This window comes from Oryzias latipes, chromosome 4 (genome assembly GCF_053564925.1).
Source record: "Oryzias latipes strain Hd-rR chromosome 4, Olatipes_Hd-rR_3.1".
Classification (NCBI taxonomy): domain Eukaryota; kingdom Metazoa; phylum Chordata; class Actinopteri; order Beloniformes; family Adrianichthyidae; genus Oryzias; species Oryzias latipes.
Genome location: NC_136240.1, coordinates 29,837,612 through 29,909,700, shown reverse-complemented (window position 1 = coordinate 29,909,700; position 72,089 = coordinate 29,837,612). Strand labels below are relative to the sequence as shown.

At 40.0% G+C, this 72,089-nt stretch overlaps 2 protein-coding genes and 1 long non-coding RNA gene across 3 annotated transcripts in view; 1 reads left to right on the top strand and 2 right to left on the bottom strand.

Annotated features, from left to right (window-relative positions):
- The window catches only part of si:dkey-86e18.1 (uncharacterized), a 3,582-nt gene extending 2,071 nt beyond the window's left edge, over window positions 1-1,511 (bottom strand). The window contains exons 1-4 of the mRNA XM_004068274.5: window positions 1,354-1,511; window positions 1,172-1,212; window positions 1,017-1,091; window positions 745-934 (exon numbers count right to left, since the gene is read on the bottom strand). Of these exons, the coding sequence (XP_004068322.1) occupies window positions 745-934; window positions 1,017-1,091; window positions 1,172-1,212; window positions 1,354-1,420 (373 nt within the window). The 5' untranslated portion in view covers window positions 1,421-1,511. The remainder of the gene's footprint in view (window positions 1-744; window positions 935-1,016; window positions 1,092-1,171; window positions 1,213-1,353) is intronic.
- Window positions 1,512-9,231: 7,720 nt separating this feature from the next.
- On the bottom strand, window positions 9,232-11,193 carry jun (Jun proto-oncogene, AP-1 transcription factor subunit). Its single transcript, XM_023954465.2, has one exon. The coding sequence runs from the start codon at window positions 10,893-10,895 to the stop codon at window positions 9,918-9,920; it is 978 nt and encodes a 325-aa protein (XP_023810233.1). The 5' UTR covers window positions 10,896-11,193; the 3' UTR covers window positions 9,232-9,917.
- Window positions 11,194-23,243: 12,050 nt separating this feature from the next.
- LOC144991946 (uncharacterized) lies at window positions 23,244-50,776 on the top strand. The gene is made up of 3 exons (XR_013655628.1): window positions 23,244-23,326; window positions 49,213-49,303; window positions 50,339-50,776. It is a non-coding gene; the product is annotated as an uncharacterized LOC144991946 (long non-coding RNA).
- Window positions 50,777-72,089: the final 21,313 nt, after the last annotated feature.

Here is a 72,089-nt window from a genome sequence, read left to right as displayed (position 1 = left end):
ATTTCCAGAGGGGAGGCGGGGTGATGACATCATTGTTATCTCTGTGTGTCCGGCTGCTTAGAGACACAGACACCAGGAGCAGTGCGGCCAGGCTTGTAGCTTTGTGTTAGCGGCAGAGGAGAGGGCTTTGTGATGGTTGTGCACTGATTGTACACAGCTTCTCAGAACTACGTAGCAGCATTTCCGCCTTCCGCGGTCCGTTCGTTGAAACTTTCCCCGGGACTAGCTTTGTCTTCGGACCGGCAAAGGCGGAAGTGCTGCTACGCAGATCTGAGAAACTCTAAACCATCATATGAATATGTTTTCCCAGTGGTGTCCAGACAAAATAAAGGCTGATGTAATTCCCACATATTTACATCCAAGATGCTCATTGCGGCATTGCGAAATCAGTGCCAAGCTGCAGGAGACTATCTCCTAAATGTGCTTTTCTGCGCTGTTTTTGCTGTTCGATTACATCAACAACACATTCCTGCCCTCAGAACTTCTGCTCACTGGATATTTTCTCTTTTTCTGACCATTCTCTGTAAACCCTACAGATGGTTGTGGGTAAAATTCCCAGAATGTATACAGTATAGACCTCTCTCTCTCTTTATTTGTGTAGGTTTCACAAAAAGAACACAAAAAAGATCAATGTCTGGTATTTGTAGTCCCAAGATGTTTACATAAAGTTTTCTAAATGAACTACAAGTGAATGAGAAAAAAACCCAAAACACTTAGTTTGTATCAAGGTGATTAACCACTGACCTGCTCTTGGAGAATTTTGGGTGTCAGCTCTCCTTTTAGTGTAGGCTCTGGGGGTCCAAGGTTTCTGCTTACAGGAGGGGTCCAGGGAGCGTAGCTTGGTAATAAAGCGTTTGTATTCCTGTTGTAAGGCTTCAATGCGCAGCTGGAACTCTTCGATCTTCCTCTCTGGGTAATGAGTCAGCTGGGATTGCTGAACAGACGACTTGTTAATGACATGCCATTTAAAAAAAGAAAATCCACAAATAAATGGTTTGTAAATGCAATAAAAATACCTGCAGAAAATACTCAATTTCATTGTTGATGCTGGGGATCCACTTTTTCACAGAGGAGGCTGAATTTAGAGAAGACTGCAAACGGAAGCGCTGAAAGTTAATATGACGTAACCTTGTTAGAGACAAAGATGTTGCTAACTTTAATGTCTCATTACCAGTTTAGGCCGGCGCTCATTGACATCGTTAAGGCGCCCTTCTGGAAATATTAAGACAGTGATGGAAACGTTAGCTCATAGCTAACACAGTTAGTTAGCTACAGCTAACTTTTACCGCGATGCAAATCCCCCACAAACTATGAATTTAACGGCAGCCCATATTAGGCTTAACAGAATCTTACCATGTCTTTCCTTCTGCAGCCAAAGTCTGTTCAGTCGTCCCTGCTGTTTCTCTTCGTTTCTCGCCATGTCCAGCTTAGCGTCGATTACATCTCCCGAAGAAAATAACACAACACAAAGTCACGTGACACACAGAAGGTCACGTGGTAAAGACTTCCTCGAAAGGAAATCTCGCAGAATTTTGGGAGGGTTCTCAATGTCTTACTTCATTCACCCTTAAGTAAAACAGGACGCGGGTTTGTATTTCTGTTATTGTTACCGTTGTGTAGATAAAATGTTTTGGGAAGGGGTAATAAAACACAAAAATAAAGAGAAAGTATATATTTTTTTATTTTAAATATGAATTACTTTATATATTTCGACAGTCTTCCTTTCAAAATAAGAGACACCCTGTGTCACAGGATCACCTCGATGCAGCAAATTTAGTAGGTTAAAATGGTGTCATGACAACTGATTAAAAAAATCTGTTGTGTTGTTTGTGGAGCATTTCAACCAGAAATAAAAAAATCTAACTAATCAAAATTAAATAAGAGCGAATTAAGTGACCATATTTTTTTAACCATAAAGTGTGCTTATAATCTTTGAATTTGTTTTGAAATAGAAAATCTGATTTAACCCAGTGCGCCTTAACTCTTGTTGTGCATACAGACTTCCAGTTGATTTTTCGGTCCATCACAAAAAATCTGTCAAAATGGTTCAGTTTGAGTTGTGAGCCTACAGTCCTTCAACTGTTGAATGACTTAAATAAAGTCTGAGTTTATTCACTTTTCTTTTTTTAAACTTCCCTACTTAATTTTTACGTTACAGTTAATTTTTAGGATGAAAATGTTTCATTTTTCTTTAACCAGAGAGGCACAATGGAGAAGGCTTTGTTTTAGACCGTGTGCTTGCACCCATTCCTACTTCAAGATGACACCTTCCTTCCAGCCTTCCTGGTTACCTGTCGGTTTACGAGTCACATGGAAGCGCTTACAACCACTCAGGACCTATTCCAACTCACTCCTGCACTCTTACATTTTCAGCTTTGTTCTTTTTTTTCTCAAGCAAAATCCACACTGACCCTCTCTCTGGTTACACTTGTATGTGTTCCTCCATACCTACTTATTCCAAGTCAGTCAAGCTATCCATCAAATTTAAAAGTCACTTGCCAAGATCATGAAGCAATGAAGCAATGAAGTGCAAATAAGAAGCAGGTTGTGGGTTCCTTAGGGTTTCAGTTTGGTTGTAAGAGTAAAAAAAACTCAAAAGTCATGGCCCTGCAGGACTTCAGAGTTGACTTTTATGAAATAATATCAAAGAAATGCACCATGGTCAAGGTTAGTTTCTTTGGAAAATGCAGCTTTTGTTTCCTTGCAAAACTCCAACTTTCAGCCTGAAAACTGCATTACAGATATTTAATAGATTTGTTTTTTCTTGTTTTTTAATGAAAATATCGTCCGTTTAACCGTTTTTCAAGCTAATTCACATATGATTCATATCACAGCAGTGGAGTAGGAATCTGTGGTTGGGTTGAAACACTGAAAATGTTAGCTGCAGGGGACAGTTATCTCTGAAAAGATGGAAAAACTATCTAACTTAACCCCCTTGAGTTTTGAGTCACTCATCATTTACCCGTCATTTCAAGAATTATGTTACAAAGCATATTACAGGAAAAGATTGTGAGGCCTTATCAGGGTTGAATCTCTTTGATCAAGAAACAAAATAAAAAAAAATAATAATATGAAGAAAAAACTTTTAATTAAAGTGCAAATTCTTTGGGAAGTGTAACAACATAGGAACTTAATCATTGTATTATAACAACAATCCAGTCCCAGTTCCAAAATAAAAAAAAAATGTCATTTTCTGGGACAAAGTCTCTTAAAAGTGGCAGTAGTTAATTAGAAATTCACCTCTAAGTTGTGAGCAAAACTGTTGGTATGGAGTAAGTCTGTCCCCATTTCCCATCATCCATCTGTTTACACACTCTCCCATTAGCTTACAGTCTTATTAGTCCTGCACCTTGGGAGGAGCAGCCTCTTGCTGAAGGTGCTTCTCTGGCTACCGATGATCGTGTGCAGAGGGTGGATGGCATTGTCCAGGATACACGTTAGTTTTTTTAGTGTCCTTCTCTCTGCTACAGTAGCCAGAGGGTCCAGCCTTGTGCCAACCACAGAGCCAGCCCGCCTGATCAGCTTCTCCAGCCTGGAGAAGTCTGTCTTTGAGGTGCTCCCCCCAGCACACCACAGCGTAGGTAAGAACGCTGGCGACCACAGACTGACAGAAGATCACCAGGAGCTTCTTGCAGATGTTGAAGGATCTTAACCTCCTCAAGAAGTACATCCTCTGGGCCTTCTTGTACAGCTGCCCCGTGTTGCTCGTCCAGTCCAGCTTGTTGTCCAGCCACAGCCCAAGATATTTATAGGTCTGCATGACCTCCACCACCTCCACCACCTCCGCTCCTATCAGAACTGGTCTTGGGTCTGTCCCTCCCAAAGTCGACGACCAGTTCCTTAGTCTTGGAGGTGTTGAGCTGTAAGTTATTTTTGTGGGTCCAGACAAAAAAATCCTACACCAGTCTCCTGTACTCCTCCTCCTCGTCACCACTGATACACCCCACGATGGCTGTGTCATCTGCGAACTTCTGGATGTGACACGTGTCCGAGTTGTAGCAGAAGTCCGTGGTGTACAGGGTGAAGAGGAAAGGGGAAAGTACAGTCCCCTGTGTTGCTGACCACAGTGTCAGACGTGATGTCCTTCAGCCTGACGTACTGTGGTCTGTCGGTGAGGTAGCTGGAAATCCAAGCAACCAGGCACAGGTCCACTCGCATATTGGAGAGTTTTTCCTGGAGTACAAGGGGCTGGATAGTGTTGAAGGCACTGGAAAAGTCCAGGAAAGTAATCCTTACAGTGCCTTTTCCCTTGTCCAGATGCGAGTGGGCTCTGTGCAGGAGGTAGAGGATGGCATCCTCTACTCCAACCTCTGCCCGGTAGGCGAACTGTAGAGGGTCCTCAGCGTGCAGCACCTGGGGTCTGAGGAGCTTGAGGAAGAACCGCTCCAACGTCTTCATCAGATGTGATGTGAGTGCCACCGGTCGGAAGTCATTCAGCTCGCTGGGCCGGTTCTTCTTGGGGACCGGAACAATGCATGAAGTCTTCCAGAGGGTGGGCACTCTCCCGAGTTGCAGGCTCAGGTTGAAGATGCGTTGTAGCGGCTCCCCGAGTTCAGCAGCGCAGGTCTTCAGAAGCCGTGGACACACCATATCGGGTCCTGCTGCCTTCCTGGGCCGGAGCTTCCTCAGCTCCCCCCTCACTTGGTCGGCCGTGAAACAGGGGAAGGGCTGTGAGGAGGGTAGGTGGAAGAGTTGAAGCTGTAATACCTGCAGAAGGTAGACCGACATCATACTGAACTCTATGGGTGAGGAATGGGAGAGCACTTTAGTTCATACAGTATGTGAGTTAAGAGGGTGAGCAAATACTTTTTGTAATATAGTGTATTTTAACCAAGTAAAAAACTATAACAGATAGATCTTATCTACTATATCTATTGGAGCATGTTACCTATATTTACTGTTTTAAGTAAAATGTTGTGCAGCAACAGTCCACAACTTCTGTTTTTTGATGTTTGGTGAAGAATAGAAACATTTTCTGCCCTGTGGGTCCACCACCTGCAGCAGAGCTCGGGTGAGAGCTGCGCTTCTTTGCTTAGCTTGCTGCCCTGCCCTGGATGAGTATAAGAAAAATGATAAATAGATAGAAAATTAATAAATATTTTTAGGTTAGTGTTTGCTTTACAAGGTAGATAATTTAGCAAGACATGACATCTTCATTAGAAAGAATTATTATATGCTAATTACAAAACGTTTTGAGTGGAAGTTTTATTTTCAATCAAAGCCTATGTTAGGAGTCATTAAAACAAGAAAAATCTAAATTTCATTTCAAAATATCTTTTGTGGAGGCAGTTTTTCATACCAAGCAGAAAATATACTATTTTCTAACTGCTTTTTTCAAGTTTTAAAATATTTGTTTTTAGGCGTAACTAAGTGACCCTTTGAAAAACCTTTTTTTTCTGTTACACAATTTGAGTTCAGGCGTCAAAGCTCTTTGTCGCCTCCTAGTGTAATTAATGTGAGGTACACTGCAGAGGAGCGTCTTCATTGTTCTGCAGAGGTTTTCCTGGGCTTCAGGAGCCTCATCACTGTTTTATCTAACCCTCAGGAGGGCATGGCCTTATGTATTAATGACCAAACTCTATTAAATAATAACTGTCATTACTGCTTCAAAACAGAAAATTGCTGTTGATGAAGATGTAGTAAAATGCTTCAAGTCTGTGACGTATCTTTGATGTGAAATAGATATTACTGATCCTAGAAAACGATTCTAATGGGGACTTTTATCATTTACGAGAACAAAACATTGGAACAAAACTTTGGTACACCTAACTGATTCTAAATTGAATTTAGATTTACTAAACTCCCAACACTGCAGGACCTACAATTACAAAAAGAAACACTAAAAACAGAGCAGAGCTCTGCTTAAAGAAGAGCTCAGTTTAACACCAACATCATAATTCATCTTTCACATTTTAACTCATTTCTTTTCTTCTTTCATCTTCTTTTCTTACAAACAATATTGTTGTTATGTAATCTGGTATAATATATAGTATACTAGTATTGGTCATTTGTTTTTTGTTAAAGGCCCACTCCAATAAAAATACGTTTTTTGGTGTTTTCAACATGCTCATGTAGCATTTTTCTCATGATGGAGGAATGAGAATTAAAAATGCAGGAGCAGATGAAAAAAAATGCAATTTGAAAAAAAAGTTGTCACACACAAACTACAATCGGCACACCATAAGCTTTCTGCTCTGCTCCATTCTTATAATAATAATAATAATAATAATAATAATAATAATAATAATAATAATAATAATAATAATAATAATAATAATAACAAAACATTTTATTTGAAAGCGCCTTTCAAAACACCCTAGGACACTGTACAGATTCAAAAGTGAAACACAATAAAATCACAACATGTTAAAAACAATAAATAAGTTAAAATCATTAATAAAATCAGATGGCAGAAGATGAAATATTGTGATCTGGCTCAAATCGGCTGTCATTTGTAATGTGTTGTGTGAAAAAAGTGTAAACAAAGGGATGATGGGAAATCAGTGCAGGCTTACTCCGCGCCAAAAGTCCCGCCCACAACTCAGAGGTGAATTTCTGATGAACGCCGGCCGCTCTGCTGAAACTATGTCCTAGAAAGTGACACAGCAGGTTCTTTAAATATTGGCCAGAAATTTTATAATTATTGTCAAAAGACCACAGGCAACACTTTAACCACACTTCAAAAGATGATCAAAGTGAGACTTTGACAGTGTTCTCCAGAGGTCATCAGCCTAATGGAGAAACTTTGTTCAGCATCTAAATCTCTCTCTATTAACACAGAGGGACAGTGAAGGGATATGGTTGACCTTTTGCTGCCCTAAACCTTAACATTCAGCTATCAATTATTCTTTTTTCTTTCCTTGTAATACCCATTGTTTTCCTTAAAGGACCATTCAGCATTTGTCCTTATATTAAAGGTTTTATAGTCCAAAGTTAAACGCACAGATAAAATAATTTTCCAGCCATCGCAGCTTTTCAGTCATGCTTTTCATTATCAGTGGCTGGCCTCGCGCCCACAGCCGTCCCCAAATCTAAGCTAATTCTTCTCTAAGATTTCTGTTACATCGTCTGTACGTGCTTCATGTGGACAACCCAGAAGTTTCTTCATTTTTTCCCCCCAGAATCCATTTTTTTATGAGTTTTACCTCACCGAGAAGGAGGGTCCAAGGGCAGGGATGCCCAGTTTAGCTTAGTCTGTTTAGTTTAGTTTAGCAATCAGCTGTTGTATTTTATGATGTTCTTATACAATTACTGTTATGAAGCCCATTCAGACGACTATGGTTGTAATTGGTGGGTGATATAAATAAAATTGAATTGAATTAAATTGATTATCTTCAACAAAAAGAGAAGATCTTGAAATAAGAGCACACTTCTAATTTCTGTCAAATAAAAACTCAAGATTTTAATGTTTAAACATAATACAGTTTCAAGAAATTATAGTTTTATGAAACAGGTATGAACTTTTTTAACCAGAGATCATTTATTCAGAAAAACAAGAGCTTGACAGATTTTATTGCTAATTTATATAAACTTCAACTAGCAGACATGATTGAATGATAAAAATGTGGAAATATTTATTTCTATAGGTATAAATTGCGTTTTTGGGCGGAGTCCACATCCTTTTTCATCCCTTGTTTGTGTCATTTGCATTTCTTTAAAGCCTTTAATCGGCTTCATCTTTTCATTGATTTGCCCTTCAAATGTAAATCCAATCTCCTTTGAGAATTACTTCCCATGGCTCAGCCTGTTGGGCAGCAGCAGATTACAGAGTGGCTCCACTTCCCGTAAGACACGGCTGCTGCCCTGTGACGTAGATCTTCCGAGCGCCCGCTCCTTATATGGCAGAGAAGCGCGCGGCTTTCCGTAATGATGTCACGCGGCTTGGACAAATCCCAGCAGCGCGATCACGCTGAAACCAAAGTTCCCGTAGAAAAGCCGGCATTTTCATTCAATTTGATGTTTACTTTTGGACATCCGGTCCATGTCATTCAATTATAAAATGACTAAACTGATATAAAAAAAAAATCAAAATTATGTAGGAATAACTTGAATTTGGTGGCTGATATACTGTCTAACGTTAATGTAAATGAGTGACACATGCTTTAACCCTTGTGCTATTCTAGGCACTTTAACGTTGGGAGTTGGGTCATCTAGACCCACTAGACAGTGCTCTGAACCTTTTTTGTTCAATAATTTGTGAACCTCACTGGTAGGGAGAACACCTCAACGCAAGGGTGGGGTCATCTAAGATAGCACAAGGGTTAATGCCGAGGAAAAAAACAAACAAACCCCCCAAAAAATTTAAATGTGAAAGATATATAAATATATATATGATGTAAAGGTAAGATATGGCTTAGGTCTACTTTAAATGTAATGTTTCAGTGTCATAGAATGATAGATTCTGTGTTATAATGATTATCATTTCATTAAAGGTATTCGCGGGAAAGGTGAAGGAAGGGTTTCAGGGTTTAAAGTGAAAATGACTAAGCCTGTGTCTCCCTCTAGTGGTTGATCGGGGTCATTATCGATTATGGGTCTGTGTTTTGATTCAGTCAGTCGTTCTCACCTGTTCACCTTAAAACACCTGCTGCTTCTGGAATAACTTTTTGACGACCATAGATAACTAAAAGTCACATTATTTTGATGATTGTCATTAAAAAGTCGATATTAGGATTCTTTTATTACCTTTAATTCATTCTATGATGACACAACAACAGTTTGCATTATTTTATGTTAATGCAATCCATGTAATAAATTAAATCTTGCTAAATTATTATCACTTGTTAAAACATGAACTATGATTGAGGCATAAAGCATATCAACAGAAATTTGAGCTTTCATTGTACTCATGGATTCTTGTTTAAATATGCCTGAGCTTTTTTGTTTATATTTTACAGCAACACAAGAAGCAATCTTGGACAACTAGATGGCCCAAGAGAAGGAGGGAAAACAGATCCAAGTGCTAATTCCACATTTATGTGGAGTTTTTGGGACTGGCTGCTAAGGTGTGATATGGTGGAGATCTGTAGAATGGCCTTCATCGGTTAAGCGGGGCCGCTCTGACAGCTGTAACACAATAACTTTAGCCTGGATCAATACCAGCACTAATGGAATTTACCTTGAGAAGCTCCCAAGCAGCTATTGCAACATGTTGCAGCATGTTTTATTGTGTGAGCTCCTGACATGGCACACCCACAGTTTCCCTGTCACAAGAACAGACAGCTTCCTTGATTTGTTTTATCTGGTTTATTTTCTTAAATACTGATTCATTTCTGAAGTCCTCAGAAAACAAGCATAAAAAAATTATACAGTATTCTTATGACAAAAAGTAAACATAAGTACTTCAAGTTGATCTTATATACATAACAATGAGTGAAACCCCATTAAACAGCTTTAGAAAAAAAACAAGTCGATCTTGAAGCTTTTCTAACATAATTTCTTACAATAAGAAAACTTGTTTAGAAACTCAGGCAGCTTTTGTTATTACTTTCCAGGCGCAAAGTTGAAAACACGCCCAAAATTGAGGACCCTTATCATGGCTGCAGCAAGAAAAGTCTTTGTAGGCTCTTGAATCCTCTAAATAGTGAACTTCTCGCCTGCTGAGAGGAAGAAGCTCCATGCAGAGCAAAAATCAAGAAAACTTCTGTTCTGTAAAGAAAACAAGAAAAACAGAACCCTTAAAGGTGTCCTGTGTGTGTTGCCGTGCCCTCTCTGGTTCGTGGCTAGTGTCACAGTCCCGAGCGCCTCTTTCAGGACGCGCCACCGGGGAGCGCATGGGACGCCGGGAGCACCAGCGCGGCCCGCGGTCCAGCCAGTGTTGCGCCACATCATCCCAGCCCCGATATGGTTTCGGGAGAACACACCGTCCCAGAAAGCGTCCGATTCTTTCAACATCAGTCTCGTGGCTCTCCGCCGCCTCAGAAGGTCTGGAGCTGCTGCGTTAACATGAGCTGGCAGCCGCTGTTCACGTGGTTCATGACCTTCTGCTTCAGCTGGGCCACTTGCTCGCGCAGCAGGTTGGCGGTGGACGCCAGCTCGGAGTTCTGAGACTTGAGGGTCTTCACTTTCTCCTCCAGCCTGGAGATTCGCTCCAGCTTCCTCTTCCGGCATTTGGAAGCGGCGATGCGGTTCCTCATGCGCTTCCTCTCCGCCTTGATGCGCTCCTGGCTCTCCATGTCGATCGGGGAGAGGGGAGGGGTCTCCCCTGGCATCTCCGGGACGGTCTGGGGCTCCTCTTTGAGCGCAGTGAGCCGGGGCAGCTGTGCGCCGGACGGCTGGCCGTAGATGGGAAGCTGAGGCGGGGCGGCGGGGAAGGACATGGTCGGCGCTGAAGTTGTGTAATTTGGCGCCGACACAGTGCTGATGGCTGGGTTGAACGTGTTCAAGTCCTCATACACCGGCGAGTCGGAGCGCATGGTGGCGGTGTTGCTGTAGACGGCGGCCCCGGCCACAGAGGACACCGGCGGGAGGGCGGTGCTGGTCTGGGGGGCTGAGGTGACACCCACGTTGCCCGGAGCCGGCATGTGTTGGTGGTGCAGCTCTGCCAGCGCGCGGACAAACCCCTCCGCGAAGCCCTCCTGCTCGTCAGTGACATTCTTGGGGCAGAGGAACTGGGTCGGGGTCGGGGTGGTGGTGATGAGTCCGTTGCTAGACTGGATGATGAGCCGCTCCAGCTCCGGGGAGGCCAGCTTCAGCAGACCCACGTCCGGGGAGGTGAGGAGGTCGCCGGCCTTGGCGCGGAGGTGCGGCTTCAGAGATCCCGTCGGGTCGGAGAGGTTCAGTGTCATGTTGTGTTTCAGCGCTTTGGGGTTGCTGTATCCGTAGCTGGCGTTTTCGTGCTGGGAGAAAGCGTTGAGTGAGTCGTCATAGAAAGTAGTTTCCATCTTGGTATACATAAGAAGTTGAATCAAAGTTTGAGTCGCTGGAACACAAAGTTGCTTCAGCCGTTTCTTCTCGGATCAAAACGAAGACAAAAACTGGCTTCCAAAAAGTCTTCTGTGCGTAAAAACAAAAAAAAAAAAATCCCAAATGCGACTGCGCGCAGCCGGAGAACCTACTTCTTGAACTCTCTGTCAGCGCATCCGAACTTGTTGTGATTCTGTGAGCACAGCGCACTGAGAGCGTAAAACTTTTCTGCCGCGAGCCGCTGCCTCCGCCTGTCTGTGTGTACACTGTAAGCTGTGCGGCGTGGAGGCAAAACTTATCTGCAGCCGCTGCGTCCCCGAAAATAACCATGATGTCATGACGGCGTTCTCTCATTGGCTAGGGGGCGTGTCTCGGGGCGGGGTTGTCTAAAACGATAAGCCGCGTCTCCCTGACAACCAGCCAGAAGATTCTTATTCTCGCGGTGGATTGTGGGATGAGGTAATGCAGTCAGGAGAGCGTGAGCGCGGGGGATTGTGGGATGACGTCTTGTTTTTGAATATCTGGTTACCCGCTCTTCAGTCGTGGCGGGACAAGCCGAGTCCGGAGCTCCAGCAGCAGCAGCTCGGCTGTTCAGCTCCGCTCTGTTAGGTTTTCTGTTGTAATACAGACATTCATTTAAATGGAAATAGTTAAAGTAAAGCGTTTTAACCAGCTTTCTCAGAAAGAAAGTAATAAATAAAATCATCAACCCAGAAACAGCAAGAGTGTTGGTGGAGGCAAGGGGGTTCATTTTTAGACATTAATTAAACGTTTTAAAACATTTAATTTGATTCACACCTTTGTTTGAGACATTGACTGTATATGAGTACTGGACTGAGACCCCCGCAGACCAAATAGGAAGTACCCGCTGGTCCAAAAAAAGCCGAAATCCGAAAGACTTCAATTGAGAAATAAACAGCTATTAGTCATTCTATTTGAATGAATAACCGTTCTTGCTCTACTACATTTTTTTTAACTTGTTCTTGCTAATCCTAATTATTTTTTTTGTCAATTTCTTTTTTCTGTAGCACCAGCTATTCAAGTTATAAATTGTCCAATCAAATGCCGCAATGAAATCATTGGATCTCACGTCTGACATTTGATTGACAGATTTTCCCCTTTTCGGTGGAAGCCGCGTCGATTTCCAACAAGCTCACTCCTGATTGGTAAAAGTGGCTGACGTTGTCTCCGCATCGCATTGAAAATGGCGACTGAATTGACTTCACTTTGCTGGAACCGGAAGCGAGTCATTTGCTATGGGTGACGTCACAATCGCAGGGTCCAGTGCTCAAATACAGTCAATGGTTTCAGAGAAAGTTTATTTATTTTAATACGTGAGGGAAGAAAAGTCTTGGTGGTCTGGAGGTCCTGCAGCAATTCGGTTAAATACATACCCTAACTGTTCCATATGTGTACAGACACATTTCTAGTACATTCCAAGTGTACTCCACATGTTAAATAGTTTAAACTTGTTACATATAAAACAAGCATTAGCAATAAATATCTGTGAGTTCACTTGTTTACCAGAAAAACCAGCTATATTTTAAAAATGTATGTACCGGTCGTAACATTTTACATTTGCACCAACTACAACATTTAACATGTATCATTACACATTTACTGCATGATCTTTTACCACAAATGCTTCCACAATCATTTTTAAGACATTCTGGCTCTTATTCTCATATAATCTCTCATCAATAGAAAAAGCCATCCACTTGGCTTCATAATAATCATGACTATTTGGTGTTATTCCTGTCAGGATGGGTAATTAGTGTAGTGAAGTCCATTGCACCTTGGCCTCTGGTCAGAAATCATCAGCAGGAGGTTAAGCTGTGCAGCTGACGTTGCCCCCTCCAATGCCCCCCACTCTCACTGTCTGGGTCATCTTTTGCCCTGCCAGCTTTACTGCTCACTCTCTTCTGCACGTCTAGTCTAAATATGTCCCCCTTGTGTGACAAGTAAATCAGTCCCCCGGCGCTGGCTGGCTTAGAGAGGCACCTAAGGAGGATGAACTGTGCCATAAAACACCAGCACAGACAGACCTTTTATGGCGGCTAATGTTGTCTTTATGTACTGCAGTAAGTGTCAAATTGTGGTAGTCAATAAAGTCTTAAATGTGATCTAACTTTGACTTACCTGATCTTATATGGTTTGAGAGAAAATTGCATGGTTTTATGGGACATATTAAGAAAAGGTTACAGCAGTCATCATTTTTTATTTGGTTGAGTCTCATTCACGTTGTTGTACATGTAGATTGTAAAAGAAAAAATACTTTAGGGACTGTACAAGCATGTACATAACCATGTTTGCTCATGGCTTCTTTTTGTCATTACAAGCACATTTATGCTACATTCACACCAAACGCAATTTGCTTGTCAATGGTATCCAATTTCTGTTAAGTCAATACAAAGACACACGAGTTCCTGCTGTGTGACTTTAGCATCCGGCATGATTCGAGAGTGGAGGCGAGTTTTGGGTTGTACAACAGCGCAGTGTATAGAAAGGTTTGATGCACGCCGCATCTATTCCAAAACCTAAAACTTGGTAAATATTCACGTCGCATCAACTAATCAGAAACTCAGCTTTGTTAGAAATCATTGACTGTATAAAGGGGAACTGGACTGAGTTAGCGTGATGTCACCCAGCTTACTTCAAGGTCCAACAAAATGAAGTAAATTTAGTCGCCCTTTTGTCGATACAGATGTCACCATGTTGGAGCCAGACGACATCTCTGAAAACTCTTATGTACACTGACTTGGAGTTGTGCTTGCTGACACCTTGTAGAGCTCTCCAGAATAGATAAACTAAAGACGCTTTCTCAACATCATCCATGGATTCTATAATGGATCAATGAGACCATAAAACAAGGGTTAAAGGGCCTATATCATGCTATTCGTCTTTCAGAGTAAACTACATCCATTTATTTGATAATATATTACCTTTGGCACACTAAAGAATTATTTTTTTGTCAAATGTTTGTTATTTATGTCACAATGTGATGTGAGTACCCGCTCATTTTCGTGGATTGGGAGGGGGTAAAGGCTCAGAAAGCATAATTTTAGAGGGCTACTCAGAAATGCGTGAAAGGATCACAGTACTGCGTTGGGGTCGTTTTTTGTGAGGGATTAACAGAATAATACACTTAAAAGCTCAAAAAAGGAGATTTTGCATGATATGCCCTTTAATGATTATTCCTTCCACATTTGAATTCAACTGTTAATGAACACTATTGAACTGCGGAATGCAACACCAATTTAAAATTATCTAATTTAAAAGTTATATTCAGATTGATCTAAGGTGCTTTCCCACTACAGTTTGGACCAGAGTTCTTGTACTTCAGAAAGTCCATTTTGTTTGGCAAGTGTTGGAGTTCCTTATGTGATTCATCAAGAACGTGCAAAAAAGACAGAGCAGAAGTGAACAAAAAGGAGTAAGTGGCATTAGTACCATGCATTTTGGATAAGAAAAAATGTAAAAAGCCTGCAGTAAATTAGTGTATCATCTGTAAATTCAGTGCAGTGAGGCCTTAAACACTCTAAAAAGAGTATTTGGGCTGTAGTTGGAAAGATGAACTTTTTTACATTGATCTAACTTAATTATTTGGTTTGGTGAAAATAAATCTTTTTTTTAGTTCAATCAATAAAAATAACACGTTGTTTGACATAGTTATTTTACTTTCATTCAACTTAATTCAATTAAGTTGGTGTAACTTTGGTGCGAAGCTGTCAATACGTCATGATGTAAGGACTTACTTTGCAGCACAAGGAACTGTGGGATATCATTCCCTCTGCCTGTCTGGACGGATTTGGGTACAAATGTAGGTTTTTGTCTAAATACGTTTAGTTGTAGCTGTTTTACTGTGTTTTGTCAAGTTATTTTACCCTGTTATATTTTAATTCTTTCTGAACCATGAATGAGAGGGAGGGAGAGGACGATCAGTTTATTTTGCACCCCTAGTGCAAAATTACAGTATCGGAATTGAAGTTACAGTCAGAGTCATGAACATTATGCTTGTTATGTATTGTAAAATCTTCCTGAATCATTTCTTTTAATTTTATAAAAATGAGAAAAATCTGCAGCCTCTAACTTAGAAATATGAGAGTTCAATTGAATTGGAGTAATATTTCATTTAATTAGATAAATATGTAATTTTTAGTTGTCTAAACAACTATTGAGTTGGATAGACATAAGTAATTAGGTTGAATAAATTAAACCCAATTACTTGTTACCAATTGAATCAATTCATTGAAGTTTTATAAGTTGTATATACATCACAATGTAATTGGAAATAAGATCAGAAACTCGTGCGTTTACCCTGTCCGTTCTTTTTCTCCAAGCAGAAACTCTTTCTTTTGCTGATGCAGCCGTTTTACTTTTTTGATGGACGTATAATCTTCATACGCCGTCATTAAAATCTCCAACTCCGTCTCACTGAAATATAGTGCTCTCTTTTTTCTCCACGCCTTTCCATGGTGATTTGGGCTATCGGCGATCCATTGAGAACGTCTTTATGTACTTGCCGTGCACGCTAACCCAGGGTTACCAAGTCGAGCGTAACTGCGCTAACTCATATCCGGTCATTTAGAACCGACATACCCAGAGTAAGCAAGTTCAGGCGGATTTCAGCCAGAGTTCAGGGTTCAAGTCAGGGTTTAATCTTGGTTTCTGTGATACCCCCCTGTTTTACTCTTTTTTAATTAGTTACTTAACCTGTTATGTTTATTTCTTTCTGCACCATGAGTTAGAGGGAGGGAGAGGATGATGACCAATTCCCTTGTGCTGAAAGACGTATTCTCTAATATTAAAGACAGAGTTCACAGTAGCTAAAGTCCTGCCATGTAGTGCAATACAATGCTGGGTCATTCATGTCTTTAGTATAGAAATAACAATAGTTGGCTTTAACTCTAGCATATGTGAGTTCAATATAAACATCAAATGAAACCATATATATACATAAATATATATATATATATATATATATATATATATATATATATATATATATACACCAAAGCCAGAAATACATTGTATTAAGTAGGATACATGTATATTAAGTTAGATAAATGTGTTAATTTGAGTTATTAAAACACAATAGAGAGTTGGATAAACTTAAAAAATTAAGTTGAATACACTTAATTCAATTACGTGTTACTAATTGAAGTGATTCATTTAAGTTGGATCAACTTTTTTCTTTTTAGAGTGAAGATGTTTACCAACTATTCTCAAAAAGAGTTCTTTGGCTGGTCAGAGGTCTCATGAGACTATTAGGGTTTTGTTCTTTGTGTTTTTTTCTTTCATCAACTGTGCTCACAAAGAGAACACATACAGACAAACATATGTTCCCACCCACTCCAAAGGGATCATTTAGAGTCACCAATCAACCTATAAAACATGTTTTTGGACAATGAGGGGAAACTGGAATGCCGGGAGAAAACCACTCAACTCGAAAAGGTGAACATTTCTTTTGGCATTTCCACTTTATTTCAAGTCAGCCAGAATGTGAAGACATCCTGAGTGTTTAACACAGATATGTGGGGTAGCAATGACCTGGCATTGCTTTTCTTCAAAAGTCGTAGTCAAAAAACACAGCATGGTTCCTTTGCTGAAGTCCATTTACGTGCTAAAGCGTAAAAAGCAAACCACCTCGGAAAAAATATTGTTGCGTGTTTAGAGAGTTTCTCGCTGCTTTCTGGTGAAGCTTGGAAGTTAACTCTACTTGGCTGTACTATATTCAGTTTTTAACGCAGCCCCTCACCAGCATTGTATCACACCCCTGTTGTCCATTTTCACCATCATAATGTTAAATCCTAAGGTCTGTTTTGTAGCTTTACATTCTTACCGATTTTTGACCACACAGTTCTGACCTGTTCAGTGTGTAAGACTAAACAGTAGTCAACATGTTGTTTTCAATTCTGTGCAGACATAAGACAAAGAGCTCTTTCCTGTAGCTGCATGTGGAGTTTATTTTCAAGATAAAAAATCAGCACTGTCACAGAGACACATGGTTTTGTAAGCATTGTGTTCCCACTCAGCTGCATCCTGACTTGAGGGAAAGTCTGCAGCTTTTCCTCCTATCAACATCTCTCTGTTGCTTGCTGAACCTTTTCGCCATAAGTGCTTCTTCTTCTTTTCCTTGGTACCTCTTACTTGTGCATTTAGATGCCCCTAAAAACTCAATTCTGAGTGTTCCTCCGCCCCCATCTTCCCACACATTATGCCTTTTTCTTATCTCTCTCTTGCTCTCCTTCTCATCTTACTCCTATCAGTGGCTGTTCAGGCAGCAGGATTTCCCCCTGTGATGGAAAAAGGCAGTGGCTTTATTGTATTGTTTCAGTGGTTCTTTTCAGTAAAATCTCAGTCTGTTCTCCATGCTTCTGCTGGAATCGCTATATCAAACTTATACCACCATCAAGGCACCACACTACACGGAAAACGAAAGCCCCGCAAGTTTAAAACCACAATTCCATACATGAGAAAGTAAGTGGAAAATGTGGTAATCTGGTTGAAATCTCTGCCTCCCCAACTGATAGTTTTGTGTTAAACAAAACTCATTGGTGACAGATTGACAAAGTATCCTTCTTTGTGTAGAAGACCTGGTCTTGTTGTTTGCTCAGGCTTACATATTATTATGATGATGTTGTTGGTTTTTTGTTGTTGTTTTTGGGCTTAATTTTTCAAAACGTCCCACAACAGAACTGCCTGGAAATCATCTTTTCCTTTCTAAACCATACAAATTAGCTAAAAAACTTGCTAAAATTTTGTCACAAAGTTTGTTTGTATAAAAATGCATTATTCTGATCACAGTCATGTCAGAAAACATTTTCACAACCACACATCTGTAAAAGGACAATATCAGTGTGTTATTTAAAAAATGGATAAGATACATCCAAATTTTTTGCTACCATTGAAGACTTTAGGGTGTTGTGATTTTGTCTTTTTGTGTTTCACTACCTATGGTGCCATTTGTGCAAAAATATTCTGTTAACCTCTTAAGACCTGGGGGTATTCCAGAAAGCATGTTTAAACTACCCTGACTTTAAGCCTGAACTCTGGCTGAAATCCGCCTGAACTTGCTTACTCTGGGTATGTCGGTTCCAAAAGACCGGATTTGACTAGGGGTGCTATATAAACTCATCATCCTCTCCCTCCCTCTCACTCATGGTGCAGAAAGGATGAAACTTAGTAGGACAAATAACTGGGCAAAATACAGTAAAACAGTTAAACAACTGAACACATTTGGTCAAAAACCCACACTTGAACCCAATCCTTTGCGGTGCCGATCTAGCAGCAGCACCAAAGTTACACCTACTTATTTGAATTATTAAAAAAAAAACCTAATTGAATCAATTTAAATGAAAGTAAAGTATATGTCTGATAACTATGTTTTATTTTTAAGCTGACTTAACTAAAAATAATTGATTTATCTTAACTAAAGCAAATAATTAACTTAGATAAAAGTAAAAAAGTTTATCTTTCCAACTTCCAAATGTGATCTTATCACCCTCTCACTGTGGAAAAAGTATTATCTGAGCTTCTTCATTCACTAAATCATCTTCAAATGGACACACCATGCTGCTTCACTTCTCTGAAAACAAACTATCCTTCAACTAAACCTGCTCCAGACCAGGTTATGTTTAGAGCATGAGTTGCCATGGGGGAACTAAGCATACCCTGAAACAAACCTCTGTTTTTGGAACCGTAAGCGGTGGTTGTACATTTCTTTAGCCTCAAACTTATTTGGGAGCTAGCATAACCTGCTTTCTGGAATACCCCCCTGGCGTTGATATGTGTGGACATCACATTTTGGATTGTTAGTTAATTCCACTTAACTGGGGCCTTGTGACTGCATGTGTAGACAAACAACGAGGTTCCTAGGGCTTAAGAGGTTGAAGGTATTTAAAACTAATCAAGCTCCGGATTTTCATTATATCTTTAAAATCTCAACAGTGTAGGCTTAGAACCTTAAGATGGAAATTGTCCCTTCAACCACATGCTTACCTGTTGTTTTTTTTTTGAATTTTCAAAAGTGAAATGTAAGACAGAGCATTCATCTTTCACGGTCCTTTCTTCTGGAGGCAGACATCTCCACCTCAGGGGACAGACTTAATCCTTCCTTTTCAATACATTTTTGGTCAAAGTTGGCCCAGTGCTGAACCTGAGGCATTCCTTTAGTTGCTGCTATAGACACTTGACTTCTTTTCCTCACTTTTACTTCTGCCACAATTGTGACTTTATAACAAACAGTATAAGTAAACTGAACTCAAAGTCTTTATCTTGTTTATGGTTGATCTTGCCCAACCCTCCTCATCTTTCACCACATCTTTAACTCTCCTCTGCTGCTATTTTCTTCTTCTCAAGCTATTTCTTACAAGAAACACAAACCCAAAGTGGCTCATTTTCATTCATACCCATTAAAAACTGTGCTGTGGCATCACATTTTTATATTAGAAAGCAAAGACAAGGATAAATGACAAATCTCACTTCTTGTCTTTGGATTTATGATGTGGTTTAAAGACAAGAATCATTAGGTTAGATTGCAGGGCACACTCAGAGACACTCTCCCAGACTCTTCCTGAGTGATGTCCCTTTGTTCCACCCTCTGCCAACGATGTTTGATGCCTGACTTTGACGAGGTGGTTTTAGGCGCCATTTCAATTAATTTTCCCATAAAATCAACACTGATTTTCAGCAGCCTCTCTGGCTCCAGCAGCCACAAAAATACTTTATTAGCTTCGACAATTAATCGTCACTATTTATCCAGACTAATGCTGGATTTATTAGTCAGAATCATATAGAATATTGATTGGCTCTCCCTCATTTTGACCCTCTCAGCACGCCGTAATTCATGAGCAAGTGTCCAATGACATCATGGGTGAGGCTGAGCCCAGTGCTGGTTCTTTTCTGTTTGAGCTTTTACTTTATTGCTTGCTTTTGAAAACTCACAGCAACTGGATTTGTATGTTTCCAGGGGGGCTTGTCTGCATTGCTTTTTATTTGTTGTCTCAGAGTAATTCAATCTATGAGAGTGAGTCTGGCCCTCATTATGTAAATTAAATAACCTCATCTGAAAAGAAACGCAGAGAGAGCCATAGAGGGACTCACAGACACACACGTGGTTGCAAAGGAAAAAAAGGACACCCGTGTGCACACGCTGGCAAAGTAAATGGCCCTTTTGACATTGCATTGAAGGTAATGTGCATGTGTGTGTGTGTTTTGTGCGTATACACTCAGAGACCTGTACGAGTCCTCAGCTGGCTCTGCTCCGCTTGTAACAGGGAGGTGAGTGTGTCACCAGGGAAAATGATCGATAGCTATTAAAACCCACCAGGGCCTCAGTCCAGATGGAGCACTATTTTGTGTGTGTGTGTGATTGTGTGTGTTCAGCCACGATCAAGCACTGTGTTTGTACAGGTGGGACATTATAAGGCAGCGGTGCTAACCTGTTCCACACCATTTACCTCTCCGGGCTGGGGAACCCTACCAACCCCACAAAGTGTGTGTTTTTGTTTCAGCACGTCTCAGGCTGCGTTTGTGTGTTTGTGTTATTTATGTGTGCGAGTGTGACTGGGAGGCTGTCAGCGTGTGTTTAGACTTGTTGGTTATTCAAGCCTGGCTTTTCAGAGGCAATAAAAAGGGGAGGAGGGTGAGGAGGGAGGAGGAAAGAGAGTGACAGGACCGAGCGACTGTTTTAAGTCTAAATGTTAGAGAGGCACAAGGAAGAAAGAATGGATGTTTGTTCTTCTGCGTTCACTGAGGAGGACAGTAAAAACACGGGCTTGTCAGATTGAGATGAACACAACGTGACTTAGGGTGTGGCGAATATTTTCCCCAAATTATTTATTGGTCACATGATCAGGATAAGTGAACTTGATCTGGTAGCTTGCAGTTCTATGAAACAAGAGAAGCACTGCAGTAAAAATAAAAAGGGTCTCCCGTCTCCTCTTTTTTTTTTTCTTCTTCTCTGTATCTCTTTCTCATGCATGTGTGAGTGCAGGCCAACATGTGAACACAGAGATCTTCCTCACAACTGTCCACTGAGATGGCTATGAAACCTGATCGCAGATCAATACCAAGTGGTGTTATTATCGTGTGGGATGGTGTTTAGACTTTAATGACTGTCTAGCTGTTTTTTTCCCCACAAAAAATGCACCATGAAGTGTTACAGTATTAAATTAAAGTTTGATTACAAGATTAAAATATTTACAAAAAAGCAAACAATCTTGTTTTACAGTGTTAAAAAGTAGAACTCAAGATTACGTATTCTAATTTAGGAAAAAACATAAAAACAGATATTTTCATATTATTTATGTATTTAGATACAAATAGAAAAATGTTAAGTTAAATTACGATTACATGTTAGAATTGATGATTAGAAGATTGTTGCATTTTTTTAAAGGATTGTTGCAAATGTTTTGCAAAAGAGAGAAAACATGTGTACCATTTTTTACATTGAAATTTTCTTTCAAAAGTTATACACACCAAGGTAATCTTTTGTATATTTCAATGTTGTAGATTTATTTTCTCTGAACAGATCGAAGTTTACATTACAAAATAAAAAAAAAAAAAAAAAAAAAAACACACATGAAGCTCATTTCATATCACAACATTTGAAAACTGCCTTTGTCCACAGTCCCCCTCACCAAATCAAATAATTCCAGACGATGCTTTATAATGTTGATGGCATAACCAGACTGAAAAGACAGGTACAACTAGATTCTGTGGGATTTCTGATCAGATCTTTATCCTAGGAAGTGGTTGGACTGGAAAGATTTATGCTTTTATAGTTGTTAAGAAATTAACTGTGATACCTAGCTGTCTGCTGCCTGTCATTACCTAAATTTGTAATGAGCGATGTTTACCTTTTAACACAAATAGTTTTATATTTTAATAATAATTTTATAGTGCAACAGCATAAAAGGGTTTGTGGTTAATTTATACAGACCCATTTATATACAACAAATAATTAAAGCCTCTAGTTTTCTTTGTTAATGACTAAAAAACAGTGGATCTAATATGATTTGGGAAAAAAACAATCATTTCTACGCAAACATGTTCATCAAGATTAGGTTTTTATGATAGCACAGACCTAGTTGATCCAGATTTTTTTGGTATTTGCTGCTTTTTGAATGACATTTAAGGGACATTTTAATTCATACGATACTAAACAGCTTTTTTTCTTAGTACCAGTTCATTATTCTTTAAGAGTAAAATTAGTTTTTACCAGTTTCTTCCATAAAAAAACATTTCCTGTGCCAAATCTAATTTGATCTTTCTGTTTTGCTACAATTTGTCAAAGTCAAAGTATTATTTTAGATTTTTACAGGGAACACCAGAGACCAAGACCAGATGTAGGCTTGGGCAAAAGTAAAGCCCCCCCTAAATACTGTGACTGCCCCCCTAAATGAGATGGCCCGTAAAAATCCACAAATACAGAATTAAAAATTACAAAAAAACAAAATCAAAACAGAAAAACGAAAAAACCCAACAAATAAACACAAAACTATACATTAAAAATGTCAAAAAAGTGCAAGGATGGACAGAGAGACATAAAAAACTGCAGCCTTAACCCTTGTGCTATCTTAGATGACCCCACCCTTACATTGACGTGTTCTCCCTACCATGACAAAGGTGGATAAAGGTGGAAAGATTTCATGTAATCCATGGACACCAGTGAAGATCACAAATCATTAAAGAAAAAAGTTTCAGCAGCCCACTGTCTAGTGGGTCTAGATGACCCAGCTCCCAATGTTAAAGTGCCTAGGATAGCACAAGAGATAACAGAGAACAAATCAGTGTCCCACTTATGCCTTTACTAAACCCTGTAAATGCAGGGTAGTATCATGAAGAGCATTTAACATACATGTAAAACTTATAGGAGATATCAAATAGATCACAGGAAAAGGTAGATATAGGCTGTGGATAGATGAGCTGATTTAATAACAGCATGGTTATCTTTGCATTTTAGGGCTCAGATGGATATGACACCCCAAACTCCCAGAGACCTCTACAAAGACCCATCATACAGTAGCTGTCTAAATGTTTGCAGTAACAAAGTTTGGGGTCATAGTAAACAAAGAAACAATGACAATGTTTTCTTTAATTAAGTGTGTCTGTATTTATTTAAGTGTTGAGTGTGTGTGTATTTGAAGACAAGGTATTCTTGGGTAGACTTACTTAAGGAAACTCAGACTGCTTCTGATATTGTTTGTTCTGTTTGTGTCTCTCAAGTCACTGTTCAGTTCATTCTTGTGTGTGTATGCAGCTTGTGTAATCTTTGTGTGCTCGTGCATGTCTTCCTTTTTGTTGCTTCACTGAATGCATGTTCACATAAACCATTCCTGCAGGTGCCGGCACGTGCTGGAGCTGCTGCACAAAGAAGTGGCCCAACTGAAGCAGAAAGTCGTGAACAGCATGAACAGTGGGTGCCAGCTCATGTTAACACATCAGCTGTTTTATGTGGGCAAATGTACTGATTCAGTATGGTTTGTTAGGGTTTATGGTCAGGGGATCAGTACGATGACATCTGTAGATCTTCTGTCATCTAAAATAAGTGATGAAACTCACATGGATGGCTGTTAAACATTCATTCTTCTTTTTAAGTAAAACACGTTTTTCCCTCAATGGCCTCTTTTTACTACCTTGAGTCTCACATGAGAAACTGGATTTTGTAACAAACAGGTTGGTTGTCTGGTTGCCCTGCCAACTAAGCAACAAATATTTGCAGCTATGTAACACGTTCCACCGACATTCCAGAATCGGCTGCTTAGGAAAGTCATCTTTCTCCATCCAAGATTAAACTTGTCCTTTTTATTACCCTTCACCCTTCTTGTCTTTCGTTTTGAATGTAGAGAATAATGTACGGTTGTCTTTTTGGTCAAAAGTTCATAGACGTGAAAACAGTAGTTGAGGTAATCTAAAAAAGTAATTTTTTTTTCAGTTTTGTGCTTTATTACTCAAGACTAAAAGTGAATAGGTGCCCCTAAAATCAGCATATAATAATAATTTGAATAAAATTAGAAACTTGGGTGACAGATTGGAAAATGCCCAGTAAACTAGATTGTTTGCATCAGAAAAAGACAATCTGCAACTGAAAATAGGAAGATATGGATTCTAATTCCTAAACATGGGAGTCATTGTAACTTTGGAAAAAAACAAACTTAAAGACCCACTCCAAAAAAACTGGTGTTTTTGGCGTTTTTAACATGCTCTTGTGGTAATTTTCTCAGGATGGAGGAAATATATAAAGAAAATTACTGCCTTTCTGAGTATTTTTTTTATTCAAATCTTTTGCCAATCACGAGTAGACAAAAAAATGCCCTTTGAAAAAGCTGTAGTTGTAACTTAAAAAATACAAACTGACAGACTTTTTGACTTTGTCTTAAAACTGCGTAATCATTATTCAAGGACCACTGAGTATGCTTTTAGAACAGCTCAAAAGATGATCAGGGTGGGCCCTTAAGGTTAACTTCTACAGCACAACGCACAAAAGCTTCCAGAAAAACTTGGTTGCCGTAATTTTCTTTGTCACTGAAGAAAATTAACGAAGCCCATGACTCATGTCGCGTGACTTAAAAGTAAAATTGCTTCAGACTTCTTGTCGAGGCTTCTCTTTCAAAAGGGAGGAATTACACTGCAGTGGGGTTCCATGCACTAAGGTTTAACTTCCCATATGCCACTTCAATTTCATATGAATTTTTTTCTGGTTGCTTTCAATTTTTTTGTAATTTCATAGTTTTCATTTATTTAAGTCCTTTAAGAGCAAATCCTTAATATGACTTTAAATTTGTACTTCTATTTAATTAAGGCTTAAGGCTGAAACCAAAAGCCTCAACTACCAGCAGGAACTGAATTCTTTCAGTTAGAACCTGAAACTTCTGGCACGTGTTTCACAGAGCATGCCTGTAAGAAGAATTGCATAAAGCACACAACTCATGGAACCTAAATTAACAAAGATCTGCCTGAGTGAAAAAAAAAAGTGTGGAAACCCTTTTTGTGTGTAAACTCGATCGAACAAGTAAAATATTGTTACCGGTACACTTGATTTGTGCAATTGTTAGACGTGCAAAATAGATGTAGTTAATGAGTGTAACTGTCTTTTATTAAGATACATTGTGACAAATAGCACAGCCGAGTTTTTAAACAGGATTGGGTTGAAGGTGTCCTTGTGTTGGTGTTGGTGTTGGTTTATCCCAATGGAAGGTGCATGCATTAATGGCTGCAGGAACTGTTGGGAGAAGGAGGTGCAGACATCATGAAAGGTGATGGCCTCTTTTCTAGTTGTAAATACTTTGCAATGCCAAAAACAATGACTATCGAGACATATTTGCATATCCAGAGTGCCATTTTTTCCCCTGGATGACTTTAGTGCTGATCTGGAACCAGTTAAAGTAGGAGGCATCTCTTCTGCTGGCCCCCACCTGTCTTATTAAATCATTAGTTTTCTTTGGTTCCTTCATCTTATATCTTTCCAGTTCCATTCAATATCAACTGATGTTCTTCTTGTTTTGCCATCTGCATTGACATTTCTGAAAATACTTACCTTGCTTTTATTTGCCTTTTCCAATGTTCTCTATTCTTCCTATGTGAAAAAAAATAATTTATATAAGCAACATTCCTGCTTTTATTCTATATGTGCAATTAAATACACACACAATTTTGTGCCATTTCATAGGGATCTCAGTAAATCAGGCCAATGGTGTGCAAAAACACATCATAAGAGATCTTAGAAACGGAAGTATGATGTAAGATTTCTTTGTGATCTAGAAAGATGTCCATGATTTTTGGAGGTTAGGTTGTGAACTGGTCACGCCTTCTGTGATTTTGATTATCTCTAACCATAGATAAATAAACCCCAGAACCTAGATGATGACGGTGGTAGGCCAGTCCGTTTCAAAGCATTGCTTTGGCAAAATCATGTAGAAAGCAAAAAGGGCAGCAATCAATGAATTTAAAGATGATTGGGATTGGCCGAGAAGAAAAGGAAGTCCAGCTATGGGTTTAAAGTGAAGGCCTAATTGATGATGGTATGTGGAGTGATGTAACAACCCAGCGTACCTGGAAATGAGGTAGATTTTCCTTATTGAAAATGTGCCAAAGCTTCACAAGTCATATCAGTTTGAGAAGTCTCAGCTTTCAGACACAGCAACTCACTAAAATGTGGTCGGATGAATGCAGGCTTGTATTTAAAACTTTCAACATGATACACATTGCTTCTCACTGTTTTCCCGACAATATACGTCAAACACTTCCTTCTTAGATGTCTTCTTGTCAGTAACCGCTTGCAGCATGCTTCCGTTGTACCAAAACAGCAATAAAAAGTGTTAAGCCTGACACTGATACAGGCGTTCAAACTATACCGACAAGGTTTGCAAAGCGCAGGACTTTCATAATTTCTGCTTCTAGTTGCTGTGCACCCCCGTCGTAATTCCTGACTATAGAGTGAGGAGATTTTTAGTCATGTGCCTTTGTTTACAAGCTTTGGTTCGAATCAGGAAGGGCCGCTTGACGGCCGCCTGAATACAGACCAAACACAAGGTTCAGGACTCGATCCAGAACAAATTAAGCAGAATCGGTCTGGACCAGTTTTCACAGCCCTTAAAAGGGACTTATGATGTCTGATTACAGTTTGGTCGGGAATAGTCTACTAAATGTGAGGAAACGCTTACGCTTACGCCTTCATAGGTTGAGTTTGCAGTGGGTATTATCAGTGTATCCCTCTGTGGAATGTACTTCCACTTCCACCCTCTCAACCAATGATTAATCTGTTTAACCAAGCAATCTGGCTGTAACAAAGCTTTGCTAAATCACCTTTCCGCACTTCTTCATGGGTAGTCCACAAGCTTTGTAGGAAGTCAGACTGGTTTGCCTGAAAGTGCAAAAAAGTCTATGCTGAAACTGCCTGTAGAACATACTCTTCATGCTTTACAAGCAAACACAAATAGCTGAAATCCTGGCTCCACTTAAAGGCGTTCCTCTATCTTAGGTGCCATGGTTCTTATCGCACTCTAGGACTGTGCACACTCGTTTTTGTGTGTGTGTGTGTGAGATTGGATGAGAAAACACAGGCTTGCCTTTGGGAATGCCCAGGTTGTGTGTTTTGCTTCAGTCAGGCAGACCATTACTGTGGCGTCGAAGGTCAGCTGGTCTGCCAGAGCTCGCAGAAATGCTGTTATGAATTAGGCTTGCTGGCTTGATAAATAACTTTGCAGGGAAGTTGATATACAACTCATTGGATCCCAGAGGATTTTGTGGTATTCACACGACAGTTTACCTTTTTCTGTGTGTGGAGTAAACTCGAGAGGAGGCAGGCCACCCTGAAAGTCCACATTTACAATTTGAATTTTTAAATTAAACTTATTGGAAAACTGTCACCCTAACCAATTCTTTTTATTCTCAGTTTCCCGTCAGAGTGAAACTGTCACCAGCAAGTTAGAATTGTAATGCATGTTTACAACTTACATAGACAGTTTCCTTTAAGTCCAGCATTAAATGACAAATACGTATAATTTTTGCAGATTTACCATCCAACTTAGGTTGCAGCATACAGTTTGATGCCACACCTTCATGCTTGCACATCTGACACCCTTGGAAGGTTTAAAGTATTTACCAAACATAACTTCCACTCTTCCTCTGTGGATTCAGTCTTCACTTTTGTGCTGGTTATTTCCTCAAAAGAAAACAAAAAACAGCGTCAAACTTTGGTTGTATATTTAATTAATTTGAAGATTTTTTAAACCAGCAATCCACAGAAAAAAGTCCTTTGAAAAGCGCCTTATAAAACACATCCAAAACAATAAAAACAGAAATAATTCACCGACAAAAAAAGCCATTATTTTACGATCCAGGAGATAATCAAAAGGGCTTTTATGTCCCACAGCAGTCCTGGACTGCAAGTGCCACATTGTTTTCACAATTTTTCTTTCTTGCTGAGCCTTTGAGCAAAATTTACCAAAATTACCAAAACATTGGCTTGGCAGTTATTGTGTTGCAAAGTGTGAAATTTGGGGATTTTACCATCTTTCCACAAAATCAAAAAACGAAACAAAAACAAAGCCTTTGTTTGAGCAATTTTCATGAGGTTTCACTCCCATACCAGCAGCTTAAGTCGACAACCACCACCGAAGTTTTATTGACCTTTGACTTCGGGAAGAGGCAGCCATCTTGAATATTGCAAAAAAGAATTACCTTTAGTAGCAGCTACAAATTTAAACTCCACCTAGCGATTTGCAGCTATCACCTACTTGCTCCTTGGGTTAAGAAATGTAGATTCTGAGTGGCATTAGCGTGGCAAACTTGCAAAAGTGGCGTTGCTGTGTTGCTCGCACAATTTTAACTGTAATATTGTGAAAATTTGTAACAAAAATCCCCCAGTGGCCAAGGAAATCCAAACGTTTACCTTTGCAGATTCTTCTAAAAATTACACAGACATGTTTGTCACCCCGCCGACCAAAACATAAGTTGCTATGGAGATGAAACCAACAGAAAAGCTGCGATTTTGAAAAAAGTTTTTTTTTTCCCCATGAATTTTTCACATGCAGTTCTGAAAGTGAAGTGAAGGGAAAGTGAAGGGTCTGTAGCAGCCGCTCAGCCAGTGAGGGGGCCATGGGTGGTGGCGACGGCGGGTAGCGCCTTTGGCTACGGTTGCATCTTTAACTAAATAATTAATTTTTTTACAATCACTCTTACAGTTCTGGGAAACTGGCCTTTTTTCCATCTCAAAATCACAAGTCATGAACAACAGAGTTTACATCTAATGCAAAAGGCCCCTGGGCCTCATTATGTCCACCTGTGAACAACTTGACTGATTGAGAAGATTTTAAATAAATGTAGCAACAACAATCTGGTTTTACTGTATGACAATATGATGCACAAACACAAGGAGCCATAACAACTCACTAAACTTTTGTTGCCAGATCCTTTTTATGATAGAAATATTGGATAAATTTAAACTGTACCCAAACTGATCTTCATGGTTGCACCAATTGCTTTAAGTGGGAAAATATGCCATGAAAGAAACCTTCAAACCTTATAATTTGACTCTTAACTGGGATGCTTGTAATAATGAGACAAAAGGTTTTGTGACAAAGAAATACACACTACAGCACAAAGGTTACAAAAACTTAAACGTTTCCACTTTTTATAGAAAAGTATTCAGTGAAATGTTTGTTGTATTCTGAAATAAAAAGATAGAACAAAAAATGGCTGAAGTTACTCTAGACTCACATCCAAATAGCCAGTATTTTCTACAACATAAACGAAATATTCTTCAGATTCTGAGTGTCTTGAAGAAGTTCCCATAAATGTTTGGCTCTTTTTGGTTGTTTTGCTTTCATTCTTCCCTTCAGTTCATTCCAAATCAGCTATAATGGAGTTCAGGTTTGCAGACTGACTGACTACTCCATGTTGCCAAGTTTGCCATCTTGCTTTTTTTATCCGACTTTCGACTGCTCTGTCTCGGCTTGACATTGTGGTGATTATCTTGTTGTAAGCCATGCGACAGAGTGTCAACCTGACAAGGGTGTACCCCGCCTTCATCCAACAGTAGCTGGGTTAGGCTCCAACCTCGCCAAGCCTGTCAGCATTTTTTCATTGATTTGTACAAAAATAGAATTTCTCTGAAAGAAAGATCTTGGTTTTTAAGTCTTATAAAGATCTGTCTTTTGTTGCACAAAAATTCTACTTTGCGTTCCTTGGTAAGGAATTTTTCTCTGTAATACTGAAAATTACACAGTTTTTCTATTATGAGTGTAAATCTCTGATTCACAAGTTACTTTTGTACCATTTAATTTGGTAATTGGACTGAACCATCTTGGGCTCACCAAAAATCTTAAGTATGTAGTGTTTGAGGCTGGAAGTTAGCGTCTGCAGCTTTACCTGAGTTTGCCTAAGGTTAGCCTGCAGCCAGGTGGATCAACTGCCTCACGTGTCTTCGTGTGCGCAAAGCTTCAATACGAAATAGTAGAAGGCCTTCGTTTCTCCTGAAGTTTTTTTTTTTTTTTGCTTCTCTTTTTTGAATTTGGGTCAGTGGTTTTGTGGTTATGCACCTTTACAACGATCAGTAGCTTGAAACAACTATTCAAAAACACATTTAATTCAAATTTTTAATAACTTTTTTTAAATTTATTTCGTGGCGTAGTTGTTGCATCTGTGCATTTTCACAAATACAGTATCAATTAGGATGCAACTTTGTATTTACCATGGTGGATTAACCTAATTACAAATCTGTACTTGTTCCAAAAAGTACATGGGATGTTTCCAGACTGACAGGCATTTAAATGGGCAGCGGAGGAAGTCATTTTGGCATAATAACGACAAATGAGTGGGCTAACTGGCAGTAATTACCCATTGTGTGTGTGTATGTGTGTGAGTTTTTGACAGCCGCTTCAGAGGCTAATGATAACACAGCTGTGTCTTATTCCCTTGATTCGGGGAGTGATTATTATGGAACAGAACAACCTTCTTCTTAGTCACATTTTTTCCCATGTTTTTATGAAACTTGCCCCAAATCTCTGCTGTAGAGTTTTTCATGATCCTCCATTTGCGGTCTGCCTTTCTTGAGAGTGGGATGGAGCAATGGGGAGACAGGAGGTGGGGGCCAGACGTCACTAACAGTTGATGTAGGAGCACCCAACACTCACACAATCATTCTGCTCATCAAAACCGCCCCCCTGTCTCTCTGTGTCTGAGAGCCCTGCCGGGTAACAGTGAGTGTGTGACGCTGGCAAGGGGCGTGGGGTTCCACTGTTTGCTTTTGACGTGCGTCCGCCCTCGGCCACATGTGCGTGCACGCTTGTGTGTCAGGCGTGCTTGCGTGACGGAACCTTCATTTGTGCGGTTTTGCAGAACAGAGAAGTGAAACCAGGGTAGCCTCCGTGACTCTCATCCTTTTCTCTCTACTAGACGTAAACTTTACTGATTGAAGGCGTTGTGTGTCAAGTAACACCTCCTATTCCTGTCTGTCAGCACCCTTAAGTCTTGTGAATTAACGACCACCTTAACTAAAGTTTATTTGTTGGTAATGGGATTGAGACGTTGCACATAAATAATAGAAAACATGTAAAGAATGTGCTGCTCCCAAGAAGGATAATCTGTCTGGACAATAAACCAAGTGTGGTGGCATTTCACAGATGGATGCATGTTTTGGACGGTACACAGATGACAAACTTCTCTGCTGAGAGAGAGAAAGATTGACATTCGCTGTTCTCCAAACAAGCCCAGAACTTCACAGCAGCTTGCTTCTTACTTTCAAGAGCTGCAGGAAGGACTTACAATGAAACCACTCATGTTGTTTCCTTTCTGCCGATCGGCTCTAAAACAGCTGGCCAATTTCCCTCTCCTGTAGCCCCAGGTTGGGTTTTTATAGGGGGAACACGTTGAGCAAACAGAATGAGGAGCTGTTGACTGATTTATTGTTGACTATGTTTGTTGCAGTTTTGCAAAACCGTTCAGGTCTAAACTTAGCACACATCTACAAACACAGGCCTGTTCTTCTTGTACTCCCATAAGAAGGCTTGTTCAGGTAAACTGCTCTGCACAGTGAAAGACTGGGGTGCTGATGCTCTCCCGTGGGTGACAGTGCTGGTGTCTGTGAAAGCCTAACTCGTTCTTACACTGCATACATGTGTAAGTTTGGCTTTGCATGTTGGTCCTGGGGGTAACTTCCTGAAGGATTCTTGTCGTCTCAGAAGTGATGGGTTATCTAGAAATGCAGCGCCATTTAACTCACACAGAGCCGTGCAGCTGTTTCCTCCAGTGATTATGGATTCGACTGAATCACACACACACACACACAATGCACACATGCATGGAGGTGGGATTTTAGGAAGGCTGCAAAGAAAATCACTACAAGAGTAGGATTCTATAGAGTAGCGATGGCCCTTCTGCAAGAACGATAACTTTGTGTGGTCTTTTCTTTAGTCTCTGAAATACTGGTTAGAGTTGTATGACAGGAACCAAATCCTCCAAATGAGTGTTTGCATCTGAATACATGTGTGTGTGTGCTTTGCTCAAACATCTGCTGCTCATTGGATTTACCCCCCCTTCATGGTCCACCCTTGCTCTTCATTCTTTTGAAACCGGACTCACAAACTTCGGTTTCTAGGAGGACAGGAAGAAAAAGATAAGATGAAAAAAGAGGGACAGAAATACAGAGCAAGAGTCTTTTGTTTATTTTCATTCAAACTCTCTTACGGTAGTTGATTTTTCTTGATTTTCGATAACTACTTTCTTTACAACAACAGATGTTTTGTGTTCATTAGTCCAAAGTGGCATCTTTAGCAAGCTCTGGTCCAGAAAACATTTAGTCGTGCCTCTTTTTCTCTGCTGCCTCGCGACGGAGAGAGATCTACTGAAGAACATCCAGTTCCCCTGCAGAAACTCTCCCCGTTTTCTCTGTTTATAAACCAAATAGATAACTGGCCACTTTCAAAGTCATTTACACACACACTTGATCAGATAAGACACGCACACACTTCATAGTTTCTGTCTTGGTTTGAGTGAAACATCTCCACCCTTGATAGTGTTAAACAAGAGAGCCGCGCTCTGTCACTTAAAAGAGCAAATCTTCAGATCAGTCATTACAGAAATCGCTCGCTGCTGACTCGCTCCGTCCTGACCTTGGCGTTGTTTTGCCAACTCATCCTCAGAGGGACTTTCATTGTTTTCTGTTTTACCTTTGACTAAGAAGCTGTAATATATTATCATGCGCAGCTTTTAAGGAAACCTATAATGTTGTGCAACTCTGCTGACAGATGACAATAACAGGAACATAAATAACTCGGCTTACCTGGCCTGTTCTGGCACGGAAGCTCAACAGAACTGGCAGCCACACAAGAGTACGTGCTGTCACAGAGATGTGCAAACAAACTCATTTTTGCTGGGTGTGCAAATTTATTTTCAACAGTTTATTTTGATAAACCAAATATTTGTTAACATATCTAAAAATACAAGAACTATTGTTGTATGTTGTCTTTTAATACTAAAAATATGCTTCATATTTCTTGGAGGGAATGTGTCCGTTTCATTTTTTGGAAAACCTAAAAAGTAGATGAGACTGGGCCTAAGTTGGGCTTCCTTTGCTCGATATAGCTCTGTTTTCCGCAAAGTTAATTGCTTAATGAGTCACGTATTTCTGTATTCAAAGCTTGTGCATCAGGATCAGACGAAAAAATGCAGTTTGTAAAAGCTTGTATTTGTGATATGAAAAATATAATGGATGGGTGACAAGGTCCCTGCTCTGCACCATTCTGATCTATTCACTTGTAGACGACTAGATCCATGTACGTCTTTGTTTTCCTCATCTAAGCTGGTATGTGGCTCAAAACTGTGGGGTTGGATAGCTCCGTTATTGCTCACCATTTTTGTTGCCCCAGTACTGTGCAAGGGGTGGGAGGGGCTGTAAGCAAGTGGGACAGAGCGTAAACACAGAGTTCCCTGCCTTCGCCCACAAGTGGCCGGGACAGTCTCCGGCAGCCCCGTGACCCCCGAAAGGGAAAAACGGTTAAGAAAATGAATGAATGAATGAAAACACTTTCAAAAGTAGATCAGAGTGGGTCTTTAAATAATCTGACTCGTTAGTTGTTTTACGATTGGATTTGAGCTTTATCTAACCTTTGTAACCAAAAAAGCCTGATCAAGGGAATTCTTTATGTGCAAGATATGCCATGTTTGGTGAAGGATCCCAAAGAAAAAGAACCAAAAGCATTTTGAGAATTTTGAAATAAAAAAAAAAGCACAAGAGCAGACACAAAAACAAATTATTCTCACATTTTCTCACATGAGCACTGTTTCCGTGCACTGAAACAAACATTATAACAAAAACCAGTCATGATGTAAAGAGACAGAAGCAATCACTAAATGAGTAAACATGAACACAAAAACAAACAACACAGATCCTTATACAATGGGTCAAGACACTGCCAAAATACTTGTTTAGTTTTTGCATGAATGCATTTGGACAAATTGAATAAAAAGGAACCCACATATGCAAAACAGAGGTAAAATAAGGACACGTTAGATCCAGAACATCTAGTGAGTGACAAAGCCAAACCCTGTTGTGAACTTGACCGTAAGTGTGACTTTAAGTTTGTTGATATCACACCAAGCTGTGAGTTCTGTGGGAATCCCTCCTTCACCTCTCCGCCCTTCATTGACATTCTTACACTGTTAGTATCTATTTTAGGCTGACCGATGGTCTACCAGAGTTCATTATTTATTTGACAGGTAGTCTTTGTCAAAAAAAACAACTTATCTTCCTTCCTCTCTCCTGCGTATCGCTTTAGACCTAAACTCAGATTTCTTTTCACCCCGTTTGTCTCAAAAAGCTAAAAAGCTGAACACCCCTCTGCATGTCCAGAATGTAGTGTAATTCCTTTATTGCCTGCATAGCTGGTTTATTTTGCTTAAATTAACATAGATTCATGTTTTCTTCATGCTACATCCCAACCCAATGAAACTATCAGATACGCTGAAAGGTGGGACTGAACCCATTTAATGATAAAGACCCAGTCCGACAATCTTGGGATCAATTTTAAAAGTGTTCTATTAAGTATGCTGTTTTAAGCTAAAACCAAAAACCTGTGTCGTTTCCTAAGACATCGTTTCTGCAGAGCGGCAGGTGTTTATTGGAAATTCACCTCTGAGTTGTGGGTGGGAGCTACCTGCTGTCCAGTTTTGACCCACATGCCAGCTCAGACAAGGAGAACAAAAACGTGCATGGATCTATTTGTGTATTGTTTCCCGCCCAGCATAGTTTCTGCATAACAATTACAATCTTTTTCGAACTTTTTTTTTGCCTGCTCCTTATTCACGATTTAAACAAAAAATACTCAGAAATGCAATTTAAAGCTTAATTTTCTCTATGTATGTTCCCCATCATGAGAAAAGTGCCACAATAACATGTTAAATTGTTTTCATCCCAGTGAGCCTTTGAGGAATACGTCTATCTTTCCATTTATTTGCAGCAACTTCCAATCAGTTAAGAAGAGAGAAAATTGCAGGTCTGTAATGTGTTTTCAGCTCTGCAAATCTATTGATTTTAGGAAACCTAATTTTAGATCACCTTTTAATTAAATGAGTCCAGCATGACTTATCCAGGTGTTCCACATTAGCTCCTCTGAATATGCCAGGCTGGAAACTTTGAGCAAGCAAGCGGAGCCTTCAGACACACAGCTGCTGCTCCCTCTGACACAAGCCCACACACACTCTATGGTCTGTCTCAAAAAGGTGAAAACCTTTCAGGGATTTCTTCACCTCTAATCCCAGGTTAAACTCTAACAGATGAACACCTAATCCTCCTCTGACACTATTTATCTGGCTGTTGAAATACAGGTAGATAACACACGGACATGCCAAACGTGCACACACAGGAGTGATAAAGGATCAGGAAAAATTGAAACCGAGGCGATGACAAGACAGAAGCAAGAAGCGCAATTAAACAATTTCATTCCACAGTGAATCCCAGCACATAATAAAAAGCCAACACAGTAAAAGTCTCTTCAGAAGCGTTTCTGGTAATTGGCTCATTGCCTCAAAATTTATAGCAAGTCTGATGGAGCATTTATGTGCTCAGTGACTGGAAACAGTAAGTGATGACTCTCCTCAGTGCACATGCTCGGTGATGCCTGTTTACAGTTTCCTCTAAATGATGAAGGCAGCCACGAGTTTAAACTAAAAGCTTATTGGAAGAAATGGACCCAGGACGGTAAGACATTTGTTTCGATTGCGTGTCCACACACAAAACAGACACGCACACACGTGAGACTCCACTTTCAAATAGCTGCAAGGACCAACCGCTCTGCTGATAAAGTACTGAGTCATGAGGTCTGCTTTTTCCCTGACTGTAATTTCCACCTCTAACACCTTTAAATGTTTGTCCTTCTCCAAATATGACTGTAATTGGATACTGAGAGGAGTAAGAGAAAGAAAAATCAGACGTGCTGGCAGAAAATGGATTGATAAAAGGACAACATGGCACTACATTCTGTGGAATGTTGCAACAGTTCTTGAAAATGTTGACATTTAAACACAATGGCAGCTGAATTACTGGAAATGAGCTGACTTGATCAAACATCTATTTTCCCCCCCCACAGACAAGACACAAAATCATTTCATAGCAGATGCTACATTTCAAATCTCCCCCAAACTGATGAAACAGGACGGACAGGGATGATAACAGAAGCAGAGAGGAGGAGAAAGGAAAAAAAAAAAAGATAAGGGAAAGTTAGGAGTGAGGTGCAGATATGTTGGAGTGAAAGGAGGGGAAATCCCTCAGGGAGGTTCATCTATCCACATATGTAATGAAAAGATAGTCATCCATCTACCCCCCCTAATGTAGTGTATCGATGAACAGCTAACAGCCTCCCTCTGTCTCTCTCTAATCAGTCATGTTTGCTGAGGGGTTACAGGCTTTGTTGAGGTCTCCCCGCCTGGAGGTGAGCCAGAGCCTTTCAACTCAGTGACTTGTAGACCGCCCTGCCCCGCACTGGTATGCTCTCCATCTCTCTATCCTCAGCACTGCAGCTTGGGTCAGGGGTCAGGAGCTGGCAGGTGATTGGATGTTGTTATGGTAAGGGAATACCGAGCCGCTAAGTGCAGCAAAAGCACCAACTATCTCTGATATTCCTGCCCACAGGCCTTTAACCTAGCAGGGCTTTGTGTCTGCATGTGTTTGGCTGAGTGTGTGACTGAGTGAGTGTGTGTGTGTGTGGGGGGGTGGGGGGTGGGACTGTGTGTGTCAGAGAAAGCTTAAGTCAAGAAAGGACAGCAAGCAGATTTCTTTCTTGAACTAGACCTTCTGAACACAGAGTAATCAATTGGATCCATGTGTCGGCATGAGTGCGGGTTGTGTGTTTGCAGCCTGGAGACTTCAAAAGAACCACATTAATGGATACTATTTAGAGCATATCTGCTGATCATTTCTACGACTAAAATAAAATATGCTGGAAGACATAAACAGTTGGGTAGTAACATTTGAAGACGTTTGACTAGAGCAGAGGGCTTTCCCTATTTTTATTGATGATCAAGATTTGCTTTGTGGTTACATTGTGTGGTGTTTGAGGTTTTTGAGATATGTCCAAAAGATTTACTAGCTCCTTTATTTTTGCTTGAGTTTGGGGAGAAACATTAGGCTGGCATCCCTTTCTTGTATGGTAAATATCAGATTGGTGGTAATAATAACACAAATGCTACTATTTACTATTTTTTTTTTTTACTGCAAATGAATTGGCTCTATCCAATTCAATTCAATTTTATTTGTATAGCCCAAATTCACAACAACAGTCGTCTCGATGGGCTTTCGTATAGGTAATTGAAAAAGTTAAACATAAAATCAAAAGGATCATAAATACATAGAATTCAATGGGAAAATACTAAATTGAACTAACCAAACAGACTAAACTATACTGGCATCCCTGCCCTTAGACCCCCCTTTGCGGTAAGGAAAAACCCCTAAAAAAAACGGATTCCGGAAAAAATGAAGAAACCTCAGGGGTGCCCACATGAAGGAGGGATCCTCCCCCAGGACGGACAGGCGATTTACCAGAAATCATAGAGAAGAATTAACTTATCTAACTCTACAACTACATTTTTAAAGTCCATCAGACGAGCTTCATCCAGACGGAGTTGGGGGGACAGTCGGGGGCGCAATTCGGGCCGGAGACAGGATCCACAGCCAGGTGTAGGAGCAGGAGCAGAGACGAGGTACACGGTCAGGTACAGGAGCACGGATGAGCCAACTGGAATCTGGAAGCACTCCCAGTCCCCAGGAGGGGAAAGAGGGACAGTACATGAATCGCACAGCACCAAACAGAGGGAACTAAATAATGAATAATGACCAAGAATAGAGGAGAGGAGGATAGAAGTAGATGAGAAAATAGGACAGAACCCCAGAGCACCATAGCTACCCCAGCTTTAACTTCTAGCAGCCTACTAACAACTTTATTTTTATTGTTATTTAGTTTAATTTAAACACATTAACACATCAGTTAATAATCTCTGAATACTAGCTAGTCTGACAATATGCCTGTCCAAAGAGGAACGTTTTCAGTCTAACTTTGAGTGCAGATTTTGAACTTGATTGTAGAATCAACTGGGAGCCAGTGAAGTGAAACTAACACAGGAGTGATGTGATCTCTTCTGCTAGTTCCTGATAACAATCTAGCTGCTGCGTTATGAACAAGCTGGAGACTTCTTAAGGAACTCTTAGGACACGCTGCTAACAAGGAGTTACAGTAATCCAGTCGTAACAAACGCATGGATGAGTTTTTCAGCATCACTCCTAGAAAGTATATTTCTGATCTTAGCAATATTCCACAGGGAAAAAAAAGGCAGTTCTACATGCCTGAGATATGTGAGCCTGAAATGACAAATCCTGGTCAAATAAAACTCCAAGGTTTCTAACTGTGGAATTGGGGGCCATACTTATGCCATCCAGGGAGACTGAGCAGACAGAGCATCTCTGAGGATTTTAGGACCTAGTATGACCTCAGTTCTTGACCTCAGCTCTGCCAACTTAGCATGCTGTCAAATTGACAGACTGGTTTATTTCGATATACTTTAGAAATACAAAGCATATTCATAATCCAGAATGGCTTTACTGAGGATATTTTTTATTTAGTTTGTATTTTAGAGGGTATTTTCTTAACAGCTGACCACTGAACCCATAGAACTGCTGTACTGGGCATGCTCCAAAAACTGTGAAGCTTTTTTTGTCTAATTCCAAAGGTTGGGGCTCTGTGATGTCTGTGATGTCATGTCAGGCCGACGTCCACAGAGCTGAAAAATTGACCAACTATGAATTCATTCATCCACGCTCTAGTAGAGTGAAAAGCAACAGGAGTGAAGGGAGTTGTGAGGGGTGAACAGCCGCGGTTTGGCACAGTTCAACAGAACTATGGCAAATATGACTTGAATTTCAGATTTAAAGAAAAAGGCTGTTTAGTTTGGCTAAACCCTGTAAAGCTCAATACATCAAAGAACTGAGAGAAAATTGAAGTTTTTTAAATTGATGAAAACCACAAAAATAATTTAGCAATGTACCAGTAGTTTTTTATGAGATATACATAGTATCAATTATAAACCACTGTGATTTGGTAGGTATTTCCTCACATCAATGTTGGTTTAAGATGTAAAAAGTGGACATGAGTCTTCAGGAAAAAAACATCTTAGTTACTCACATGTCTTGAATAAAATTTTTACATGGTGTAACTGTTTTGAAAAGAATTAATTATCAACAAAAATTGTTTTCTTTCAAGACATCAAGTAGTCATTAAAAGAAAAGACATGGGTTGTTCTCACCAAGACGTTTTGAAAATTAGTCAAACATTTTCCGCCAAAAGTCTTTTTAAGATTTATTGGAATCGGACATTTTAAAATGACCAGGAAAAGCCCTCCTACTGCCCCTAGCGGAAAGATAATCCACTACAGGGCAAAACGCATAGACCACGTAAAAATACAATAGGTTTACAAGAAAAATGTTGAACCATGCAAATGAAATAGGGGTCTTAGGAATTTACCTATTAAACATGATGTGAATGCTTGTATAGGGTTAACATTTCTTATGTCAATTTAATGTTTTCAACTCCAAATGTGATTATCTTGAATAGTAATTGGACATAACATTTTCCAGAGTAGATGGTCAACAGGATCTGCTTCTGTCTTTGGTGTGGAAAACAATTTCAAGCTCCTCACTCTGACCCAAACTTTGCTCTGTTATTGCTAGTCCTGAGTGATTTAAAAGGAGGCAAACTGACTCACTGATCCTGGAGGATTAATGATGAAGTGAAGGGGAACGTCCTGCGTATATGAGTTACGTGACACCTGAAGTACACTGTGACACTGCAAGAATGAGTGCTGCATATCAAAGATGCTCTGAGTGTTTTCAAACCCACAACATCAATAATGGAAATGACAAACTGAAATTGGGTTTGAGCAGCAGTGAGGTTTTTCCAGAGAACGGGAACTGGTCGGTGTGAATGTAGCCGTAACATTTCCTAATTAGTAACAATAACATTTGAACATGTTTGACAGCGTGTCGATACGTGTCGACATTAACGTCTCAGTACAAATACATTAATGAGTTATTTCTTATTAAAAGATTTAAAGACTCTTTAAATCAGCCACATTTTTCCATCCAACACAGAAACGCAGGAAATCTCCTCAGATTGCCACTCTGTTTCAGAAACTTTTATTTAAGTCTCACTCTGATCATCTTTTGATCTATTTTCAAAGTGTAGTTATATTTGTGTTATTTTTATCCCAAATCCCCAAACTTGTGTTGTTTTCTAGAACAGCGGCCCCCAGCCCCGGACCCACGGACCAGTACCGGTCTGCAGGTCATTTGGTACCGGGCCGCAGAGAAAGAATAAATAACGGACGTTACTTCCGTTTAATTTATTTCGGAATCTGAAAGAGGTTTTATTTTGAAAAATTGCCCGATTCTCTGTTACATCCGTCTATGTCACTCTTGACGCAGGCCAAGGTGCTCTTCTCGGACACGTAATAGGTAACCGCTAAAATAAAACCCAGGAGCTAGCAAAATGATCATCTTTGGAGAGTTTCTTTGCCAAGGGGAAAAGCCCAGCCAGGAGACAGAGTAGGAGCCTTCGACTTCCAAAAAAAAGAAAGCTACACTTCAGAGACAGTATTTCTTTTTTGCACCATGAGTGTGGGGAAGGGAGGGAATGATGACACCTGTGCTATGTACAATGTCTTGCGCACCAAAATAAATGCCCAGGGTTAGTCTTGACACGTTTCTGTTCCTCCTTCGTCGTAGCGTTGGTACAACCATCCGCCTACATCATTAAGACCAGTCCGTGAAAACTATGCGTGACGTTATACCGGTCCGTGGAGTTAACAGGGTCTAGAACATAGTTTCTCCAGACCGGCAGGAGTTTATTAGAAATTCACCTCGTGGACGAGACTGTTGGTGCTGAGTATGGACTAAGCCTTGCCCTGACTTCCTATCATTCCTTTGCATGCTCTTCCGCTAGCTTACAGCCTCTCACAACCCCAACGTGACATTATCGGTACATGAAAAATGGCGAAGCAATATTGGAGCTATCCAGCCGTACACTTTTGAGCCAGATTCCAGCTCAGACGAGGAAAACATGGATCTGCAAGAGGATGCATCAGCCTGGAGCGGAGCAGGGAGCTTGTTGCTCGCGGACTGTAGGACTTACATCACAACTACAGGCTTGTTTCAAGGGAATTTTTTTGTCTGCTACTGATGCATGAATAAGGAAGTACTCAGAAAGACAATTTCAATTTTCTTTAAATATGTCCCCCATCATGATAAAAATGCTACAAGAACACATTAAAACTCAATTTTAATTGGAGTTGGGCTTTATTTTATTTAAAAGACTTGGTTCTTCCATCATTTAAAGACTCTATGCATTGCCAATATGTCTTCTGTCTTTAATGGTCTATCCTGGGTGTCAACAGCACAGATGAGGTTCCATCCTAGACAAATGATCAGAGCTTTGTTTTCCAGAAACGTATGAAAAAAAAACAAATACATAAAATCTCTGCCACAGGCGTATGAGACAATCACTGGTGCACGTGACACTAATTTATTTCCTGATGTTTTAGTGCATACCTGAGTTTCCTTTTCGTACTTCCTCTTACAATGTGGCTGTGACTATAGAGCAGAGCTTTGAAAACAGTTGCACTAACAAGCGGGAATGTCTGCAGCCACCCACAACAAATTTGAAACCATCTAACACTAAAACAATGCACATTTGAACTGCAGAATGTGTTGCCCCACATGCAGTACATAGAGAACCCAAGCTCACAGTAACAAACAGGGATCATGAAGCATGTGAGTGATTTGTACTGAGCCCTGGAAGAGCCTGAAGAGGAAGAACAAGCTCACCTTGCTTGTCTTCTTGATTAATCCAGGTTGGAGGTTTGTTGGAGCGTGTGTCAGCATGCACACACAGCCAGTGATGTGACTTGTGACTTGTCATTTGCTGAGCATGTAAAGTGGGTTTCTGGATGCATCTCAGACTGGGATGGACAAATGAATGGGACTCACATATGCATGCAATCTGCGCTCCAAGCCGAAAGTTTTGGACCGCATGATTTCTTTGGTAATTACAGGCCTATCCCCATCTCCTCTGACAGCTAAAGTGTTCTCTTGGCGCTCAGCTCGCTGGTTAAGTTTGACTGAAAAGACTCTAGTTTAGCTGAAAAGCACATGTAGAACCACATGTGAGTGCACAAAGCACACATGAAACACACACCACAGCTGTGATATAATGTATTTTTTAATGAGCACACAATGCTCTCTTGGCAGTCCCCAAACTTTATAAAGATCAATTACCCCGTAGTTGATATTTTGTGTTCATGCCAACCTTTACTAACACAAAAACACACACTCAATTACACACCCATGCGCAGCCTTAAAGGTTTGATTGTTCAGAGCTCTTGCCAAATGTTTCACTGCAGTGGGGAACTCGTGTGCGCTCTTTGTTTCTTTCACCTCTTCTCTAATTCTTTGCCTTATTCCTTTTAGTGCAGCAAAGCGAGTCTCTATGATGAGTTGGGAAAGATATATAAGAGCTGGATGAGTTGGGAAATGCCCATTGGAATGAAGAAATATTGAGAGATGGGGGGACAATAAGAGACAAGGATGAAGAGAAAAGCGCAGGAGGTAAACTGTACGGACAGGAGAGGCTAAAGGAACCCAGTCAACCCTGTGCTTGCCTCTGTTGGCAGCAACAAGACATCTCCGTCCCAGCGTGGCCCTGCCCATCCTTTTTGGGCCTCACCTAGTGTAGCAAACATTGGTGGAGTCTGCCTCACCAACATTCACAGGAGGCAGAAACATTTCAGCTCAAAATAAAAGCTGGAAAACCTTTCAGCATTCAACCTCACCCTCCATTTCCCCTTTTTTTCTGTCTTCTACATTTGCCCCGACTCTTTTGATCTTATGACACGTTTTGCTTTCTATGTCACTGTCTTTACCTCTCACTTCTCTGCAGCCACCTCCACTCGCTGCTTCACTGTCTCTCTGACTTGCTGTGCAGAATCAAGTGCTTACAGAGCCACCATTCGCCGAGATCCTTCACAATGCAAAGCAGATGTATGACACGCACACACCCTCGTGAACATGCACGCACACGCACACGTGGATAGGCAGCCTGACAGCGTTTTGGGCCAGAGGGTGGAGACAGAAGTAAGCAGAAACAGCCCTGTTGCTAGGCTACATCAAAATAAAACAGACTCTTGAGTGTTTTGGTCTCCAACTGAAACAGCCACTTTGTTTCACCCACACCGCTAACTGTCAGGTCTAGAAAACAATGTTTTGAAAGAGTCCTGGGAAAATGGACAGATTGACCCTGTGACTGTCAATAAAAGTTGTTGTGTGTTGGGTTTCATTCTTTGTGGGTGATTTGTTCTCAGTGAACTGAAAAAGATGCAAATTGTCGGTTTTGGAAATCCATCGCTGGATTTTTGCTATAACACTTGTTTCTGTGCATAAAGAAGCCCAGACCTGAATATCATCCAGATATTGATGCAAGTCATCTTTTCAAAGAAAACACTGACTTTGTGTGAGGAGCTTCTTGTCCTCTTTTCTGTCTTTCCACCACTTTACTCCTGCTTTTTATTACAGCCTGGACCGTCCCAAACACTTGTTAGACTGAAAGTCTTCAGGAATGTTTATTTCCCTGTTCTCTGAACAGGTGCTATCTTCTTGGAAATCTCCCGATGGCTGCAAACACACACACAAACACACCCAGGCACACACATCCTTTCACATTATCCCACACAAAGCCAAGGGGGATTCCTGGGACTAATGTTTAACAGACAGAAACTGGACTGCACCATCAATTTTAGCTCTTTTTGCAGACACTGTGGTTTACTTTAGATAGCCAGGCCTAGCCTGAGAGATAAGACACCTCACAGCCTGCCTGTGGGAAAGATGAAAGCGTTCTGTATTAAGCTAACTTCTCTTTCTGTTCCCCCGCTCTTGCTATAAATGTAGAATGTGTTTGTGTGAAAGCGGGACAGAGAGTGCGTGCTAAAAGCCTCAAGATAGTAGATTCAAACATTTAATCCTGCAGTTGCAACTGCAAAGATAGAGACATGTCTATGGGTTGAGCAAAGTATTTTCAGGGCTCTTACCACGAAGGGGACAAAGGGGGTTTAAGGTGGAAATCCAGTTAAGAAATAGAATATCTGTTCAGATTCTACAATGACTTTATAAATGGAAGAAAGACGACTTTCAGGGTGTGCAGGTGATACCTCAGAGATTTTAGGATGCCCATATGATTCCCACACAAACTGCGCTCTGATTGTCCATTGTCCATAAGGCCAAGTTATGACTGAGACGTTGGGCTTTGATCAAGGATAGCTCTGGCTGTTTCATAGTTTTACTGAGAAATTAAATCATACAAATTCTACTTTCAAGTGTGTGGTCACTTGGTCTGTTTTGTGTATCAAGTGCGAATTTGTAGAAATCATCGCTTTTTTAAAGATCTTTCCAATTTTTGTTCTTAAGGGAATGAAACACATAAAATTGTCTTTCATTGTTGGAAATCTCAGTGCTTAGTGGCATGAAGTAAAATATTTCAAGCATGACTTGATGACAACTTCAGCTGCAGCAGCTGGACTTTTCAAGTTTAGAGTTTCCACACACACGCCGCCAGCACGTGACTCCAACAGTTTAGTCGTTTTGGTTTGAATTTGAGGGCAAAACAACTTTTTCTCGCTGAAGCTAGTGTCGTATGAAACGTATTTGTGCCCACAGAGACGCAGAGGAAGGAAGTGTTCTCTTGTGTGCACACATGCCAGCACACCCATGCACACAGCGGACCTACCATGAGGAGGCTTGGGAGCAACTGTAGATTACAGAGCTGTCAAACGGACTGCTGCAGGGAGGCAATTAGATCAGGGGATGTTTTGCTAATGGGCTGCCTGACCCTGGCCACAAAAACACACACCCACGTGCGCTAACACACCTTCACAAGGGCACCAACGGAATTTCCACGCAAATGCACCTGAAGTTTCCCTCCCAAAAAGCAGGTTACTGTTAAACTTTGGATGCTGCCTTAAGGCCCATGGGAGTACACACACTCTTGTGTGTGTTTGCACACAAGTGGAGGATATGCAGAGGCATGAAATCCACCAAGCTCTGACATACAGGTATGAAGAAAATTCCACTTGAAAATCACTGACATCCAAACCTTCACTCTTTCCCAGGAGCTCGTGGCTATTATTAAACTCCAAGTGAATGTGTGTGTGTACACGTAGGCTTGCAAAAGAATATAGATGGATCATACAGATCTATGGGAGTGTGTATGCATGTAAAAAAATGGGTGTGTTCCTGCATGCACATATTAAGCAGACAGAGGATTCTTTGTGATACAACTGTGTCCCTCAAGGCACGGGAATCTGGCACATTGTCTTTGTCGGAAACTCAAACCATTTACAACTCTCGACTTGTTTTGATCCTTTCACAAGATTCCATTTCCCGCGGTCATCTGGGGAGCTTCTGCAGAGAAGCCTCTGGAAGGAAAACCCTCATTATGGTTTCAGCGTGAATGGCAAGAATTGACTGGAAGGTCAGTGCCATTCTCACCAAGGGAGCTTCCCTATCCTACGCAATAATAAGCACCAAAATGCTAGTCAGTAAGAGAGAAAAGTCAAAATGTAATATTTTCAGATAGTCACATCTCTCCTAATGGCGCAGTTTAAAAATGAACCCAATTCAAGTTCATTGGGCAGAACTTTGATTAAGCTGGTATTTTGTTTTACTTCCAAAAGTGCAAACAAAGTCATTGTCTGAACTTCCTTTAAATGAATTTTCAAAATACTTTCCATGTTTTCCCAGGACTTCCTCTTAGTCATCAGCGTGGAGCTGGGAGGTTGATCCCTCACATCACTCATATATGAAATTGAAAGCAGTGTGTCATCACCCTTTTATTAACCTCTTGCTGCTACAATGAAAGCAAGTTTTTTTTTCTTACATTATACGTTTTAAATGTGATGTCATGTCTAAAGAAGACTTTGTATTTGAGGTCGCAGCACCACTGCTGCACAAATGCACCACCTGCATGACATCAGTTGATGCAAATTTCATGGGAGAATGTGAATCAAGGAACTGGAGCATGCTGCAGATATTATAAAGGGCTGAGCAGAAGGGCTCAAAGATGCACTTTGGCGTTTTAGCGGAAATAAACAGATACACTACTTTTGCTGGTTGTTGACTTTGTTTTCTTATTAAAAAAAGTAATGTCAAAAAAATAAAATGGACTTTTTATGCGTTTTGTTGAACAGCTGGATGTCTGCAGTGACAAAGAGAAAAAAACGAAACACATTTCTGTGAGTTTATTTGGCGCTACAAATGTGGTTTTCAGTAACATGTCATCTTGATCCAACTTTATGTGGCATCATCCATCTTAGCCTGTTCTGTTTTTCAGCAGGTATGTTCGGAATTACACAATTATGTGGCGTTGGCATCATGAGGCGTTTGAAATTTTGCATGAAAAAAACGTTTGATTTGTCTTACTAATAATGGTAAACATGAGCACCATTGTAACCATGTTGAACAACTCAGATTAAATAAAGTACAAACAAGAGTATGTTATGAAACTGCACTTTCTGTGCATGTGTTGACCAAAAATGTATCTTTCCCCTCTCAAAACTGTTAATTTGTTTATCTTGGTTAAAGATTTTTCTGTTTGAAAGAATTAGTAAAATAGAAACTGTTTGAGTGATATCAAGGCATGCTGGGTAACTCTATCAAAAAACCACATAGGAAAACAATGCTCATAATACAAAAAGGTTTTGACATTTTTATAATTTTAAAAGAAATAGATGATTTAATATGTTTAGAAGCTGACCACACGGTTCGTTCATTACAGAGATCCAAATGTATTTATTAAATACCCACCCTGATGAAAATTGTGGTGTTTTTAATATGTTATTGTAGCATTTTTCTCAAGATGGAGGACATAAATAACGAAAATTACCTTGCAATTATATTTAGGAGTATTTTGTTGTGAACAAGGACCAAACAATTAAATGACAATGGACAAAGGTTGTAGCTGTGATGTAGGTGCTACAGTCGGCAGGCCAAGAGCTCCCTGCCCTGCTCGATGCTTCCATTTGCAGACAAATAGATCCATGTACGTCTTTGTTTTTTCTTGCCTAAACTGGAATCTGACTCCGAACTGTACTTCTCCAATATTGTTCTCCATTTTTGTCGCACCGACAACGCTATGGTGGTGGTAAACTAGCGGGAAATCGTGTCAACAAAGGGATGATGGGAAGTCAGGGCAGGCGTACTTTGTGCCAACAGTCTCGCCCACAACTCACAACTACGACCGCTCTGCAGAAACGATGTCCTGTAGATCAAAAGATATTCGGAGTGACATTTTAAAATGCGAGGAATTACGAGAAAGCAGGTTTTTTTTTTGTATTTTCAATGTACATTTTGTAAAAATAGATGTTGCCTCCATGAAGTTGCATATGCAGCTTAACAATGAGGCAAAAAAAGAGAACTACTTACTGAGACAGAAGAAGTAAGAGGTAGTTATTTGTGCCTGACAGAGGACGGCCTGTATCTGTAGCGTGTGACACACAGAGCTTGCTCTACAGCAGCCAGGCCACAGTTTAGGGAGCTGTGCCAAACGACAGAATAGCCCGACTGTTTCCTGACTCCTGCTGAACACTGACTGACGGCAGAGCTTCTTTGTGCATGTGCATGTGTGCCTACATGTGCGTGGGACTTTGTGTGTCTATCAAACTCTCATTTTGACAGAACCACATTTCTGAAAAAAAAAAAAAAGTCAAGACGTTCCAATGAACAAAGAGAAAAGACAATGTGCCTTACAAAAAATATTTCTTCGGCCCCATATTTCCTTCATGAAACACAAAAGTACCAAGAGCTCACATTAACAGTTCACACACATGCTCACATTCTGCTTCACCTCTGTTCAAATAAACACCCGCTTCACAGCGTTTACCACCCTTTATTTGTTCAGTGTCCAAATACATATATGAAAACACACACATATATGCAGACATTCAGAAGTACAATCACACACCCCGGTCTTGACTGCCATCCTTCTGATGCCTCTGAAGTGTGAGGCTGTGAAGAGCAGTAGCTGATGTTTCACCTCTGACCCCAAAAGCAGCCCTTTAAGGTTGTGAGGACTACAAACAAAAGCACAGATCTGAGATTATCGCAGTCAAGAGGAAGGTAGATTTTTGCGTGAAAGGTTAGAGCATGTCTGTGGGAGACTTAGCATGTGCCGATAGCTCATAGATAAGAGGAAATAAGCAACAAAATACAGCAAAGTTATTAGAGGTTTTGATAAGAATCGTTTTCTTGAGTATTCTGAAAGTTTTCAGAGAAGATCAACGCAAATTTGAATGCTCAAGTCCTAACTCAAGATCTGAAAAAAGTCCCAACTGTAAGTTGGAGTGTAAATTTCTCAATGCATCAATATTCTGTGAAAGGAAGACAGCATAAAGATCAAGCATACAGAGATTTCTTCACATTTTTCTGACTTGAAATGTTTCAAAAATCTGCACTTATATATACTGCAGAAAAACAGTTGTGTGCATTAACATAATACTGGTAGCTCTGAGTCGATGGCTGATAAGGACCAGATGATGGTTCTGCAGAAGTTTGGGATTTGGCATAGAGCTTGTTAAATGGCACCTAGTCATAGACAAAACAAATTGTTTGTCAATGACTACATTTAATGGCAAGGCAAAGCAGCTTCTACTTTTCAAACATGGCTAGGGAATTGAAAGTACTTCGCAGGGACAAAAAAGGGTCACATTTGATAAAACAAACATAAGAATGAAACAAATCCCCACCTTAAAAGAGAGGAGTTTTTGGGCCCATTTAAGCTCATCAGGAAGCTGGTTCTATCTCTGTGCCTCATGATCGCTCAAAACATCTTCAATGTCACCTGAGTTCTACCAGCTGATTGGTTCCTGAAGATCTCAGAGCCCTATTTAGATTTATGTACAAAGAGAACGTCTGCCAAGCATTTAGGTTTCATTCCATTGAGGTATTCAAAGGGGAGGAGAGACGTGCTAGCTGGCTAAGTGAAAGCCATGTAAGATCCTAAAATTTATGACTGAAGGTGAAGTAGCAGCTAGACAAAGCAAAGTGGCTGAATTCACGCAAGGACAAGTCCCAGGATCAGTCTTCCCAAACTAAGATATACCGGTGTTTTACTTTTACTCTGGGATTTTGTAAAACTGACTCTTTTTAAATTTGTACCTGATTCTAATTTATAAAATTATTGAAACAAGATGTTTTTATTTTCTTTACTTCTCATGCAGGAGACACTCTTAAAAATGCCTGGAGGGAATTGGTCCTTAGTCCAGTCAACACCTGTGCGTTCCAAGACCCAAAGACCAAGATCATGCATTTGTAAGCTCTTTTTCCAATTTGGGCTGAATGGAACTTGCTCCGTGTAAAACAAAAAAAAAGTATTTTTACATGATGGAGTTTCTTAAAACATGATGTACCGATGAAGACATTATTTTGAAATGTCATTGATAATAACATTTGTAGACACGAAGCCTTGTAGAGTCAAAGTTATTGTTACACTTGATATTTCAAAATGTGAGAATTCCAATAAGTTAAACTCTGTAAAACAGATGATAACCAAGAGAAGTTTCACTGAAATACCCAATACTGAATAGATGTTATCACCCAAATAAAACAAAGAAAAAAAAAGAACCAATGACAAGCAACTTTAAAATTGACAAATACAACAAGGAAAACTGGAAACCCTCTTAGAGCATTTTCAAAATAAAGGCTTCATTTCAGAGGTTGACAAAGTTTTTTTTACTGAGTGCTTGAAACTTCATCTTATTCAAAATTCCGCAGCTAGAGTTTTTACTACCCAGAAATGTGATCAATTACCTCCAGAACTCAAACTCCTTTTACTGGCATCCAGTCCAACACAAGATTCCCATTATTGTTGCCATGGTGATTTTCAAAGCATCACATGATCATTGCCAGTACTTTCTAATTTCTCAGTTCTACAGAACATCAAAAAAAGAATTCAGAGAGGTTTCATTAAAAAAAACAGCACACAACCTTTTTAGGAAGAAGTTTCTGCCCCTGTTGACGTTGTAACTATTTTTTTTGCGCATATCATTTAAAAGAATGTGTAAGGAAATGCAAGATAATAAAAGTAACAAGTGATTTATATAAGTAATATATGTCTATATATATATATATATATATATATATATATATATATATATATATATATATATATGTATGTATAAAGTAAAATTGATTACATGAATTTATTTATAAATACTGCTAAGGGAGCAAATAAGCTTTCTTCATAAATAAAACGTCTCTGCTCTGCAAGACTGATGTATTTTGATCATGAATGAAATCAAATACTTGTTGAGACGTTTGTAGACTTATTTCTGTTTTGTGCTCCAGATGAGACTCAACTGAGAGCTGCGGATGAACAGAAACTGGTTAAAGAGAAGTGAGAGCGGCGAAATGAAGAGGAGTAACACAACATGAACTGCAAACTACAGAAACTGGACACATCATCGAGGTTTACTGACAGTCACGGCAGAGGCACTGCACCTTCCCTGCAGTGAGCCCCCGACGTTCACTGAAGCACTAAGCAGGAATCCCCCACAGCCCTACGACAGACTGACTGACTCTGCATGTGTATACCACACACACACACACACACACACACACAATGACACACACACTCTAAGGCTTACAGACACTACAAGAATAGTCACAGCCTGGGGCCACGACATGAACTCTATCTCCCTCAAACTTGACCTCATTCACTTTTGCCTTTATGGTTTTACCATCTGCAATCCTTTACATTAATAAAAAAAATTCCTCAGCCTCAGATTTATGTTCAGTGTTTTTCATTCAGTTACCTCTGTTTTGTTTCTTTTCACATCTTTTCACTTTCGTTTTTACTTTATTTTGTGTCACACACAAACCCATGTGATTTCACTCTCTGCTCTTTCCTGAAAGCCTTTTTCTTGCTATTTATTTAACATGCGTTCATGGCCCTCCCACATTTATGGGTGAGCATGATGCACAGATGTCAGATTGACAGAAAGCACAGATGAAAGGAAAGGTCAGGAGTTCCTCAGCCTCTAGTTCCTGACATTGTATCACCTCCCACAATGCTAGCAGAGCCATTTGCTTACCCCTCAGTGTTCAGTGAAGCGCCACAACAAAATAAAAGGGGTTTTCTTCCATCGTTCCCCCTCAGCATTTGCATTGCAGTCAATGTGAGGGTTTCCCCTCTATTATAAAATAGCCTGCCAAACAAAGTGACACATGCCGCACATATTTATAACTATAGATGCTGTGCCAGTGGTTTCAATCAGAAGGCGAATGGACAAAATGCACACATTTGTGTGACAGTTCACAGAGCCAGAAGTCAGAAATGCATGTGCAATGTCAAAAAGGATGATCTCAGAGACACCTAACACAACCAAGGAGAGGTGGCTTCTAGAAAAAAAACACTAGCACAAGACTTCTTAGAAAACGTTTTAGTTTCTAAAAACTAAAACGTTAAGATAATACCGTTAAAAGGAAGACAGCCATATATTATTCAGCTGTTTTCCAGAGAATGTCAAGCTTAAAAGAAACTGGGTAATTCTATTTTTTATATGGTTGTTTTTCTATAAAACATTTTCTTGGGAAACTAAAAAAAGAAAACGAACTGCTAAAGCCAGTCAGTTAGCTTAATTAAATGCCTGTAAATATGACAAAAGTCTGGATTAAAGGATAACATTACAAGTAAATGTGTCTTATCTGCAAATATGTGTCTCTTTATTGACTCAATGAAGCAGGGAGGGGAGGGGCAAGGTGTGACCAGCAGTAAGAGAGAGAGGGAGGTGAAGCTGCCAGATTGGGTGGTTTCCCACACAAATTGGGCAGGTATTTACCCAAATTGGGCTGTTCTTTTTTAATATGGCAGCACTGCAGACAGATAGATGCTGGCTTGCATGAACTCCGTTGGTAAATCCAAGCTATTTACAGTGCATCTTGAAGAAAAACTGTGACAAAAGTATCTCATCCCACATATATCAATACTTCACCTTGGTATCTATACTATCGATAGTCAGATTGATACGACCACCCGTACCTTGTGGGTTCCTTGGGTGCAGCTGAGAAATTAGCTGCACCCCTGGGGTCTTTGGGTCGGGGGTGGGGTGCGGGCGGGGCTCACGTTGCACATGCCTACCCTGTGCTTGCAGCAGTTGTAGCGGTCAGTAAGTGGCCAGCACTTTACAAACAATTTTGTTTGGCGTGAGGACACTAAAACAGCATTACCAGCGCATCATAAGTGCGTGTAACTTACATTTTCCTTGCAAATACTTCACAATGCACTTACCACACGCACAACAATGGTACATTCTATCTTCATGAGGTCCCTTAAGAAGGCCATACAAGCCTCAAGACTAGCGATGGACTGGCGAACTGTCCAGGACAGGTTCCAGGAGCTCCATGACCCCGGAAGGGATATCGTGGGTTAAGGAAATAGAAGAATAAATGGATGTTTTCTTAAAGATTCGTTTTGCTAATTCAAATAGAACAGACAACATCTGGGAGTAAATAAGGGCTCTACATACTATACAAAAGGGCCATTAATTTCTACAACAGACTGTCAAAGTCTAAGTTTAAATATTTGAATGTTTATGGAAATATGAAGCTGCATAAATTGTGTTTTCTTAATAATTTCATACATTTTTGGGGATTCTACTTTAATAATAATAGTTTCTCTCTATAATTTCTTGTTTGACTTTGACCAAAGGACTTCATGCAAATGCTTTGATTGGTGCTAACGACTCAGAGGTGGATTTGCTTCGTCATGATGGCTGCTCCAGACACTCGATCCCCAAGCTTCTGCTTGTGTGCCTGTGCCAGGTCCAGCCTGTCGTCCAAAAATCTGTCTATTTCCAGAAGACCTGCTGTGGCAGCCAGTTATAGATCTGGGTTATGCGATTGGGTCTGCCAGCGTGGACAAAGACAAACGGGGAAAGTATGTATGGGGTTTCCTGGGAAGCTCTCAGGCAGACATCTGCTGCCATCACTCCATGGACCCCCCCCCCCCCCCACACACACACACACCACTTCCTTAACGTTCGTCAAGCTGCTATTTGCCCAAGTGTCTCAGGGATGTGTCTGTGTGGTGGGCCAGCTTCTCTCCACTGAATAATTCAAAGGGCACCACAGACAGACAGTGGATTAAGTCTCTGAAGGGGGGGAAGAGCGGTGGGGGAATTTCTGCTCAGATATAGGGGGCTGTAATATTCACTGATGCTGTTAAAGGAGGGGGGCTTGCAGCTGTTTTGATTCAGCGAGCTAGGATGCTGCTTGAAGAGAAAGTGAAAGGGTGGAGGAGAGCAGTAAGGGGGGGGGGGGGGGGGTGAGCAAGTGAAGTTGCACCTCGCGCGACCATCGGGACACCCCTGAGAAGGTGATCTCTCGACTGACGGGAAACACAACCTGCTGCCTGCAACAAATTCCCAGAAGTTACTTCTTTGAAACCAAGCCTCCTGTTCTCGTCGACGCTGTCAATTATGCATATGGACAGCAGGGAAGCCGTTAAAGCATAGCCCTCATTTTCAATGTCACAACTAGTACTGTCCTGCAATTATTTGTTTCTGTGCTAATAATTAATGATGACCTGTAATTAATTAACCTAATTTCCATGTAACTTTTAGTAATTGCTGTGAAAAGCCTCATTCTGAAGTATTTTCATTTAAACTTGTGACATTGTGGTGCAGTAAAGATCAAAATTCAACTAAAATAGAGGCTTAATGAAATTTTTTCATCTTAACAGACTTCCAATCTTTACTTTTTACCCCTTTACCAGGGTTTTTTTTCATTCTAGAACAAATAAGAAAGAAAAAAAAAAAAAGAAAAAAACAGAAGTTAAACATCAGCTCTAATTTAACACGTCAAAGACCACAAACTCCTTTCGTTTGGCTACGCGTCTTTGGTGCTAACGTAAGCCGTGGTTGCACCCACAACTGAGTGCTTTGCGTTTATTTGATAAACTAAACTAAAGTTGCTATAGTGACAGGAAAACTTCTTTGTGCAAAGAAGGCACATCAGCTTACTGGTGCTGGCGGGGTGTATTTGAAACACAAATCCTCCACCCATCGTACTGACTACTCACGCTTGTTGCCGTTTTTCACCTCTCTCTGCAAACTAACCGTTTCCCCTCACCTTGTTCTTATCAGCAGTCAGTCGGTATTTATATCAGGGTAGCTTCTAACAAGTACATTATGTATCTTATTTTAAAGCAACTCACATACATAAATAATGTTATAGATTAAAAATTAGATTAATGCTGAAAAAAGAAAAAAACACAGTTATGTCCGTGTTTAATTAATCCTGATTAACGCAATGCTTCGGCGCCTCTAATCACAACATTTTAAAAATGCAATTTTTTAAACATCAATCTAACATTTAATGAACATCTGAATGTATTTCGATGTGAAGAAAACCCTGTGTGTGTGACCTCAGGTGTGTTGAACAGTTGGCAGAAGTTCTGTAAGGAGTCTGTGTTTAAATGTCAGCGTTGGGAGGGGTGTTGAGTTTCTCAGAATGATCACAGTCTAAACGGGGCAATTCTCATTTCTGTCTCACTGCTACTGTTGGAGTTTTTTGCCCAGGTGGCTCACGCCCCCTCAGTCACGCACAAGTGCACAACATCAAGCAGTCCAATAGTCACAACTTTACAGCTTTAAAAGTGTAAAAAGAACCAAGATGTTCTTGACATCAAATCAAATCAAAATCACTTTTTTTCCAGCAGGAACTTCCTTTACACTCAATAAAATACAGACAATACAAACCCAGGCCTGCTGGAAAGACTAAATAAAAGATACAATATATTAATGTACTTTAAGGTGGACTGATTTGATAACAATAGTATTTTGTACTGACCATCTTTTTATGGTCTGCAACATTTTATTGAGTGAGATCTGCCTGTTCTTTTTTTCAGTAGAAACGCCTAAAAGTCCTGATGCAAAATGTTTTATAAGAATAAAAAAATTGAACAGTTTGACTTCAGTTGACGCCAAACGTTTGAGGATTTCATGAAATTAGGAGACTAAATAATAAGAGGTTTAAAATGTCCTCAGTTAGACTGAATACAACGTGACAAAAGAAGAATCCAAAACATAGAGACGAAACAGTTTGACAAGGACCAACTGATATCATTGACTTAAACACACAGGGTAATCAAACTACCATAAAGCAAGTGCATTAGATACTATACGTGACTTTCAGTTTGGAAAGAACAGCATCAGAACCAAAAGAACAAAAGAAGCAAATGGTATTTGTGCAACTTACTCTACTCTGCTTGTGGTTTGGGGTCCAGGTCACTTTGACAAAGATTGTGCATAAATTGTAAAAAAGGAAAAAAAAAAGTTACAGCCATGATTTTATTGGGAGGAAGAACTGGCAGGACTAAGGACTGGAGCACTATTGCTTTGAGAAACTGTGCTAATGTATGAGTACTGAAAAACAACAGAAAACAACATAAAATGGTCCCTTAACTGAACATTTGATCACGTTTTTAAACACAACACAATTGTCGTATAAAAAATTTTCATTTGTTTGAACAATTGTAAATGAACTCTCAATCAAGTACAACTGAAATTTCTGTTCCCAGCCAAACTTTCTGAAGAGCAGTGAGTCATGGAGATGTAAATCACAAAGTTTATTTCTGCTACATGAGGAAATGACATGTTCGGCCGTGTGTATTGCTTGGTGTCATTCAACATAGTTAATACCGCAGCTGGTTAAGCAGAATTCAAAGCCTGGTGTGCTCTCACTGTGTGACTAAGTAAACACTGTAACTGCATAGTTTATTGATCTCAGAGGCCAGAGCCGCCTGACTTTTTCAGCCGAAACAGGCATTGAGCATGAAAAGAGGTTGAATACTTTCCATGCATGTGTGCCGGCTTGCATCCCGTGGTGGATCCCGACACAGTTTATATGTCCCCCGCTGGGGATCTGGTGTTTGCTTTGGTTCCGGGTGGGATGCGCTGTGAGCATGTGAGTCTGTTTTTCAGCCTGGTATCCCCAGAAACAGGACCAGGATGGACCACTGGGTTTTTCAAAGGAAGCTCAGGGGCTGTTTTCTGCTCTCATCCTCACAGTGTTTCTATAAAAGTTTTGAAGGAGATGAAGAATTAGGGTTCTAGGTTAGTGTAGGTGAGGTCGTACATTTTTTAAGTTTACTACAATACACGTAACCAGTGATGGTTTCAGATCACCCACTCAGCTGCTCTGACAGACAGACCTCAGAGACAATGGTACAAACTTAAACTAACACCACAAAGGCAATGATACATTTCGCCAGCCAAACTTTTCATTTGGTGTCCCAGACATTCACTTCCTGAGCTTCTGCTTAGAGCCAATACTTTCCCAAAAGCTCAAACATAAATTTGGAGCCAACTCTGAAGCACTCTGCCGACTTTGCACTTTCTTAGTATCAGCAAAAAGCTAAAATTCGTCTAATGACTTCATTACATTTACAATTAGTGATAAAGCCCCTGCATTTAAAAATGGACTCTAATCGTTCTTTGTTTTGTGGCTCATCTTTGTTTCTCACGCTACCTTTCTGCACGCTCAGCAGCAAAGTTAAAAAGCAAGTGCCCACTCTGACAACTATAAGACTCAAACGCTGTCATCCATCTGTGCAATAATACATGTCAGCATCAGTTTAAGGAGATGCCAATGTCTTCATCACTTACTGAGTTTAATAATTCATCGAGCTGGGAGATGGTGATGGCGTCACTGACGTGCTGCTAGAGTGGTTTAAACCTTTCGTATCAACAATTTGTTTTTATTGTTTACAGCTGAAGTTTTCTCCGTGCTCTCGTTTGAATCTGAGAGTAACCTGATGATCTCATTCAGGGTTTGATGTAATGCTATGGCAAGTGAGTCATCAGGCGATGCAGTGGGCCTCTTACTGGAACAAAGGCATGCTTAGCTTGTCTCTTCGGCAGCATCAGCGCTATCCTCCCTCCCTCTGCATCCCCGTCATCACACCAGCCTGTCTCACCTTTCTCCATCTCCTTATTTTTCCTGCCTTTGCTTTCTCACATCTTTCCCTCCAAGTCAGTTCCTATTCCCTCATTTTCTAAAACCATTTTAAACACAATAGCTCTTCTGTGCTGAATATACAGTTACCTCCTCAGCATCTTCACTGCTATAAACTCCTCTCACTTTTCCCACTGAGGTTTTATTACATGTCTGTGGATTATGGAGGTCAGTAATAGAGCTGACATAAACCTACACGTGAATATTCTTACAACTTATGACTCAACCCTCTTATGATGTAATTCTCACTCCTGATGAAGCTCTCCATAAACCTTGGAAAATGGTTAAACGAACTATGCACAAAAAGATCCCATCTTGTCTTCTAGAGCTGATGTATCCTTTGAGTCAAACTCAGGTGCTATTGAATTTTTAAAGAGTTTTTTTTTAAATGAATATGTTGTTTTTCAATGATCAAATGATCAAGAATCAAAAATCAAGACCAAGATGTATTGATTATCATTCTATGCAACTTCTAATTACAGTCATTTGAACTGATGTCCACATTTTCCTTTTTAAAGCTGTTAATTATCACTCAAGGGTAAATAAATAAACATTGTTTCCTGGCTGTCAATAAATAAATTATGCGGAAGTAACAATAAAGTAGAACCAAAAACTTTTAAAAAACTATTTAAAAACGTATTTTTAAGACTGGTTGAAGTACAATTTGTCTTATCTGTTTATCAAATTTGTGTGCTAATGAAATACAAACACTTGTTTATTAAAACTTTGCATTTTGAACTTCAGTGGCTTATAAATATTATAACTTCTAATAGCTTTATGTTTCCTGTTTGACACAAGCAACATTGGGTTTCTCATCAAAATCTTAATAAATAACTTCAATAACTTCCTAAATTATTGTCCTCGCTGTCTTTTGCAAACATAATTTTTAAAACAATAGAGTTCAACATGAACTAATTATGATCAAATATTGTTCTTTGATGTGGTCTATGAGGCATAAAAGTTCAATCACTATCAGCTTTTTCTAAATGACGTTTTTTTTGTCCTAATTATGTCCACTTTCATTATTTCATGCACACGTTCAGTTTGAAAACTGTTCTTGTGCATCAGCAGATCCTGTTTTCTTTACAAATCATCCTCTTTCAGATCATATTTTGTTGCCATTTTCTTAAAGCTAAACTCAGGGGAACATTTTGACTCCTATTTCACTCTCACGGAGCAGCTGAGCTCTGAGCTGCAACAAATCAGTTTCTAATGTGCATACACTGACAGCATTTTCAAATATATTTATGAGAAAAAAGATTCGGATAAATGTGTTTCGAAGTTATGCTGAAAAAAAAGAACACAACAAAAGCTTATTTATGTGCTATTGATCTTTTAGTGGATTTCAAAAGGTTGTGCTGGACAGTAAACAGGTATTTCTTCATTCCTGAAAGCTTTTCATTATTTTAAGTTTGTCATGATCATTATTCCACTTCTCCTCACTCTTCATTTGTGTTTCTGCTGCTGCTAGTGTTTTATGCGCAGTGGTAAACACAGGAGCCACAGAGCTCACTGGTTTGTTTTTTCAATTAGGTAAATGGACTCGAGTCTGTTGGACCAGACAAAGAAATCACTCTCTGGACTTCACTTCTGTCATAGCGATTTCTTTAAATTAATGAGGTTTAGCTAAATGTTATTAAATTCTTGCTGTGCCATGTATTATACTCACTTTTACCCTCTGCCCTGACAAGGTAAACACTTCACTGTTTCTCAAAGCAAAGATGACAGATCCTAATGCCAGAAGGGGGGATTTATTCACAAGGAGGGTGAGGCCAAAATGTCATGGCTCACACTGACAGGTTGCAATCTGACTGTGCCTCACCCTCAGAAGGAGAGGCCTTACCAAGTTCACCAGGTGGAGAGGTGGCACTGCCCATCGTCTCCAGGGAGGATCCTTCAGGCACAACAGACAGGCTCTTAGACAGAGGGGTTTTGCCCGTTGTTGTTACTAGACATAATTCCCTCAGATAATTAACTTTTAGCAAAACGGGGTCTCCTTCAGTGTCAATATTGTTTCAAGTTCAGCTTTGAGAGAGTGGGAGCCTCAGGAGAGAACTGTGAGGAGCGCAAAGAAAGAAATAAAGTCTCTACAAAGTGAAGGATTTTTATTTTTCCTTGTAATGAGCTAAGACAAAAATAAGGATTAGAGCAGTGGTATTTAGGGTGTTACACTCACAAATGTAGTAAAAACCGAATTTGATTTTTTTTTTTATTAACTTGACTACAGTAAGGAAAAGAATATGTTGTAACATGGATATTGAAGTAACTTAAAACACCAACTAGTGCTTTAAAGTCACACTCTGATCATTTTTTGATCTATTTTTAGTGTTCCTAGTGTTCTTTTAATTGTGATTATGCTTACGGGGCGGCCGTGGTGCAGTGGTAGGGCGGTTGACTTCCGATCGTAAGATTATGGGTTGATTCCCGCCTCGCCATGTGTCGAAGTGTCCTTGGGCAAGACACTGAACCCCACCTTGCCTCTGGTGGAAGGTTGGCGCCAGTGTTTGGCAGCGGAGCCGCCACCAGTGTGTGAATGTGTCTGTGACTGTAAAGCGCTTTGGGCCTTTGAGGAAGGTAGAAAAGCGCTATATAAGAATATGCCATTTACATTTTTTTTTCTTTTTTTGCCAAAATCAAATAAAACTGCTGTTTTCTAATAAATTGTTTCTGTTCATCAGAAATTCACATGTGAGTTGTGGGCGGGACTGCTGGCATGGGGTAAGCCCGCCCCCACATCCTGTCACCCATCTATTTACAGTCTCTCCCACTTGTTTACAGCCCCTCACAACACCAACCTAACATTAGCGGTACAACAAAAATGGCGACCAATATTGGAGCTATCCAGCCGTACAGTTTTGAGCCAAATGCCAGCTCAAACGAGGGAAATAAAGATGAACTTGGATTTGTCTACAAGTGAATTCATTAAAATATAGCAGAGCGGACTGCTGATTGTAGTGTCTATGTCACAACTACAATATATCAGTTTTTTATCTGCTCCTAATTCACTGTGATTTGAACAAAGAAATAGTCAGAAGTGCAACTTTTAGTTTCGTTTTTCTTACATATGTCGTCCATCATCGAAAATGCCACAAGAACATGTTAAAAACATCAAATACATGGTTTTCATCAAAGTGGGTATTTAAGGTTGTGTAATACTTACATTAAATGTCAGTATATTAACAGTAAATTGTCATTTTGTTCCAGAAATCCCTGTCCTTGTTTCCTTTCATTAGCAGAGAGAGAGTTATGTGAACCTTTTTAACTTTTACGTGACTTTCACAGAGAGCTTTTGTATGCTGCAGGTGCTGGAAGAGACGGCGCTTAGGAGTTTGACTCCTGCCAGCCCGCCAAAGCTTGGTCCAAGAGAAAGACCAGAAGCTTTTTCAGCTTCCTCTTCTGTTAATTTGCATGGAACACGACCTTAAGACTGCACACACTAAAAAAACAAACACGTGCACGAGCAGCACATGCACGCATAACTAAAAGAAAACCATTTGTGGTACATTTCTTGAAAGAAAAACATACTATTGTTTGTCTGTTTTTAGGTTTAAGGTCATTTCCTTGCGTTATTTATGTTTTGTACCAGAAGAATTGTTTCTAGTGCTGCTATTCTGAAAAAGGGTTTCACTTTAACTCTAGTTTATATCATGTCTGTCTCTTTCCCCTTGAAAGGACTTTAATGGTATGTTCACATTGAGAATGGGAAGCGTGTTCAAGAACCAGCTTAAGGCGTGCTCTTGAACCCGCTTTCACACTGGATAAGCAGGAAGCGGTGTCTTCTTTTTCTTTTTCTATTGTTTACTAGCGCATGCACGCCACCTACAGTTGGAAGAGGCAAAGTGCCAAATGTCAAAGCTGTGCAAATCTCGTGAATCTTGTTCCAGGCTTTTTGTTTCACGGCTTTATTACAATATAAGACTTGGTGTCACAGCATTCCAGCCGGACACAAACAGCAATTATTAATTTTTTCTCCATGATCTTTGTTGAAACAGTTTGAACTTCTATGAATTGAAAAGGAACGGCATCCATTCGTAACTAACAAAATGAGAGCTTTGAACGCGGAAGCCCAAAATGCACATATATGCACATTTACATAGACTTTTCATTGAAAGTGGTCGCTTGAATGCACATTGCTGAGGGCGACGTGAACCTAGCACTAGTAGCAGAGCCAGCTAATAAAATATAAATCATGCATTTTGTAGTCGGCTACATGCACCGAATTTGCCATGGATGTACATTAGGATCCCCTCTTTCAGAAAAGCACATTAGCCACATGAAAATCCAGTATTTGAAAATACATAAAACATGTCATGGTCAGAACACGAGACGGACCCAGATGCTGGAACCCAGTACGAGGAGACAGGTAAGTGGATAAATGTAATTTAATGTCACTGAATATGGCGAAGGCTTGGAGGAGCGTGGCTAGGTCGAGACTAGAAGGCGTGGCTTTGAGCGTGGTGGAGAAGCCCGAGCGAGCTGTAGCTCTTGCTGACAGAGGTGCAGCTGCAGCGCTACTGGAGATCTTGAGAGTGGTGTGACTGAAGGTCTTGAGGAGGGGTGTTGCTGGAGTTCTTGTGAGTGGCGAGGCTGGAGGACCAGTGTAGCCGGAACCAGTGCGTGCTGTGGCCGAAGAGCGTCGGCGTCTGGGAGGTAGCTGCAGCTCAAGGTGGTGTAGGTTCCAGGTGACAATCGTGGCATGACAAAACCATCAGGGTTAACGAACTGGCGAAGACTCTTGGAGTTGGGTCTCCTTAAGAAGCAGGTGAGTTGATGAGTTGATTGGTCACAGCTGGAGTCAGGAGCAGAGCAGGGCTGGAAGGGGGAGGAGACTGGCAGGCACCATGACAAAACAACTATAATAGTAGGTACTCCTCAAGTGTAAAGACTGCATTTTGTGCTTAAACAGCTTATATTTTTTAAATTGGGCCGAGTAGACAAATATTTTTACAACAATTGAGTGTATGGCTGCCATCTTTACAAATGGCTTCCATGTTGGATTTTTCTCGTGGTTAATGTGCTTTTCTGAAAGAGGGGATTCTAAGATACACCCATGCCAAAATTGTGGCTTGTACCACAAAATGCACGATTTGTCTGAAATATCAACCTAACCGTCTCTGCTAAAGACAATTCCTGCTTCTTATTAACTCTTAGTATGAGACAACATTTCCCACACTGTGCAACTGGGGTTTTACTGAAAGACTTATCTTAGATAGAAATATAGGTGTGAAACATGCCGTGAGGTAACAATCGACCAGACACTATGGCTCAGTTGCAGAAGTTTTTTAAGATACGTTGTGAATTCCTGGAGATTTTGACAATACTTACAGAACAGTGCACTGTTAAAATCAGACAATAAAATTAAAAGCAAAACTTGAGAAAAATTCATAGACACAAAGCAAACATTAGAAAGTACTGTAGCGCAGGATTGATAAAGCTGCTTTTTCCATCTGAGTGCGAAACCACCCAATTGACAAATGTCAGAGTATTCTGGCTCCACTATGGATTTTATTGTTTTTATTTTTTCAATTTTTATTTTTACACAATTCTGTTTTAATGTTTACACAAATGTTTAAATCAGGCTTATACCCTTGTTGTGTGCTTTCATTGTCTGTTTAATTGCTTTACCATTTAATTTCACTTGATTGCAAAGCCACCTTTGGATTCATAAAATGACTAAAAGGTCATTTTTGTTATTAATTTTCTGACAAACTGTGAGTTCTGTTCATATAGATAATCTTTTAACGTTCAGACGGTAAATGAAGTCTGGTCGACGAATAGAACAACAGAGCAGCAAGCTCCCAGAATGGACTGAGCTGGAGCCACAACACTGACCTTTCCTGTTATGGACATGTGCTGCTGGATAACCCTGCAGCCACATTGCTTGTTTTAGTTGTCACACAGCTGCCTGCCTTTTTCCTGAAGACTGCTTTTACTTTTCGTGCTCCCATGTAAACGCACGTTTATGTGGCATTGTTCTACCAAACTGGCACAACATGTTCTCTCTTTTTGTGTTTTGTTTTAAGCTGTCTTTATTTTGGCACTCTCCCTAAAGCTGCATGGTACAATTGAGTGGAATTTTACTTTGAACTTTCCACAACAGCTGATAAATCTCTGCTTCTGTCTGTGTGAGTGTTGGCTTTCAACCAGAATTGTGAGTTCGAATCCCCTACAATTGGTAGATCGTTGTGAGCCTCTCCCCATGTACCCCGTCTTTGTGATCAGGAACTAAAGTGTTATGGATCTACAGACATATTTTGCTTTTATAAAGGAAGCAGAGTTTTGTTTGCTGCTGCAGCGCAAGAGTCGGTATAAGTGGAGGCTAAACTGTAGGTCAGCAGAGCTGAGAAGCTGTACTTCATCAGACGTCATCCGTTCTTTACACGTGTGATGTGGTTAGAAAGCAATTCGGTCTTTGACAATCTGACCCAAGAAAAACACCTGCTTTATTAAAGCAAAACAAATTACCCCATTTAGCCCCACAGACCCAGAACCCAAAGACCTAGCAGCCTCTAATGCATCTCATGGACAGTTTATTAGAAACCAAAAGAGGTTTTAAGACATAAATCAGAGCACACAACATGATCCCTTTTAAAGGGGAAAACACAAAGAGCTAAATTACTTTTTTGACCCACAATTTGGGCTTTTGAAAAACAAAACTTTTGCAAGAAGAACACTATTTTAATCTCAGGGAATAATTCAAATACAAGTTAGTTCACGCTCTGATAAAAATGGTATTTTTTTTTTTTTTTTTTTTTACTTGTTCCAGTGGCATTTACTGATGATGGAGGACATACAGTATATATCAAGAAAATTAAGTCGAAAACTGCATTTATTGAGGGTTTTTTTATTCAAATCATTATGAATTAGAAGCTGAAAAAAATGCAAATGGAAAAGGCTAATGAGTTGTGACATGGAAACTACATTGGCTCCCTGTTCCGTTTCATTCTGATGCATCCACCTGAAGACAAGATCCATATACTGTACGTCTTTGTTTTCCTCGTCTGAGCTGACATCTGGCTCAGAACTGTACTGCTGGATAGCTCCAATATTGCTCAGAATTCAGAATACCATTCGACATCTTAGAAGTTTTGGACAGGAGGACTGTTTTCAGCAACAGAGCTTAAACAGTGTGTTGTGGATTTTAAGTGGATCATGGCTGTTAAAGTAGTATTGCAACATTCTGTCAAATGAGTTTGTTTTGATTCTGATTTGAAATATCATGGAAATGTCAAACATATTAACTAATCTCAGATTTGGAGCATGGGTCTTTTTAGGTTTTTGTCCCTCTGTGACCTTCGAAAGAACATAATCCCCACCACAGCATTTCTGGGATGTTCTTTGAACACTGAATAACACAGTTTGGCTAAGTGAACTACATTTCAAAATAGTTGTTTTGGTGTTTTACAGTGTGGTGTTTCATAGTAAAGCTCTTTTAATTGAAATAATACTCAGAAATGTGTCTGTACTTTCACTTTTCTGGGGTTTGGACCTCCATGAACATAGTTTCTTAGTGAAAATTTCAACTTCCAAATACGTTTTTTTCAGATTTGCAAATGTCTGTCATGCCTGACAAATCTGCGTAGAAACCAAAGCATCTCCCCTCTCCGCTCAGTTTCTTTCTGTCACACTGGCTTAATCATCTTTTTAGTTTATTTTTCTGTGGTCAGATATTGAAAGAAGGAGGAAAGTATTTGAACTCCGTGTTCTGTACTTTTCCCATCTTTCCTTTGAAGAGGAAAGTGAAAGAATTTGAAAAAAAAAAACAAAAACAGTAAAGACTTCTACATGCAAATTGAGATGTTTCCCTTTTGATATGCTTCATGGGAGATTTACTCTCTGCTTGGCCTCCTTTCCACTAATGGCTCTGGTAGCTGCAGGTTGGCAAAAAGATTTTAAAATTCAGCATATTTTCACAACTTTAAGAGTTAAAATCTTTGTCAAAAAGTAATATATAAAAGTTTTGTATGACTACATGGGTTAAAAGAGAAAAATATTTGGCTCAGCCATACTTAATGTTCTTTTAAGTCTGAAAAGATATTAAAGATTTTTCCTAAAAATGTCATCAGAGCTTTATTAGCAGAGCTTTATGTAGAATTTACATTTTTGTAAGAGAAATGTTTTTCATTTTTAGTAAGTGTTTTGTTGGCACACTCTAAACTTTTGTCATGAAGCAATGTTATATTTGTAAAATTCTGATGGTTGTCTTTTAAATGCTAAATTTACTAGCTTGATGTTATGATGTAGCCTGTAACCCTTGTGCTACCCTAGGCACTTTAACATTGGGAGTGGGGTCATCTAGACCAACTAGACAGTGTGTTAAACCTTTTTTCTTCAATGATTTGTGATCTTCACTGGTGTCCATGGATTACATGAAATCTTTCCACCTTTATCCACCTTTGTCATGGTAGAGAGAACACGTCAAAGTAAGGGTTAAACTAGGCCCCTTAGCATGTTTGTGCTGTTTTCTCAGGACTTATTGTTTTTGGATTCTAGTATTCTTTATAAGCGGTGTTACTTGATAGTCATTCATCTTCAGCAGCCCAGGACCCCGGAAGGGCAATGTGGGCGGTCGCCCAGGACGCAATCTTGTGGGGGGCGCAGAAGCGCCCAGAAAAACAAAAAACATTGACCGTTTTTTTTCCTGCAGTTTTTCCAGGCTACCGGCCATTTCTATGTAACGTTAATGACATTTGCACTCGAACGATCTTCCTTCTATCGTGTCAACTTACTGCTGTAATGACAATATAAGGGGTGGGGGGCACCATCCAGTGTTTCGCCCAGGGCGCCAAACTAGCCAGGACTGCCTCTGGTCACAGCCCCACATATCACACACCAACTCCCAATTTAGAGTAACCAATTACCTATGAAGCATGTTTTTGGATGGCGGGAGGAAGCCAGAGTATTATTAACCCAGACATGCAAACATGCAAACTCCACACAGAAAGGTCCCCCATTGGTGTTCTGTTTCTGGACCACCAGCCAGGATTTGAGTCAGGGGCCTTCTTGCTGTGAGCCAAAGGCGCTAACCACTGCGCCACCATGTAGCGCCTTAATTAATGCAGTATATTAAGTCACACCTTAATTTTTTTCTCTTTGTATTTATTCATTGCACCTTCAAGGTCAGATGAGGCTGACGCTGGTAGCTTCTACTTTGACAGTCATAGGTTATGAGAAACTCTCACATTTTAGTAGTTCCAACATGAAATCTCCTTTACAGCAGACAAAAAGAAAGTAATACATATTCACTCCCTGAATACTGACATTCATATTCTACCTATCCCTCAAATTTCCAAAACCTAATTCCTGCTGATGAAGATGATTACTGGAGCCTATCCCAGCCACTGGGCTAAGATGGGGTACAACTTGGACAGTTCACCAGTCCATTGCAGGGCCACACACACTCATATTGATACCTGGAGGAACAATTTACCAGCTGAGCCTGTGACGCATGTTTTTTGGACCGTGGGAGGAAGCTTAAAAACCCACACATGCATGGAAAGAACATGCAAAGTCCACACAGAAAGTTCTCAACCAGGATTCAAACCAGGACCTTCTCAATGTGAGGTGAGAGTGCTAACCACTTCACCACGTTGCTGCCCTCTATTCAAATATTACCTGGTGTTTCTTTCAGTACCATTATTTTTTTTAAGACTTTTTCTTTAAATACTTGTCTTCCCTGTATTTAAGATCAGACTGAGGAAACTGATTCTGACTGAAAAGTCCAGTGTAAAACAGACTTACTTTGAATTGCATCATTTTAAAGTCCAGAACTATGGTGAGAAACCTTGGAGTAGTTTTAGACCAAGACATGTCTCATTTATGGATCAAGATTCTTAGTTTCTAATTTCAGGCTTTGCCCTCTCTTTACCCAAATTAACTCAGGAACATCCTGTCTCAGAGTTATGCAAAGAAACTAGTCCACTATGTGTTACTGCAGGACAGGGCCTCCCCCAGTTTTCCTTCTGTTCACAGACAAAACCAAATATGGTTCACACATGCTGCCAACATCCACATCTTTATTGGTTCCAAAATATGTCTTTGACTTATTTTTCCATCACATTAACTTAACAATGTCTCAGGATTTTAAAAGATCCTGCAGGATTCTCTGGAGATAAAAGAGCTCAATAAAGTGGATAAAGGTTGTTTCAATTTTTTTAAGTCTTCTCTGTCCTCTCATTTTCTTGTTTATTACAGATGCAAGGACAAGTCCAGGCTAATACCTGTGATCTTTCTTTTGAAAATGAGTTGCCAAAGAGAACACCAAAGTTCAGTGTGTTCTTTTGGTGTATCTTGGACTTTCCTCCTACCAATAATGGGAAACAAAATGTCCTGATCTATGCCAACTCCAATAACAGCTTTGTGCATGATTCACATCATTCATCAACATGAATTTTTTGTCAAGAGAAAGATATCGTTTGCAAGGCTCACCAACAAGCCGATCGCTTGCAAGTGTGTAGAGCAAAGAGTGATATCAAATTTTAGGATTGTCACACTGTTGCATTAACTGTGTCTATAAAGATGAAAAGGAGCAGAGGCTGTTCTCACACTGAAATCCCATATTAGACAAATCCTAAGCAGGCATTGTATGCATATGAGTAAAAGTCTTTACAGGCTTAAAGTGTGAGTACATTGCAGTCCTCTTGAAGTAAAAATAGTCCGTTTGTACTCATAGTCTCTGGGTGCTATGTGTAAACAGTCTAGCTCAATTACAACACGTGGATACACAATGCCCTTTACTTCAGTTCAACTGCTTCACTGATATTTGACAAATATGAATCATGAATTGTGATCCAGTAAAGCAACACAGATGATCTTTGCTTTTGCTATCTCAAATCAGAAAAATACAGTTTTTGGTCATTTAAAAGAGACAAGCAGCATGCTAGGCTAATTTTATCATTAAAATCCATTCAGTTCAACTGGCTTGTGTAACACATCTGCCACTGTTCCAGGAAAGATGCAGTAGACAGCTTTGCACTGCATCTGTTGCATGCTGTGACCTTAACTGCAACCTTTAGAAATGAGGCCTCCACAAATACTGAAAGAGGATGATCACTGCAAAGCTCAACCTTTGTGAAAGAATGGTGTATCCTGAGGTAAAACCAGTCTTAATAAAACTGGGGCACTTAACAGCATTGACTTCCTCCTGAGGTTTCCACAATCTGAGTTTTACGAAAGCACATTTTCTACTGATCTTTTGGTTGATCATGTCCATTGTTAAAGCTTGATGAGACGGAAAATGTGATACCTCATAGGTGAAACTATTGAGTAAACAGTAGGTGTGATAGGCTCCAGCAACCAATATGACCAAGTCGGGACAAAGTGGGCTTGGATAACAAATGGATCAATATCAGACAGTTAATCATTTAGGAAAACTTGTGAAAAAAAGCAGTTTTCTTTTAACAAGATGTTGAACTATGTCCCTGTTCCCATTGTGGTGTTGGTGAAGCAAAGAAAATACAACACCTTAAGACCTCAACCAATGTGATTGGGCGGGGCTTATTGGTGCAAAACGACCAGTACGAAGAGGGAGAGGGTGATATAACAATAACATCACAACAGGAGCTGATCACATTCAGCCTGAGACAATTCCTAGTTCATTCAAATATACTTTGTCTTTCTACTGCTTATTATAATGATCGGTTATGTTCAGCCAGTCAAACCTAAAATGGTAGGAAAAATTGGACACTCTTTAAACACATATAAACATATAACACAACAGAAAAGTCCATTTCTGTCAGACAACTCTTGCAGTAAGAAATATTTATTTCCACATACTTAATATTCACATTCTTCAAGTTGGCATTCACATCTTTTTGTTTTGGCACAAGGCTCCGTTGAATTCCATGATATAAATTTTCCATAAAACATTCGGGTAACAAAAACCCCCTTAACGGTCCCACAGGTGGAAGCCGGGGAGGAGGGTGGGGCAACGAATAAGCGCTGAAAGTAAGAAGAGAATGAACGACTGCGCACCTGGGCTTAAAGAGGACACTGAGCAGGTGAGTTAATTAACTGAAACGCCCCATAGGAGTAACCTGTAACACACTGCCGAGTGTGTCTTCCAGAAATTGCGACGGGTCGCTCATTGAAGAAAAAAAACAGCCAGCCAAGCAAAAATGCAAAAACAGTAGATTATCATCCCCTTGAATGGAGTTGCACAACTACAACCACAGTCTTGGAAAGAAGGAAAGAAATTGGCATCTGTTGCTCCAGTTACTGAAATCCATCTTGCCAACTCAGTCCAGGTAAAACATGTACAAGCAACTATTTAAATGTAATTTTAAGGCATGCTTTGATGTGAAATTAAGAATTCATCATGGCAGACCTGGAATTTGTCCCACAATTTTGAAAATATATCTACAGATTTGTGGCTTAAAACATGAAACATTATTTACTGGTTTACAACTAAATAAAGTCATACTTAAAGTGCACAATTATTGGTTTGTTCTGGCTGCAGTGTTCCTGGTGTGTCCCAAAAAATTATCTTTTCAAAAAACAGCAAATTTTGTAGCAGTTTACCATCATGTTTGCCTGTAAGCCATATGTGATAAAGGTCACCCTTTAATGTATTCACAGCCGCCATGGAGGTCAAATTCAGCACAACACAAAGGAATGAGCTCTGCTTATTGTCATTGCTTTTGTCTCATGTCCATGTTTGAGCATGACTGTGGTCCACTTTGTAGCTAAGCAACCGTTCCCAACCCGACACCAGCACCATGGTCTGCCACCAATTCATTGACACAGAGACGAACCTGCTGCAACTCTTTAAAACCTCATCTTGTAATTATAAAAATCCTCGCTGCAAGGAGGTAAATAATTTTTATGGGTACTTTTTGTACCCATTATTTTGGAATAATAAAAATGTTTAACTTTGGGTTTTATTGTCAAACATATTTTTTTTCACCCTTAATCAGTTTAGCAACAAAGTTTGTAATGATTTTGACTATAAAACCCTTTAATCGCAAAGGAATTATTTATCTTGTGACAAAGTTAAGGATCATTTTGCATTTTTACTGTTACTTAGGCCTTCAGGTGTCTGATTTTGAGGCAGTAACTCCAAAAGTTCCAGGTCCAGTGAGGTTTCTGCATAACGCTGCACTAAAACATAAACTGAAACACCTTTTTAAGTTTTAATGTTCAAACCTTTACAAACAACAAATAGATTTTCAACTGTTCTTGCTTATTTTTTAAAAAGTGGGGAAAAAACAGTTAGAAAAGTTGAACATAATAATGTCTTCTCAAAAGCCGTTAGGTAAGCTTCACTTCATATCAAGGAGGCCTTTCTTGGACTTTTCAATTGAAACATGTTTAAAATCAAAAGTACTGAAAACAACTGTTGCTTTTTTCACTGTTTTGACTCAGTGGAGTCGGGTCTGTATTTATTTTAATTTCAAAACATTGAATGTTTAATGAAAAAAAGTTAGCTGCTTCACATCTTCTCCACGCTGACTCTCAGAGGTGCATGGAACCGCACTGTTGTGTGTGTGCATGTGCTTCAATGCTTGTGTGGCAGATGTAGAGCTGGACAAGCGCCAGCAGCTGGGAACTCTTGGAGCACGATCAGGCATGATGTCATTACCAGTCAGACCGAGGAGCCACAGTAATCTGTGACACTGTCTTCCATGGAGAGAGACGATCACCCAGTGAATGTCTCATATCATTATTACTTAACAGTGTCTTAATGCCTGTGTGAACTAAAAGCGCCTGTTGTCAGCATCTGCTGTACATCTGTCACTTTCTCAAGATCGGTGATTTTTTCCCTCTTAGTTTTCCAGCTGATGTGGTTTTGATATTTGAGGACGGACAGGGTCATCACCATGACGCCTTAGACTCTTTGAGGTATAAGGCGCCATCTGATGCTTTTCCACACTTTATTTGTTCATGTTTGGCTTGTAAGGATTGTGGTGAGAGACGAAAATTATTCAGGTTCTTGCCAGTGTTTATGTTTGTGTCTGGGTTTTATACCCACAACAGCAAGCGGCTTCATTTTTCTGTGCCACGCCTGTCTTCTGTGCCATGCCTTTTCCTCTCACCCTACCTGCCTCGTGCCCCCGCCTCCACCCTCAAGCACAATTAAATGAACTTTTCCTCCTCCCTGCTGTCTCTGTGTACACCTGCTAGATGTGTTCTCTCCTGCACGTGTTTATGCTCCAGTCTGAGTCCTGGTCTGGTCTGGTCTGTCTGGGAGCAGAGGAGGAGGAAAACCCGTCAAGTGGGACGCAGATGGGAGGAGTTGCAAGTTTGTGAAGAAAGAGCGTCTGTGGTGCTGCCATCAGGGTTTTCCATTGGAACCCAGACGTCTGTACAATATTTATCAGGAGGATGTTTGCTTCAAATGCACATACTGTGCAGCTACACAGAAACATTTCAAGACATGTCAAAACTCAAATGTGGAAATTCTTACTGCATGGCTGGATTATTCATTCTTTCCATCATTCATCTTTCTGTTTTTATTTATTTCTAACTCAATCAACATTTTCAGTTTCACATATCAACACTGAGCTTTTTTTTAAAGCAGACACCTTTCCACTGCAGCCCCACATGTTGTATCTTAAGCTTTAGCTGCAAACGACAACCTATCTCCATTTAATAACTCTAGCGCTGCGTTCACACCGGGCATGTGATGCACGTTCAAGAACGCGTGAATGCGCATTTAGGTCACACTGGACTGTCACTACCTAATACTAGTGCCTACAGTTGGTAAAGGCTTGGTGAAAATCTTGTTGAATCTTGCTCCAGACCTTTTCTTTCACAGCTCTGTTTCGATACATGAATTACTTGGTGTCACATAATTTCAGCCGGGTACAAACCAAGATTATTAATTTCTCCTCCATGATCAATATTCAAATAGTTGGTACTTTCCCGATTTAAAAAGGACTTTTCCATACGTCTGATTTGTCAAAGTTCAACCTAATTTAACTTTCAACACACGTTCAATGGACATGCATTTTGTACGTAGAACCCAAGAATGGCCATAACTAAACTTGTGTGACCGTGCAGGAATGCAAGAGTTTTGAACGCAGAAGCCCGAAACATGGATATATGCGCATTCACATAGACTTTGCTTTGGAAGTGGTTGCTT

Coding starts and splice junctions, on each gene's coding strand:
- jun (XM_023954465.2), bottom strand. CDS start 10,895: ATGTATACCAAGATGGAAACTACTTTCTATGACGACTCACTCAACGCT.